The sequence below is a fragment of the Daphnia pulicaria genome, chromosome 5 (genome assembly GCF_021234035.1).
Source record: "Daphnia pulicaria isolate SC F1-1A chromosome 5, SC_F0-13Bv2, whole genome shotgun sequence".
Taxonomy (NCBI): domain Eukaryota; kingdom Metazoa; phylum Arthropoda; class Branchiopoda; order Diplostraca; family Daphniidae; genus Daphnia; species Daphnia pulicaria.
The window spans coordinates 6,697,579-6,752,779 of record NC_060917.1 but is presented as its reverse complement, the minus strand read 5'-3'; the positions used below and the strand labels follow the sequence as shown (position 1 = coordinate 6,752,779).

Here is a 55,201-nt window from a genome sequence, read left to right as displayed (position 1 = left end):
AACGGCACACCAGAAAAACCCGCAACTCCGGTGCACGTAAAAGGAATCAAAAGAACAAAACGGACAAACACACACAGACACGCCAACCAGCCGCGGCCAGCCAACGAATAATAACAAGTCTCTCTCTCTCTCTAATGCAATCGGAATTTCTCCCGAGTCCCCTCGTCGTTGTTGCCGGTTGTTGCCTATGGGGCCGATTGGTGACACGCACATGCACCCGTTGCATGTGCGCCAAGGAGCTGCTGCTGCCGTTGGATTATTCTTTAAAAAAAGAAATCTGGGGACCCCAAAAACCACTTGTCCAAATCGCTCGATCTATAAGACGACGGTAGCCAAGCAACAGATGGCATTTCTTCTCCATCGCATTCATTTTACAGGGGGATAGACATTCACGTTACCTTTTATCAATACACAAAACGTTGGCAGAGATTTTAGATGGTGGAAATTCAGAAAAAGTTTAGTGTGGATGATCCGTACCGTACCACAATGGCACCAAAAGTCCCATTGTGCTGTAGATAATTGTGTCTCATCTCTTTCCTGTTCAAACGAAAAAACTAATGACCGATCGATTGCGGATCATCAGTGCAGCGCAAACAATTCAAGTTTGAAATGTTTTGGGGAAAAAACAAGTCTGATCTGTAGTCGTCCTTTGAGCTGTTTAATGAACCCTGAACGAGTCGACGAAAACGGCAAGAGAAAACAGTTCCAGTCAATAACTGGAACTGCCTATAGTTCAGGAATAATCGAACTCGGTAACGATTCATAATCAACGCCCACTCAATAGTCAGAAAGAGGAATAGAGATAAATGTTTTTCCTACTTTTGAACTTTGGAAATTCAGCCAGGTATCCTTCCACAAGTGATCCATCCATCCGCTGAAAAGTTGAGTCCACCAGCAGGCGGGATAGGGAGAAAAGGGGGTCCTCGTGAATACACCCACATTCACATGAAGTGTACACGAGGACATTTTAAGAAAAGTGGGAGGAAGGAAGAGATACGTAGCTCGGCCATCGGGTAGAATCTCCAATCAACAGGGATGCTGTTTATCTAAATAAATAAAAATTTAGTCACGAATAATATTTGGACAAAAAGTAAGGCAAAGTTGAAAATGAAACATTAACTGGCAAGTCACAGGAATAAAAGTATTGAAAGTCATTTACCCAAATGATGATGCTGAGGTTGTTGCTGAGGTGACAGGTCCAGCAGAAGCAAAACTGGAATATCTTGTTTTTACGATGGCTGTGCATGGTTCAGTACTCAAATCTGCACAAAGAAAAAGGTTAGACAGTGCGAACAAACTGCCATGCATTGACAGAAGGCTTACATCACGAATGCTAGTTAAATGCAGTTAAAGGCTAGTCACAGGAACTACATTTCTCAACTTTGTAACAGGCTTAACTGTTTTACTTAAGCTCCCATAAGCATTCTTTTATGTAAACTTTATCTTATTTACCCGCTAAAAAGCATGGAGTGTGATTTAGGCGATTCTATTAAAGAGCCACGAGCCCACGACACAAAGTTTACTCGACGAACAAATTTTTTTGTAATTTGATGTGAACTGCTATTTTTCGTGCAGCCACATATCGTTACAATTGCTTTGAAATCATACTTCATCTCTTTAGTCTTCTGACTTTTCTCCAAAACTTAAAAAATGAATCACTGAAACTTTCAACAAATTGAAAGCAGACGACACTTTCATTTTCTAAAGATATCGATAGAAAAAACAATCGACCCCTTTCCAGCTCTCCTGATCCTGATTAAACAAACAAATCAAAAATGAATGGGATTATTTACGTATCTAATTATTGATTGTCATCTCAACAAGTTACACTGAGCCCCCCTACCACATTCAAGATAAAAATAAAAATACAAATTTGCACGAAACCCGTGCAGAGATTATTACTTTAAGACCGGCCCAATATATAGTAATGGAAACGTTTTGTATAATTACGTTTGTATATAATGTGGTAACGTTCGTCCTCTTCTCCGTCGCTTGATCTGGTCAGAATGACACGGTCAAACGGGATCGATTGGACCTGGTATATGTTCAGACCTTCTTAACCTACCCGCGTCAGATGGGTGGCGACAGCTTGCTAGATCGTCTCGTTCCACATTTGAACGCGGAAGCCAAAATAGTGCTGGCTGTTGACTCCGCTGTACCACTGGGTGATGCTGGAGCGGTCCAGAATGGCCGCTGGACTGAACTAGTAAAGGCCGGGACTTGCTGTGGTATTTTTTCCGCCCTTGGACGCGAGGTAAATGTTGAGCTCAGTTGTGTCCGCGAACTTCATGATCGTCAAAGGTTTCCGAGCAAATAATCCAGATTTGTGGCGATATGATTTTCTCCGGCGGCCGACTTGGCAATTTGCGATGCTGATTTGCGATGTCAATTTGTTCAGGGAGTCCCGAGAAGAATGAAGGCTCGAGTCGATGCCAAAATGGCCATCGAAATAGAGCTGCTAATTTCATCCCTGATTCCCAACTAAACTATTGACATTATATAAGCAAACAATTAGCTTACATTTTAAGATATTTTAAAAGGTTTAATGAAATTCGCTAGCAGATACAAAATCTTTGGAGATACTAAAGACAAAATGATTCCAACATTTTGGCTTACCCAAGTTGGGTTGCCACAAAGAGTCGAAAAAGCTGTTGACGACAGTTGCACAGCATTTCAAGTCAGCCCTCTTGCATTGAATTCAACAGCAGCACTTTTCTGTTTGTGGTAGGCCTGCAGGAGGAAATTTAGTGAGCCAATTAATTAATTAAAAGGAGACACAATTGATGAGTAGTTTGCCTTTGCTCCATCTTAATTCACAATTTTTCTAGTTCTGACATCCAAACATGAACTCACAATTTCTATTTGCAGAGATTTGGACATAAAGATTATTGAAAATTAAGCTTCATACGGGGAATTACATAGTTTATCGAACTATGAGGTAAGAGGCTTAATTTTTAATTAATTAATTTTCATGAAAGTTGATATTTTTCGAGCAGCCATCTATGAACCATTTTTGAAATAAGATTCGCAACCTTGATTTCGCAACCTCTACAATCTAACCCAAGTCTTGGCCCATCATCTAGATTCAAATCGACGTAAAAAATAAAGATAATAGAATTAAACGAAATTTCTTTTTGAACATTTTTCGAAATATTAAAATAAATTGGAATTCAATAAAAATAACAAGATTTGGCTATTCTAAATTATTAAATGCCTAACAAAAAGTGACTTTCCAATAGCTGCCGCGTCAACAATCTGTTCCGAAGGTATAAAGGGGGTTGACAGTTGGTCTGCAGTTATATCGTCTTTTAGTCTGTGATTTCCATTTTCAAGGCTTGACGAATCAAATTAACTGAAGAAGTAGCCATGGCAAATCTATCGGATGAGAAAATTCCACAAGAACTCCTCTATCCGTGGTCACTTCTACAAAAAGATCAATATCGTGATAATCGTGGAGATCCCCATTCATTGCCCCCAAATCCCGAAAAGTCTGAATGCGAGGAAGGAGACCAGACACCAAAGTATTTCAATGTCAGGGTTCTGAGAGGATACCTTCCGGAAGCCAAGGATTCTGACAAATATTACCTTTCGGTCTCCACGCGGGTCCAGGAATGGGGCGGCAAGATTCGCGAACAGGACAAGAACAACAAGAAAGTCAGCAAAACCAAAACGATCCGCGGCAGCCAGCCGGAATGGAATCAAGACTTTCCCATCAAGACTCTCAATCCGGAAGCGTGCCTAATAACAATTAAACTGAAAAAGTCATCGAAATTGGGTTTGAAGACGTCCACGGTCGGCTCCGTCAGAATTTACGTCTCCGCCTTGGAAGTAAATCAAGTCTATAAACTGCAACTGTTCAAAAACAATTTCTATCCTATCGGCAAAGCTTATCTTGAGGTGGAGATCTTGAATTCGTCTTGAACTTGAATTCGATAAAGGGAAAAAGGAAACAACTAACACGCATATTCCCGGCAACTTTTGCAATATTCATTGATTATACGGAAGGTACTTTTTTCATGATAATGTCCAATTATTTCCATTATAAAACAAACACCAAAAAGATCTCGAAATAAACCAATTAAAAGAAAAAAGTGATTAACGTTAACGAGTTTTGTTACTGATTTTAGTTAACGGGAAAACGGTTGTCAAACAATATTTGGTCAGATATGGTATCAAAAGTTTCACGCCGTCTCTCATCGAGTGGAGTATGGAGTAACTGAAATTTGAATTCTTAAAATATAACCTGAACGATCTTAACGCCCTAACGAGCTTAACACGGCTTACCTCGTTGCACACTTACATTAGGCTAGACAACACGCAGACGATTAAATTAACGACTTCACGAAGTCATGTAACTTCATTTATCATTTCGTTATCGGTTTTTTAGGGCAAACCCAACTAGAAACAAAATAATTGCCGTGTAGAATCTCAATTCAATGAAAAATGATTCCTTTAACTTTTATTCTTCTTAGTTGGTGGACTTACCGCTACGGGCGCCCTGTCGTTTTCCAGACATGTCCAGACCGGCAACATTTGAATCCAAACCGGAACTCCGAAAACTTTCATTTCAAAATGCAATTAAAAGATTAAAATGAATTGCAATACATTTTAAACTAATTGAACAATGTGCGTTAGCCCTTACTGTATGAATACAATTCAATACGAAAAGTTAAAAACCATTTACGTAATTAGAAATCTGATAAAAACAGTGGAAATAGACAGTGCGAAAAGGGATTCCCCTGGCAAGTCTATATAGGCAACCCCAACAGCAATAGCAGACACAGCAGTTTTCAATTGCAAACACCCTAACTACCAGTGGTGAAAATGATCGTTATAGACATTTTGGCAGTCACTATATTGGCTTTGCTTTTTGCTTATGTCTGCTGGGATATAGGCAGAGATTGTAACTTGATGGATTTATTCAGTCGATCGACCGAATCACAAACTCGGCTTTCGGCTGTTAACCTGACGATGATTGAACCGGACGTTTTATGCGCAACCAAACTTGAAATTGACAAAGGTCTTTCGACTCCCAGCGGAGATGACTTGAACCAACAAAGTTGTCTTCCTTTGATGGCGAAAGACGATGATAAAAACCTGACTGTATTGGAAAATGAACGCTTGGAGAATGAGTTGAGTCTGCTTCAATCCAAACTGACAGACTCCTCATCAAAGCTGCAAATGTTTCAGAACGTACACGACGAGTTGGGAACTACCAAAAGTGAACTGGAAGAAAAGAAACGTGAAATTTCTGACATAAAAGAGAAAAATCTCCGCTTGAAAAATGACGATTCGCAGCTAAGGCGAGAAATAAAAGACAGGGATAACCTTATCGCATCCAGTCGGGCGGAATTGGAAAATCTCCGCGTTTGCCTTGCCGAACAACAATTAGACACGCGCGAGTTGGCCGTGGCTACACGAGAGCTTGAGTCAAAGAATAGAACCATTTCTGAACTTGAAACGAAAAATCTCCGTTTGGCCGAAAACGATTCACAGATGAGGCGAAAAATGGAAGATACCAATCGTCTTCTTCTATCCAGTAAGGCGGAAGTGGAAGAACTACGAGCATCCCTTAACAACCAGACCGACACAATCGAGCAACTGGGAGATCAAATGAGTAGTCTGACCCCGAGGAATGGCGAGGAAGTCGGCATTAAAGTCGAAAAACCAAATGAGATGCTGGTGAAAGAACAATTTGAAATGCTCCAAAACAACCCGAAGAGTCTCAACTTTCAAACACGGGAAGCTATTTACGCCACCGAGAGTTTATCCAACGAAATGCAAGCCGAGAATCAGGAACTGGAAGCGCCAGAAGAGCCAGTTTCTAAACCCAAAGACATTCCGGTTGAAGAACGTCCATCCAACCAACAACTTGAAATGGACGAGAAAAAGCCGAAACCGGAGAGTTTGCCCGAGATCATTGACGATATCGAAAATATTTCTAACAAAGATCCGGTGCTGGGTAAAACTGAACTAACTGAAATCACCGAAGAGACGATTATAAATGAGGAAAGTGAACAAGTTGAGGAACAGTCATCAAAGGCTCAATCCAATAAGAGCACTGATAATCAATTCCTTCATAAGCATGAAAATCCACAGGTACAGTCCCAAATTCCTGAAAAACCTGAACTTCTAAATGATCAGACATTGGATGAGAAACCGGAAGAACCCAGCCCAGAGATCGTTTCTAAACCCAAGGAAACTCCGGCTGAAGTACCTCCGTCTAACGAACAACTTGAAACGGACGAGAAAAAGCCGGAACCGAAGAGTCTGAACGAGAATTTGCAGAAGACTATTGACGACGGCAAAAATATGACCAACAAAGATCCGGTGCTAGGTGAAACTGAACTACTTGAAATGGCCGAAGAGACGATTATACCGAAGGAAAGTGAACAAGTTGAGCAACAACCATCAAAGGCTCAATCCAAGACCACTGATAATCAGCCCCGCCAAGTACCAAAAGACTCACACGCATTACCTTCAAATCCCGAAAAATCTCAACTTCCACAGAAACAGAATGGGGCAATGGATGAGAAAGCGAAAGCACCAGAGCCGCTGCGTGATTGCAAGCAAGGAAAAAGGACGCCCAAGCATTTCAAAATCAAAGTTGTGAGAGGAGTAAACTTCCCGGAAGCAAAGGATTCTGACAAGTACTACTACGTTTCCATGCGGTTAGAGGAATGGCACGGCATGAACCGCGTCCAATTCAAGAAAATCAAAACCAAAATCATCCACGGTAGCCAGCCACAGTGGAATCAAAACTTTACCATCAAGACTCGAAATCCGGAAAAGTGGGTGATGGTCATTAAACTAAAAAAGTTGTCGAAATGGGGTTTGAAGACGTCAATCACGGTCTTTTCATTCGTTATTTGCGTATCCCAATTGAAAGTCAATGAAATCAATAGGCTGAAACTGTACGACTGTTATTCTCCAGTGGGACATGCTTGTCTTGAGGTTGAGTACAAGATCGACTACCTGCCAGAAGTCATTCCCAGCTCAAAGATCGTTTCTGAACCCAAGGAGACTCCCGCTGAAGTACCTCCGTCTAATGAACATGAACTTGAAACGGATGAGAAAAATCCTGAACCGAAGAATCCGACCGAGAATTTGCAGCAGACGATAGACGACGGCAAAAATGTGACTAATGAAGATGCGGTAGGTGACACTGAATTACTTGAAAAAGCCAAAGAGACGATATTAGAGGAAAGTGAACAAGTTGAGGAACAGCCATCAAAGGCTCAATTCCGTGATAATTATGGAGATCCACAGGTGCAGTCCCAAATTCCTGAAAAACCAGAACTTCTTAATGATCAGACAATGGATGAGAAACCGGAAGAACCCAGCCCAGAGATCGTTTCTAAGCCCAAGGACACGCCTGAAGCTGTAGAACCTGCGTCTAACGAACAATTTGAAACGGACGAGAAAAGGCCGGAACCGGAAAGTTTGAACGAGAATTTGCAGCAGACGATTGACGACACCAGAAATGTGACAAAAGAAGATCCGGTGGTTGAAACTAAACTGCTTGAAATCGCCGAAGAGACGATTATACCTGAGGAAATTGAACAAGTTGAGGAACAACCATCGAAGGCTAAATCCAATAAGAGCGCTGATAATCAATTCCGAAATAAGCCTGGAGATCGACAGGTACTGCCCTCAAATTCCGAAAAATCTCAACTTCCACAGAAACAGAATGGGGCAATGGATGAGGAACGGGAAGTACCACAGCCGCTACCTGTTTGCGAGGAAGGAAACCAGAAGCCTTTGAAGCATTTCAAAATCAGATTTCTGAGAGGAGATAACCTTCCGAAAGCAAAGGATTCTGACCAATATTACGTTTCCATGCGGGTCGAGCAATGCCGCAGCATGAACCGCGTCCAGGACAATAAAATTAAAACTAAAACCATCCGCGGTAGCCAGCCGGAATGGAACAAAGACTTTACCATCAAGACTCATAATCCGGAAGAGTGTCGAATGACCATCAAAGTAAAAAAGTCGTCGATATTGGGTTTGAAGACGTCCACGGTCGGATTCGTTAAACTTGACTTGTCCAGCTTGGACGACGGCCTTAATAAGCTGCAACTGTACGACAAGTCTTACAATCCAGTGGGCAAAGCTTGTCTTGAAGTGGAGATCGAGTACCTGCTGCCGGTAGTCATTCCAAGCCCAGTTATCGTTTCTAAACCCAAGGAGACTTCGGCTGAAATACCTTCGTCTAACGAACGATTTGAAATAGACGAGAAAAGGCCGGAACCGGAGAGTCTGTCCGATAATTTGCAGCAGACGATTGACGACACCGGAAATATGACAAACGAAGATCCGGTGGTTGAAACTAAACTACTTGAAATCGCCAAAGAGACAATTATACCTGAGAAAAGTGAGCAAGTTGAGGAACAGCCATCAAAGGCTAAATCCAATAAGAGCGCTGATAATCAATTCCGAAATAAGCCTGGAGATCGACAGGTACTGCCCTCAAATTCCGAAAAATCTAATTTGTTCAACAAGAAGGACAATCAGCCCCGCCATGTACCAAAAGACCCACACGCATCGCCCCCAAATCCCGAAAAGTCTGATTGCCATCCCGGAAAGTGCGATTGCGAACCCCGGAACCCTTATAAGGAGATCAAAATCAGAGTTATCGGTGGAGTAAACCTTCCGGAAGCGAAGGACAATTATTACGTTTCGTTGCGTGCCGAGGCAACCGAATCATGGTTCGGTTTGAGACACGTCCAGTCCAGGAAATTCAGAACTAAAACCATCCACGGCAGCCAGCCAAAGTGGAATAAAAAAATGATCATCGCTCATACTCAGTATCCGGAAAATTGGATGTTCACAATTAAACTGAAAAAGTCGATATTGGGTTTGAAAACGTCCACGGTCGGTTCCGCCGTATTTAAAGTGTCCAACTTGATGAAAAATCAAGTCAATACGCTGCAACTCTACGACGAGTCTGACAATCCAGTGGGTAAATCTTGTGTTGAGCTGGAGATAAAGATAAAGTACCCGCTGACGGAAGTTATTTCAAGACCAGAGATCGTTTCTGAACACAAGGACACTCCGATGCTGGGTGAAACTGATCTACTTGAAATAGCCGAAGAGACGATTATACCTGAGGAAAGTGAACAAGTTGAGGAACAGCCATCAAAGGCTCAATCCAATACCACTGATAATCAATTTGGTCATATAACAAAAGACCTACACGTATTGCCCCCAAATCGCGAAAAATCTCAGCTTCTACAGAATCGGGCAACGGATGAGAAACCGGAAGCAGCACCAAAGCAATCAGTATGCGGCCATCCTGATTGCGAGGAAGGAAACCGGACAGCACCTAAGAATTTCCAAATCAAAGTTGTGAGAGGAGTCAACTTTCCGGATGCAAAGGATTCAGACGAATATTACGTTTCCATACGGGTCGAGGAATGGATCGGCCTGTTCCCCACCCTGTTCAAGAAAATAAAAACCGAAACCATCCGTGGTAGCCAGCCGGAATGGAACGAAGATTATATCATAAAGACTAAATATCAGTATAGGTTTAAATTGATCGCCAAAGTAAAAAAGTTGTCGAATTTTGGTTTAAGGAAGTCCACGGTCGGCTTCGTTAAACTTAGAATGTCCACCTGTGACGAAGGCCTCACTCAGCTGCAACTGTACGACAAGTCCAAAAATCGGGTGGGCGACGCTTGTCTTGAGGTGGAGATTCATAGACCGGCAGAGGTCAAAAGGCAAAAGCTCACAAGGAAGGCGAAATGACGACTGCTCCAACAGTGGAGAATCTGATACCGATCTGATACCCAGATGGTCGTTACACGCGTCGGCAGTACAAATCTACAGGGCCATTGTTCGATTGATTTCAGGGTAAACTTTTAGGTTTCGTCCAGTTGGGTACCGGATGGGAGGAGAGTGGGTAGAGGGTGGGCGGAGAGAGGGCGGATTGGACCAGGAGCCAAGAGAAGAAGAGATGAGGAAGTTGAGATCGAGAGTGGATGGGAAGGAACTGAAAGAAAAGAGAATTGAGGATTTGAGAAATGAAGGGAAGGTGGAAACCGGAATTAGACAGGACAGGTGAATGACCGGAAGTAGACAGGACAGGTGGATGACCGGAAGTAGACAGGACAGGTGGATGACCGGAAGTAGACAGGACGGGTGGATGACCGGAAGTAGACAGGACGGGTGGATGACCGGAAGATGAGAAAATTGATGACCCGTGTCTTCTTTCTTTCTTATTCTTTTTCTACCCATTAATACTTTTCCTTCATCATTTCTTTTTATCTTTTTCATCATCTTCTTTCATAATTGGGTCAGATATTGCAAGTTTCATCCGACCAAACTTTAATTCGACACCTTCCATTTGATGTTACCTTCAACATTTTAAGGCAACTGCATTTCGACTGGTGACAAAATACGTCGACACAGTGTAGCAAAAGTACTTTGACAATTCGTTTTTAAGATTAGGTTAAGTTAGTTAAGTTAAGTTTAAGTTAGGTTAGGTCAAAGTATTTGTACGCTACATCCGTTGTCGAAATATTTTCACACCATTGCGGAAATGTAGTTGCTTTGCTTGTTGTTGAAGCGTCGAATAATTGGTGTCGAATTATTAAGTTTTGTTGGGTGAACGTGTTAGTAATTCCGACCCAATTTCTTTTCTACTATTTATACCTTTTTTCTCTTTTCTAGCTTTGAAACTTCAAATTTTAAACAATTTTAACCCCCACTCTCCATTACCTACCTTTCCTTTATACCGGCTGGCCGGCTGCTTTAATGAGTACGGCATCTTCATATCAAGCCATGGCCTTTCATGATTGCCGTTTCGTGGCATCAGACTGATCAGGTCTATAGCAGGTACCGTATTCGTTGGGTGGTAAAAGGCAATCTATTCTCATTAAGTTATACAAGGCAAAAGTGAAATATACAGGACCCCCCCCCCCCCCGCCTAATACTTAATCGAATCAGAGCAACTGGCAGCTAAAACAACAGATGCCATACCGTCAACATTTTATAAAAGCATATAATCTTCCGTGCATATTGGTATATACACCGCCAGAGGGGTAAAAAATAAAAATAAGAAAACAGCTGTTATTTCTCATTTTTTTTAAATGTCGGCCAGCAAGTTCCAGAAGCCCAACCGATGAGCTCGTGACCCTGTAATGCTTAGCCACTCGATCATCATTCATCAGTCGACAAGTCATCATCATCACATCCTTTGATGGAACAGCGAGAATGGAGGAGAGAAATGAAAGAAACGCAGGGAAAAACAGGACGCCACAAAAGCAACACGCCGCCAAAATAAAAAACCGGTATTTCAGTACACACACACACAGAGAGAAAAAAAAAGAATCAAAAATTCACGGTACCCTTTTATTCTTTCCCGAAAAAAACGGGAAAAAAAAGAAAGAAAAAGTCTAGTGTGGATGATCCGTACCGTACCATAATGGCACCAAAAGTCCCATCACGACGGTCCCATTGTGCTGTAGATATTTGTGTCTCATCTCTTTCCTGTTCAAACGAAAAAACTAACGACCGATCGATTGCAGCGCAAACAATCAACGTGTGCGCAGTACAATGTTCATTTGTTCTATTCTCCTTTCCCGGAAAGATGAACCGAAAAAAAGTAACTGCAATCAAAACCGGTAAACCGACAATGACCGACCAGCATCTGTAAACAAGGAGTTGAACGCAGTGTGGCGGCAGGTCCCCCTCTCGCTCAATAAAATCTCCTAGTTGAACTTTGATTGAATTCAAGTTTGAAATATTTTGGAAAAAACAAGCCTGATCTGTTGTCGTACTATGAGCTATTTAATGAACCCAGAACAAGTCGACGAAAACGGCAAGAGAAAACAGTTCCAGTCAATAACTGGAACTGCCTATAGTTCAGGAATAATCGAACTCGGTAACGATTCATAATCAACGCCCACTCAATAGTCAGAAAGAGGAATAGAGATAAATTGTTTTCCTACTTTTGAACTTTGGAAATTCAGCCAGGTATCCTTCCACAAGTGATCCATCCATCCGCTGAAAAGTTGAGTCCACCAGGCGGGATAGGGAGAAAAGGGAGTCCTCGTGAATACACCCACATTCACATGAAGTGTACATGAGGACATTTTAAGAAAGGGAGACGAAGGAAGAGATACGTAGCTCGGCCATGGTTAGAATCTCCAATCAACAGGGATGCTGTTTATCTAAATAAATAAAAATTTAGTCACGAAAAATATTTGGACAACAAGTAAGGCAAAGTTGAAAATGAAACATTAACTGGCAAGTCACAGGAATAAAAGTATTGAAAATTATTTACCCAAATGATGATGCTGAGGTTGTTGCTGAGGTGACAGATCCAGCAGAAGCAAAACTGGAATATCTTGTTGTCACGATGGCTGTGCATGGTTCAGTACTCAAATCTGCACAAAGAAAAAGGTTAGACAGTGTGAACAAACTGCCATGCATTGACAGAAGGCTTACATCACGAATGCTAGTTAAATGCAGTTAAAGGCTAGTCACAGGAAATACATTTCTCAACTTTGTAACAGGCTTAACTGTTTTACTTAAGCTCCCATAAACATTATTTTATGTAAACTTTATCTTATTTACCCGCTAAAAAGCATGGAGTGTGATTTAGGCGATTCTATTGAAAGAGCCACGACACAAAGTTTACTCGACGAACACATTTTTTTTTAATTTGATGTGAACTGCTATTTTTCGTGCAGCCACATATCGTTACAATTGCTTTGAAATCATACTTCATCTCTTTAGTCTTCTGACTTTTCTCCAAAACTTAAAAAATGAATCACTGAAACTTTCAACAAATTGAAAGCAGACGACACTTTCATTTTCTAAAGATATCGATAGAAAAAACAATCGACCCCTTTCCAGCTCTCCTGATCCTGATTAAACAAACAAATCAAAAATGAATGGGATTATTTACGTATCTAATTATTGATTGTCATCTCAACAAGTTACACTGAGCCCCCCTACCACATTCAAGATAAAAATACAAATAAAATTTACACGAATCCGTGAAGATAATTACTTTAAGACCGGCACAATGAATAATAATGGAAACGTTATGTATAATTACGTATGTATAATGTGGTAACGTTCGTCCTCTTCTCCGTCGCTTGATCTGGTCAGAATGACACCATGATGATGACACGGTCGAACGGGATCGACTGGACCTGGTATAAGTTCAGACCTTCTTAACCTACCCGCGTCAGATGGGTGGCAACAGCTTGCAGATCGTATCGTACATTTGAACGCGGAAGCCGAAATAGTGCTGGCTGTTGACTCCGCTGTACCACTGGGTGATGCTAGAGCGCTGTCCAGAATGGCCGCTGGACTGAACTAGTGAAGGCCGGGACTTGCTGTGGTATTTTTTTCGCCCTTGGACGCGATGTAAATGTTGAGCCCAGTTGTGTCCGCGAACTTCATGATCGCCAAAGGTTTCCGAGCAAATAATCCAGATTTGTGGCGATATGATTTTCTCCGGCGGCCGACTTGGCAATTTGCGATGCTGATTTGTGCGATGCTGATTTGCGATGTCAATTTGTTCAGGGAGTCCCGAGAAGAATGAAGGCTCGAGTCGATGCCAAAATGGCCATCGAAATAGAGCTGCTAATTTCATCCCTGATTCCCAACTAAACTATTGACATTATATAAGCAAACAATTAGCTTACATTTTAAGATATTTTAAAAGGTTTAATGAAATTCGCTAGCAGATACAAAATCTTTGGAGATACTAAAGACAAAATGATTCCAACATTTTGGCTTACCCAAGTTGGGTTGCCACAAAGAGTCGAAAAAGCTGTTGACGACAGTTGCACAGCATTTCAAGTCAGCCCTCTTGCATTGAATTCAACAGCAGCACTTTGTTGTTTGTGGTAGGCCTGCAGGAGGAAATTAAGTGATCCAATTAATTAATTAAAAGGAGACACAATTGATGAGTAGTTTGCCTTTGCTCCATCTTAATTCACAATTTTTCTAGTTCTGACATCCAAACATGAACTCACAATTTCTATTTGCAGAGATTTGGTTATAAAGATTATTGAAAATTAAGCTTCATACGGGGAATAACATAGTTTATCGAACTATGAGGTAAGAGGCTTAATTTTTAATTAATTAATTTTCATGAAAGTTGATATTTTTCGAGCAGCCATCTATGAACCATTTTTGAAATAATATTTCGCAACCTTGATTTCGCAACCTCTACAATCTAACCCAAGTCTTGGCCCATCATCTAGATTCAAATCGACGTAAAAAATAAAGATAATAGAATTAAACGAAATTTCTTTTTGAACATTTTTCGAAATATTAAAATAAATTGGAATTCAATAAAAATAACAAGATTTGGCTACTCTAAATTATGAAATGCCTAACAAAAAGTGACTTTCCAATAGCTGCCGCGTCAACAATCTGTTCCGAAGGTATAAAGGGGGTTGACAGTTGGTCTGCAGTTATATCGTCTTTACTCTTTAACTTTAAGTCAATGATTTCCATTTTCAAGGCTTGACGAATCAAACTAACTGAAGAAGTAGCCATGGCAAATCTATCGGATGAGAAAATTCCACAAGAACTCCTCTATCCGTGGTCACTTCTACAAAAAGATCAATATCGTGATAATCGTGGAGATCCCCATTCATTGCCCCCAAATCCCGAAAAGTCTGAATGCGAGGAAGGAGACCAGACACCAAAGTATTTCAATGTCAGAGTTCTGAGAGGATACCTTCCGGAAGCCAAGGATTCTGACAAATATTACCTTTCAGTTTCCACGCGGGTCCAGGAATGGGACGGCAAGATTCGCGAACAGGACAAGAACAACAAGAAAGTCAGCAAAACCAAAACGATCCGCGGCAGCCAGCCGGAATGGAATCAAGACTTTCCCATCAAGACTCTCAATCCGGAAGCGTGCCTAATAACAATTAAACTGAAAAAGTCATCGAAATTGGGTTTGAAGACGTCCACGGTCGGCTCCGTCAGAATTTACGTCTCCGCCTTGGAAGTAAATCAAGTCTATAAACTGCAACTGTTCAAAAACAATTTCTATCCTATCGGCAAAGCTTATCTTGAGGTGGATATCTTGAATTCGTCTTGAACTTGAATTCGATAAAGGGAACAAAGAAGCAACTAACACGCTTATTCCCGGCAACTTTTGCAATATTCATTGATTATACGGAAGGTACTTTTTTCATGATAATGTCCAATTATTTCCATTATAAAACAAACACCAAAAAGATTTCGAAATAAACCAATTAAAAGAAAAAGTGATTAACGTTAACGAGTTTTGTTACTGATTTTAGTTTACGGGAAAACGGTTGTCAAACAATATTTGGTCAGATATGGTATCAAAAGTTTCACGTCGTCTCTCATCGAGTGGAGTATGGAGTAACTGAAATTTGAATTCTTAAAATATAACCTGAACGATCTTAACGCCCTAACGAGCTTAACACGGCTTACCTCGTTACACACTTACATTAGGCTAGACAACACGCAGACGATTAAATTAACGACTTCTTGGGGTCATGTATTCATGTAACTTCATTTATCATTTCGTTATCGGTTTTTTAGGGCAAACCCAACTAGAAACAAAATAATTGCCGTGTAGAATCTCAATTCAATGAAAAATGATTCCTTTAACTTTTATTCTTCTTAGTTGGTGGACTTACCGCTACGGGCGCCCTGTCGTTTCCCAGACATGTCCAGACCGGCAACATTTGAATCCAAACCGGAATTCCGAAAACTTTCATTTATAAAATCCAATTAAAAGATTAAAATAAATTGCAATACATTTTAAGCTAATTGAACAATGTGCGTTAGCCCTTACTGTATGATTACAATTTAATACAAAAAGTTAAATAGTATACATAAGTAGAAATCTGATGCAAACAGAGGAAATGGACAGTGCAAAACGGAATTCCCCCTGGCAAGTCTATAAAGGCAACCCCAACGGCAATAGTCAACATCGCAGTTTTCAATTGCAAACAAACCATCTAACAGCAGTGAAAATGATCATCCTTTTGGCAGTCACTATATTGGCTTTGCTTTCGCTTATGGCTGCACTGTATATCATCTTGGAGCTCATATGGACAGTGAATGCACTGTATGCCTCCATCATCAATGCACTGTATGCCTTCATCATCAGTCGACTGACCGAATCACCAACTCGGCATTCGGCTGATAACCTGAATATGATTAAACCTGACTTTGCATGCACTAACCAGCATGCACTTCCCCGACCTGTAATTAACGATGGATTTTCGACTCCCAGCGGAGAAGACTTAAACAACCAAAGTTTTCTTCGTTTGATGGAAGAAAACAACCTGATTGTATTGGAAAAAGAACGCCTGGAGAATGAGTTGAGTCTAGTTCAATCACAACTGACAGACTCCCATTCCAAGTTACTACAACAATTCCACATCGAGTTGGCAACCACCAAAAGCGAACTCGAAAATAACAAACGTGAAATTTCTGATATTAAAGAGGAAAATCTTCGCTTGGCAAATGATGATTCCCGTCTAAGGCGAAAAATTGAAGACAGAGATAGAATGATCGAATCCAGTGCGATTGAGAAAAACCTGATTGTATTGGATAACGAACGTTTGGTGAATGAGTTGAGTCTAGTTCAATCACAACTGGCAGACTCCTCGTCAAAGCTACAAATGTTTCAGAACGTACACGACGAGTTGGCAACTACCAAGAGCGAACTCGAAGAAAAGAAACGTGAAATTACTGACATTACAGAGGAAAATTTCCATTTGACAAAAGAGAATTCGGGGCTAATGCGAAAAATTGAAGCCAGAGATCGACTTATCGCATATAAACGAACGAAATTGCAGGAACTACATAATTGTTATGAAGAAAAAAAATTGCACAAGGTACACAATGAGCTGGCTTCAAGTCAACGTGCTCTGGTATCCAAAAACAGAGCCATCACTAAACTTCAAGAGCAAAATCAAGAAAGTCGAGTAGAATTGGAGAAACTGCGGACTTGCCTAAGTGAACAACAATTAGACACCTCGCAGTTGACCGTGGCTACACGTGAGCTTGAGTCAAAAACTTGAACCATTACTGAACTCGAAGCGAAAAATCTCCGTTTATCCGAAAATGATTCACAGCTGAGGCGAAAAATGGAAGAAACCGATCGTCTTCTTTTATCCAGTAAGGCGGAAGTGGAAGAACTACGAGCATCCCTTAACAACCAGACCGACACAATGAAGCAACTACTGGATCAAGTAAAAAGTCTAGAAAAGGAAAAAGACGAGGCCCTCCAGAAGTTGGCAGAAATGCAAAATAATCAGAAACAAATGAAACCAAAATTGACAGTGGACGTTGGATGCAGCACCGATGAGGAGGTATTCAACCAACTCCAAATCGAAGAGCCCATCATCCCTCCAGTCACTGAAATTACCGAAATCTTAACGCCATTCTTAGCTTGTAATTCCCTTGGTAATTCCACTGCAGTTCAAGCTAAATCACCAGTGACCGAACCCCAGCCTCTAGTAACTGACGCAATGGAGAATACCCCGGCCAACACCTTTAATGAAAAGAAAGCCGTCAAGCAGTGTACTGAACAACCGCAGGATGCATTACCCGAATTTTCCATCAAAACCACTATAGAAAAAGAAGTCTACGTCGATCGAATTGTCGTGACTGGGATAGCGAATAAGGATTGCGGGCGAGTTATTGGACGCCATGGAACAAATGTAAAAAGGCTAGAAAATGAATATTGGGTAAGTGTCAACTTTATTAATGGGAATCTTTTCATCACCGGCGGAGATGCTGAAAGCCGACTGGCCGCTTGCTCCGACGTTATCGACAACCTGCCAGTCACCATCGAGTGTCCTACAATCAATTTGAGAAGAAACATCTTTTCCGAGGATTATTTGTTGAGCGAATTAGCGTTTAATCATGATGTACAGATTTATCGTCCGTGTCGAGAATATAAGTACGTCACGATCTGGGGTACGCTAGCCAATTGCAAAAGAGTGTACGCAATTCTTCAAGTTTCTCGCTAGTTTTTGATTATTTTTTTTTCTTAAATTAAAATTAAGTTACAATTGAAGCTGGACGTCAGTTTTACCTTTCAAAATAGTTGTTATCTGGCGATGACGTTACCTCCTCTCGTGACAATCCAAAGGGATTGGCGGATGAACCCGTCGACGGAGTTGGTGAGCTGTCGCTGGTGTGATGTAAGTGAAGACTTTCCAAAATTCCTGGCACTTGTGTACGAGTTGAGTTATCATGACTTCTCTATACACGGTGAAAGGAATTAGATCGTCTTCACTCGCACGCCAGTGTACAGTTGACTAACACCTTGACGGGGGGTTTCAATACCCTCAAACGAGTCCATCAGTTTCTAACGTGCGTTGCGGGTGGAGGTAGCCGAGCAAGATGACGACTATTATCGATGGTAGGGCTGGTCCAGTAGTTTCTTTTGTTTACCCTTTGATTTTGTTTTCCCCTCATTTTCGACCCAAATAAAATTTCATTTTTAAATTTCAAATCTTTTAGTTTCGTTGTGTCATTCATTTTACTAGACCAAGGGGAAAAAGAAAAAACAGATTCCTAGCTGATTTTATGTTGAATATTAAACGAAAATGGTAAAAAGGAGAAAACGTCAACAAGAGGTTGTCGTATTTGCAATGTCTAGATTTTTTTTTCCATCAAAGCGAATATTGAGGAGGAATAAAAAAGTCAAGAAGCAGAGTCACAAGATCTTGACGAAAAGATGAAACGATTTACTTTTGATTAAAAACAACGAACAAAAAAAGGTCTTTGTCTTGCACTGTTCGGCTATCGGCTATTACACGACAATGTGGAAGGCTAATTTCGGTCAATTTCGGCAATAAAACTCTATTGAAAATGGCGATATTGAGCTGTCGACAATTTACCATTTGTGGAACGCCATCAACAGAAAACCTTGGGGAGCAACGTCGAAATTCCCGACACGGAATTGATTGGCGATTATTCCTCTTTTGAAAATAGGCAAGACTTATTCGTGCCATAAAATGACACGCAATGAAGAAAACATAATTAAAGAGCAAAGTTTTTTCCCCCCAGCAGCACCAAACCTTTTCCAAGAACGAAAGACAACCAGAACGCAATTAAGTCCTTTCAAGAACGTGGAAAAGAAAATCAATTCAATTATGTAGGGAATAGGGATGGAACCTTCCACCAAAATGGCGAAAAAGCTACACATTATCCTCGTGTCATGGCAAATCGATATTGCTTTTGATCAATGACTGATTTCCTGAGTTTTAAAGTCTACACAAAAAGGCGCTATATTACGCAACGATCAACCAGAACGGCCACGGCGAATGAATTGCCAATTTGTTGAAAGAGAAAAAGCGCAACGGAAAAAGAGAAAACAAACCGGCGAATGCGATGGTAATAATGAGAGTCTACAATAAACGTCCTACGATAAACGTTCTTCAACAAATTCAACTGGGAGCCGACCCCGGCATTGCTATAACAAAAATGGATTCATCACCTTTCTTGGCATGGCAACGTCTATATGCAAACATTGAACTTTGAATTTCCAAAGCAATTAACTAAATAATGTTACAATATAGATGACCTGTTAACGCTTTTCAAAACCAAAGTCATAGAAAAGTGTCTGTGTCATCGAACAACTAGGAATAACATGCACCAGAAGTAAATAAACTGTTTTCACCTGAACAAAGGTATAGTGGCGGTGTGTATCAATCACAGATTTCGTGGTCGAGGAGCACAGGCGGGAACACAACAAGTTGAAGAAAACACAGGGCGGAATCAGAAGTTGAGGTCGGGATGAATATTTCCTGGAATGAATTTTCGTTGTTAATATTAGGGCATTGAACACAATATCCTATCAAGAATAAAACGCAATCGTGTTAAACAAAGTTCTATCTTGATTTAAACTGGATAGAATTCAACAAACAAAAAGTATAGCCGGGAAACCAACGAAAAGAGCTCTAATAATACCTCAGCCTCTAGAGAGTCCCGATCCGTCGTCCGGACAACTTAAAAAAATCCTATCACAATGGTAAAGGGTGAACCTGAAATTGGATAAAAAGACTAATTAAGAGTGCAGTAAAAAAAAAAGATAATGAGAAGATACCTCGAACAAGTTCAGCATCTCCTGGTCTATGGAACAGCAACAACCCAACAATTTCCGAAATCAATTGATACAAATAGAACTTTAATACTTAAATTACCGAAGCGAAAAAATAGGACAAATCTGCCCGAAATCCCATATTTTGACAAAACTGGATCACCAGTTGCGCAACCTGTGATATCTGATTCAAACTCATACAGTCATATACTTATTAGCTCCTGAGAAGAGAAATCGATATCAATGACTGCGATCAAAATGAGGAAACTTCATTACAACACTCGCCAACAACGTGAATGGGTTGGATGGGGTTGCTGGAAAAAGGAACCGATCCCACCATGCGCGACGAGAATGGAATCCCTCCGTTTCATTTGCAAGTGGCAACGACACGAAAAAAGATTTCGAGATTCTCTACTTAAATAATTCTAGCAAACGAAGTTGACATCAACGACGGTGGCAAATCTGAATTGACTGTCCTTCATTTGACTACAGGTCGTGACACGCAGTCGAAAAAGTTTTCCTCCCAGCTGTTGCATTTTCTATTTTTCCTGGGTAATGAGTCCAACAGAAAACTTGCAACATCAAACGACCCCAATGCAAAGTTGATCCATGTTTGATTGAGCTGTTTTGTATTGCTCTTTTATCGCGCATTCAGAAAGAGGAAAGAAGACGTCGTGCATGAACAGAAATGAAAGCAAATGGAAACTTTAAATTTAAATAAATTTTGAAATCTTAAAAAAAGGCCGAAACTAGTTAGGAATTAGGATAGCGTGGAAAAGAGTGAAGAACATATTTACCGTTGTAAAGGCAGAAAAAAGAATTTTGGATGATAAAATTTGGAATCATAAACCTCATTCGGGGGCTATTTTAGATGGATGGTTGTTGAATTCGTAATGGCCGCTCTACGATGGAGATAACGCCAACTCGGAATCTTCATCCCTCTGTCGAAATAAAAAACAAAAATATTACATAAAAATGAAGGGGATTTCAAAATAAAAATAATTTTTGAAAATCTCAGTACATGGTGAAGTTGTCAGCACAAACACTCTGAATGTGAACAGTTGTGATAATCATTGAAATAAAACCCAAAAGAAAAAAGAATAATTTACTTCAGTTGAGAAGTACTGCTCCAGAATGGCCAGAAACTTGTGATAGATTTCAACATTGTCGTGGCTCTGCAGAGCTTCGATGCGATCCAGGCCACCACACTCTTCGACGTGAAGGGTAACTTTCTCCAGTTCGCCCATTTTCTCGGCAGCGGCCAAAATATTAGCCAAGCCATCCAAAACGACCAAGATAGTCTTGCTATCTTCCTTGGCCTCTAGCAAAGCGCACAGCGGAGCGATGACACCAAACTGGCGCAACAAAGCGATCTGCTCCACATTGCCACCTGAAATTATAAAGAAAAAGTTTAAAAATATCAATCAGCACCAGTTAAACTAAAATGTTTTACCCAAGGTAATGTTGGTGATGGCCCAAGCTGCTTCCTTTTGGCATTTGAAGTCACCTTTGCCCAGCACGTCCACCAACGGACGAACAACGTTGTTGGTGAAGAGAGCCTGAATCTGGATGGCATTGCCGGCAGCAATGTAAGACACGGCCAAGGCAGCTTCCTTGACGATGTTCATCTGTGAATTATTAAGCAACTTGGCCAGCAACGGGCAGACACCAGCAGCCATGACGGAATCGATTTGGGAATCACTTCCTGCAACGATGTTGCTGATAGTCCTTAGAGTGGGGATGACGACGGCCAATTCATTATGGTCCAACAAAGCGACAAGCCGAGGGACGACTCCGGCGTTGACTATTTCTTGAATCCGTTCGTTCGGGCCATCGGTGAGGTACGACAGAGCCCAGCAAGCGTCGGCTAGGATCTCTTTGTCGTTCTTGTGGATAAGCTGGGATAGAGCGGGAAGAATCTGCCGGACTGCATGGACACTGGGTGGAAATATCTTGTAGCAACACAAGTTGGACAAAGTCCAAGCGACATTACGCAATAATGTATACTAATAATAAAATCACTTATTAAATGTTCACATGTATTTAATTTTAAAACTGAACTTACTGGAGCACCGGGTTTTATTAAGGTGATCAAAGGCTTAATAATGCCTAGCTCGATGACGTGATCTCGAAGCTCTGGTCCGTCTCCGGCGATGTTACTGAGAGCCCAGACAGCTTGCTCGGCCAGAACTGAATGAGGTGAACCCATTAAAGAAATGAAACCAGCAACAGCCCCAGCACTGACGACAACTTTAGTCTGATCAGATGTGCCGGACGCAATGCTGGTGAGAGCCCAGGCCGACTCAAACTGAAGGTCTGGGCTAAGACATAAAAGCATCATGATGAAATGTTCAGAAACCAAGTTATAAAGACACAACATACTGTTTGACACGACTGAGAAACTCCACCAGCTTGGGAATGACATTGGCATCGATGAAGATGTCAATTGGTGGGTTACGTTCCTTGCTGAGGATTTGACGTGCAGCGTGTGTTGCAGTAATTTCAATTTTTTCATCACCACTATGGATACCTACGTGATATAGAAAAAATTGAGAAAATAGGATATGGAGAAAACAAAAGCTGCCACAAACATACCATTTACTATGTCCTCAATGCTCATGTTGGCTGCAGTCACACGATTTGTTTTTTCAAGAGGGCTGAGGGGCTCATCATCGATTTCAAGGTTGCGTCGCTTCAGGTGGTCTTCCTTCTGGCATTTCCTCAACTCAACATTCACCTCAGTACGCCTCATTTCCTTTACACAAAATGAACAGTCTGTCCATAGATTTAAAAATATATATTAAAACATATGGTATCAAATCGTCATTTCCAACCTAAGAATGCCCTATCTTTCAACTACTATTCAGCCCATACCACAAACAAGAAGGGAAAAGGTAGAGAGAAAAAATTGAGAATGCAGTCGGTAGCTAACCAGCACAAAAAGAAAACATTTCCCTACTGAGCTACAGCGTTGGTTTAGGTCTAGTATTACAAAAACCAAAATATCCTACGCAAAACTGTCCTGGTTCTTGTGTACCTGGAAAATGAATAACTCAACACCAAAAACCCATCCCGATAACTTGAAATCAAGGCTGAATCACCTGAATTCTCTTGGCATCTTTGGTAAATAGTGAAAAATGGAATGAAATTAACTTGACAGTCAGTTATGTCATGTGAATACCTAACATGGGAACACCAAAACAGAAAACCTTGCAAACTTTGGCATAAAATTAGTTTCCTCGTGTTCTAGGCATCAGTCATATCTGAACTGTTAATACAAAGGAAGTTGAACAGGTGTTAATAACTGAAGCGAGCAACGTTTGATGTGGGAATTGAAAACGTCATAATTCACAAAGGACATTAGAGAATTTGACTATGTGAACAATCTTTTAACAGCTGAGAATTCGAAAAAAATAAAAAAAAATTACCTGTTTAACGAGAAAATCGTCAGTTTACCACACCCAACGAGGAACAAACTCGAGACTTCACACCCGAGTAGTTTCAAAAAAATGCAGCAGACTGCAGACGACACGAGTCACGATTCCTGATCGTAGCCATCTGGCGCTAAAAACTACATCAATCGCAAATTAATCGACGGCAATCTTAGAAATTAAGAATCAAGCTTAAGCGATTATTATATCGGCGATATAATAATCAAAAATTAACTTTAACGCACAATAATTTCTTTTGAACATTGATCGTAAAATTCTGCTGATTACATTCAGATAAAAATTTTGAAGTAATTACATAGAAAATTGAAATATTGAACAAAAATACGAAAATTCCTATCGATCCTATTGAAAAAATGCCTCTTTTAGTATTCGTTTGCGCAACCATATTTGCTTGGGTCTGAACCTAATCCGGAATCTTGTCACAATCAAGTTCCGACAACCAAAGTGCAAGAGGCAACCAGCCGGACCTATGGGGTGCGGAATGAACACTTTTTCCAAAAAAAATTTTCAAAAATCGATTACCATATTTGATTTAAAAACAAATTGATAATCGATTTGAATTATGGGGTGCGAAATGAACACTTTTTCCAAAAAAAAATTTCAATAATCGATTACCATATTTGATGTGAAAACAAATTGATAATCGATTTGAATATTGAAATCAAGTTGAAAATATATTCAAAAATTGAAAATCTTTTGAAAACGATTTCATAAATTAAAAATGATTTTGAAAAATGAAAATGATTTCGAAAAACTAAAATGAATTTGAAAAACTAAAATGATTTCGTACTATGGGGTGCGGAATGAACACTTTTTCCAAAAAAAATTTTCTAAAATCGATTACCATATTTGATTTAAAAACAAATTGATAATCGATTTGAATATTGAAACCAAGTTGAAAATAAATTCAAAAATTGAAAATGTTTTGAAATTGATTTCATAAATTGAAAATGATTTTGAAAAATGAAAATGAACTTGAAAAATGAAAATTAATTTGAAAAACTAAAATGAATTTCAAAAGTGAAAATGAATTTTATTAAAAGTGAAAACGAATTTGAAAAATGAAAATTAACTTGAATATCCATACAATTTCGGGAGTGCGATATGACACCACCCTACTCTATCCCCAGCTCTCTCCATAGCCATCTCCTATAGCCACCCCGAGACAACCGACTAGCCATTGATGGCTATGTCGCTGATTCCAGCCAGCTAGGCCGTCAGCGATACTGTCAGCCCTTGCCGGGCGGTGCTGGCCACCGCTGCCGCCACAACGGCCGCCGCTGAAGTCTCTCTCGACCGCAGGCCGAGTATTCTACACAAAAATAGATTACACGATCCAACGTGAAAAGTTTCATGTTCCTATACGACTACTTTTATTTGAGGCCGGCCATGAAAAAAAAAAGCTTTTCTGTTGAAACGGACATGGGCAACATGACCATTTGGATCCTCTTCTTTGGCCTCCACCGCCATGTCCGCTGCCTCCATGATGGTAGAAAAGATAGACGTTGCGCCAATTTTTGATGTTCAATCCGTCGCTGCAGCTGAGACAGAGCCATCCTTCCAATGAGCTCTTCCTTGGAAATGGCCCAATTTTATATAAATGCCGTAGAGTATCGGGTAGGTAACACTTCCGGCGCAAGTGGACCACATGGCAAAGACGTAGAGACAATAGAGAAGTCCAGCTCCCCAATCCGCTTAGATAGCGGATAATTTCCAGCAGGGCCAGCACCAACATAAGGATCCACGTCAGCAAGAAGGCGTGTCCGCCTTCTTCTTCTCGTCGGATTGAACGGCAGAGTATCGCAGCAGTACAGGACGCATAGGCCTATCCAGCGAAACGTACCAGAACACTTCTTTCCGGGCAGTTGGCAGTTAGTGGAATGACGAGAACTTCGCGAGAACGTCATACCGAGGCGTGACTGGAACTTTTCTCAGGTGAAAGCCACCCATTCGGCCGTTCCGTCTTCATCGTTGCTGGGTAGGCTGTGTGTCATTTACTGCAGGAACATGAAACTTTTCACGTTGGATCGTGTAATCTATTTTTGTGTAGAATACTCGGCCTGCGGTCGAGAGAGACTTCAGCGGCGGCCGTTGTGGCGGCAGCGGTGGCCAGCACCGCCCGGCAAGGGCTGACAGTATCGCTGACGGCCTAGTTGGCTGGAATCAGCGACATAGCCATCAATGGCTAGTCGGTTGTCTCGGGGTGGCTATAGGAGATGGCTATGGAGAGAGCTGGGGATAGAGTAGGGTGGTGTCATATCGCACTCCCGAAATTGTATGGATATTCAAGTTAATTTTCATTTTTCAAATTCGTTTTCACTTTTAATAAAATTCATTTACACTTTTGAAATTCATTTTAGTTTTTCAAATTAATTTTCATTTTTCAAGTTCATTTTCATTTTTCAAAATCATTTTCAATTTATGAAATCAATTTCAAAACATTTTCAATTTTTGAATTTATTTTAAACTTGGTTTCAATATTCAAATCGATTATCAATTTGTTTTTAAATCAAATATGGTAATCGATTTTTGAAAAATTTTTTTGGAAAAAGTGTTCATTCCGCACCCCATACGGACCCACATAACACCCCAACTACCTGTTATGTGGAAACCGATTATTGAAAATTAAGCTTCATCCGGGGATTAACACAGTTTATCGAACTATGAGATAGACTAAGATGCTTAATTTTTTAATTAAACTTTAATTTAATGAAAGTTGAGATTTTTCGAAAATTCCAGGCCGACTTTTGACTTCTTTTTCGAGCAGCCATCTATGAACCATTTTTTGAAATAAGATTTCGCAGATGGCGCGGAACCTTGATTTCGCAACCTCTACAATCTAAATCAGTTTGTTCTGGCTCTCACAAAACCTAATCGTTATCTATTTAAAGTCTAATTTAAATTTAAAGTCTAATTTAAATAACGGTTTAAATTTTAGTTATTAAATTTTAGGCAGACTATGCTTTTTTAATGCAGCGTTTCATATATTATATATTTCATATATTTCTCTCTACAAAGTACAAACCCTTTATAATGTGCTTCGCTTCACTTTCAAAATTTGGTGCGCGACTTTTCATACTCAAAGCAAAGAGAAATAGGATGAAAGTAAAAAAGTTGGGTGTTTCGTCACGGAACTTCCACGATTCCCCTTTTTTGTGGAACGTTCTGCATTTTGTATTTTAATATCTCCTTTAAATGATTTGTGAGAAGAAATATAACGGTAACTATTGGGGGTAACGGAAGAGCAAAACCAGTAAACAAATATAGATTGGACCAGAATTCTCGACGAAATTACTGCCGGCGTCATGCCGTGCGTTTACACAACTCACATGAGTAACCCACAGACAATTCCGGTTTCATAAAAGAAAGAGCCTCATCTCATTGGCACATGCAACTTGGAACAATTAACGGAAAAAAGTCTGTATGTGCACTACGAAAGGTGAAATAACAAGAAAAAATAATATGACTGTAGAAGACAAGGCAGAAGGCACATAGAAAACAAAACTGTCAACGTAAACCTGCAACAATGCAATGATCCCAAATTTTACTATCTGGGATATTATTTGTTTCTCCCCTACCGTACGCCCATTTTTCAACAATTGTTTTCTAAAAAATAAAAAGTTAACTATGTCAATTAAATTGTGAGGCGGATGATCGATAGTGATAAATACTAGGTCTTTCGAGCTTTCTCGAAGCGCATATCAGCTACATTCGATTTTAGTTGTGTATACGCGTTTCATCTCATACAGTCTCATCAGATTTAAAGGCAATGCGAGTATTGAACAATGATATTAGTAATACGTGTGCTAATGAAAAAAATCTTTAAAATGAGCACCAAGCGACATTTAACTGTTATTAAGATTCAAGCAAACTTAGAATCCAGGAAAGAATTGCCAATTGGAGATATTAGCTGAACGAATGGAATGTTGAAGTTCTGTCGGGACACTAGAGATGTTACCGGCTAATACGACCTCTCCTCCACCCAAATACGCACTCCAGAATCCAAAGTTGCCGTAGGATATGATGGTGTGGTTGCAGGCTGCTAGTAATGCCATATCCTCGGCTGGATTTTCAGTATTTCGATTACCAGCGAATACGACATCGTTGTTGATCGGTTTCAGATGACTTCGACACCAATCCATATCATCGCTGGCGACGACAAACAAGCTTGAAGGAAACTTTTTTCGAAAATAATCCATGGCACGCGTGAAGTAGACTTCTCCGACTAGTTGCGCTTGGAAACGCCCTTTTAGGAACTGGCTGTAATCTACGTAATTGAAAAGAAAAATGGCACATTTATTTCCGATGTTTCATCATGAAAAATTATAAAAACTCACCTGTTCGGCGGACGTGCACTCCTACCTTGAATATTATAAAACAATTAATAGATTTGAAAAAAAAAAATCTTTTCGATAAATTTAAATAACTTACAAAAACAACGTTTTGGCGATTTTCTCTGAGTCGATATAATTCTGCTTGTGCTCGTTCAACGAACTGCTTCTTAAATCGAAATTCCTTCATGATTTCATTCCGATGGCGATGAAAAAGAGACACCGATGTAGGATAACCATCAATGTAGATGCCTTCTTCAGCAATTTTCGAGCGCTCACCCTTGTTCAATTTGTTGTAGACATGTAAATTCATAGAGTTCCACACGAGTGAACAATTCAGGTTGACAATAGTGGGAATGGAAGTTTCAAGGAAGTATTTGGTCAATGTGGTATAAGTTCGATGCTGCAAAATGGGGAAAAGGCCATCTCTCTTAGCTAATGCCCACAGTGTGGCATATTCTCCCATAAGATTTCCTAGGCGGCCTCCAGATTTGACTGTCAAAATACCACCTTTCCCACAAATGAAAGTTGAATTCTGGAAGTGCAATTGATGATTAAGGCTGGGATTGTTTGAAGTTAAAAGATTTTTGTGGGGTAATTTAATGACTGGCTTGACGTGGAATGATTGATTATTTGAGATTTCGTTGATTGGTGCGACAAGTTTGACATCCTTTTCTTTTTTAAGCTTCCATGGATCTTGAGTGAGAAAATTACTTGTTCGACAAGAGAGTATCAGAAAGAAAGCGAATCCAATCAGGAGTAGAGAAAACACTGTCCGTTTTATGTTGCATCTAGGCATTCTTCCATTATTTTAATTGCATTAGAAAAATTGTTAATGAGTATTATATCATTTGTAAACAAATCGCGGATGCCTGAAAATACAAGGAATGTTATGATTACAACTACATAGGGAAATTTAAAAAACTGTTTACCTTATTTTCTGAAAGAGATGACGACAAATATTAAAACAGTTGTTGAAATCATTGCAATTTCCTGTGCGTATCTTCTGAAACTCCTAGTTTTGTTTTTACATATAATTAGGGGGGTGGATACCACCGGAAGACTTTATTAGACTTGACTAACAAAGTCTCGACTCGACTTTGACTGTAACCGGATGGCTGAGAGCCAGAGACCAGCCAGACAAAAAAAGAAATGATTGTCCACAGAGCACAGACCACAGCACAGCACATGCTCTCTGATGAGCGCAAGATAAAAGTAGCTAGTTACCAATTGTACTCCTAGGTATCGCTGTTCGGTAAATGTGCTACTTCAGAGCCATCTAGCAACTAAATGTTACATTCGAGAATTTTTTGTGTATTTCTCTGAAGAAAAATGTCGGCCGTTATTGGACTTGGGTTGAAAAAGGGAACTATTTCCCTAATTAATTCTGCACCAAAGTCTCTGTTACCCCATTTTTCCTTAGGATTCTTTGCCAAGTAAGATTTGTGTTTAATTTATTTTAAATGGTTAGCTCAGTAACTTCATTTACATGAACCCAAACCCTTACATAATTTCTTGTAGGTAGTGGGTTATTCTTTCGTGTCGGTAAATGGTTTTGTTTTCTTTTGCAGCCCACGGCGACATGGAGCAACATGGAATCCTGATATGGAATATTACAAACAATATGATATGCCATGTCTAATTCCGCAAACCAAAGCAAATGTATGGAAAATGCCTCCTTTAAACCACTATGAAGCTCCAGTAGAGAAATCGGTCACCAATATCAACCTTAATTTTGGTCCACAACATCCAGCTGCCCATGGTGTATTACGTTTAGTCTTGGAACTTGATGGAGAAGTAAAAACCGATTGTTTAAATCTTTTTTTGTGTTACTGCTTTTGTATTCACAAGTATTACTTTTTTCTTTAATAGACTGTTGTCAGAGCTGATCCTCATATCGGCTTGCTGCACAGAGGTACAGAAAAGCTGATTGAGTACAAAACTTACACTCAAGCTCTTCCCTACTTTGACCGTTTGGACTATGTTTCTATGATGGGAAATGAGCAATGCTATTCACTGGCTGTTGAAAAATTGTTAAACATTGACGTCCCACTAAGAGCCAAATATATTCGAGGTGAGGAGTTATTTTTATCGCAATTCTAAATATCATATGACTAATGACATTTTTAAAAAATATTTCTCAATTATTTAGTGCTCTTTGCCGAACTTACGCGCATTCTAAATCACTTGATGCAAATCGGTACTCACGCCTTGGATATCGGTGCTTTGACGCCCTTCTTTTGGCTGTTCGAAGAGCGTGAGAAGATGATGGAATTCTACGAACGTGTATCAGGAGCTCGCATGCACGCTGCCTATGTTCGCCCAGGAGGAGTGGCTCTGGTAGAATTTTTTTTCAAATGTCCACTGAAAACATTTCTCTTAGCGCCAACGTTTTGATCTTGACAGGACCTCCCATTGGGTCTCATGGATGACATCTACGAGTTTTCCAGCAAATTCGGAGAGCGTATCGATGAAATGGAAGACGTTTTGACTGCCAACCGCATTTGGAAACAGCGAACCGTCGACATTGGTATCGTTTCCGCCGAAGACGCACTTAATTACGGTTTCAGTGGTGTCATGTTGCGCGGATCCGGAATCAAGTGGGACCTGAGGAAAACTCAACCTTACGACGCCTATGATTTGGTTGAATTTGACGTTCCCGTCGGATTAAAAGGCGACTGCTATGACAGGTGAAGATTCGTCGCTTATAATTTTTCATTCGGCAGCACAAAACAATAATTTCATCATTTTCTTAGATACCTGTGCCGTGTTGAAGAGATGCGGGAATCTCTCCGCATCATTGAGCAATGCCTGAATAAAATGCCGGTGGGTGAGGTCCGTGTGGACGATGCCAAGATCATGGCGCCCAAGCGATCCGAAATGAAAACGTCGATGGAAGCTCTCATTCACCATTTCAAGTTGTTCACACAGGGCTACAACGTTCCACCAGGAGCCACTTACACGGCTGTAGAGAATCCCAAAGGTATCTTGTTATTATCTATTGGCTTAAACCAAATTTCAATCTAATTTGTTGTTGATTTCCAGGTGAATTTGGTGTGTATCTCGTTTCTGACGGTTCTTCACGCCCATATCGCTGCAAAATCAAGGCGCCAGGTTTCGCCCATCTGGCCGCGTTGGAGAAAGTCGGCCGCAACCACATGCTCGCCGATATTGTTGCCATCATTGGTTCGTTTTTAATTATATGCAAATTTCGTCCTGGAATATATGACCGTCTAATTAAATTTTATTCGCAGGTACACTGGATGTGGTTTTTGGAGAAATTGATCGCTGAATGTGTTCCACGCCCTCTTTATCTCCACACCAGTGACTTGAAAAACTGGAAATGGAGTTGTATATGTAAAGCCGAGTTGAATTAGGTGATTATATAATACACATACAGTGGTTGAAATGTGTATGGGAAAATTTAATTCAACCTCTCTACCGTGAAACTCTTGACTTTAGTTGACGTAAAATCCTATTCATGTTCAAGTTTTAAGCAGAAATGGTTCAAAAATGTATTCATTTTCCTCCTGGTTTCGTGTTGTGATGACTTAGAAACACGATCATTGGATATTAGACTATTAGAGAACCCCAGCAGTCAAAGTAATTCGTGGGCGGATAGGTATATTCAGCCTTTTTTATTTCTTCTTAGGAAATAAAAGTAGATTTTCTGTTTTCTTTTAATTATTTTTCTTATTCCTCCTTTTTGGCGCTTTCTTTAATAGGGTCGAGGCGTAATCTCGGTAATGGTGCCTTTTAGCTTTTTCGTACACGCGAGAGTCATGTGCATTTGAGCTCCATTACTTGGTTGCATGACACCATTAATGCAGTTGGCTACTGCTTCCATTGCAACGACGACGACGCTGTCACTGGATCGAATGTAATCTTGACATTGAGGTGTAAGCTCTTTCTTAGATATATATTTTTCCTCCTTCCTTTTATCTGAACCGGAGGAGGAGAGTGGGCTGCGCTGGTTCTTCTTTAGCTCGGCACTGTTCAACTAGCATTCAGGAATCGATTCACAATGTTTGGATCGCTGCTGGTGTAGTAGACTCGATGGCGTGGTTCGGTGGACTCGGGAAAAAAAGGTGCTGGGATCCACTAGTGTAGGCAGTAGGGGTATCAAGGAGGATCCTGTGATCTATCCGTAGGGGGGAAAGACGAGCGTCAGTGCCCGAGGGAACGCGCTCGTGTTCACGAGATCAATACTCGACGGCCGGGCCGCCGCCAACCCACGCCAAGCCCCACTCCTGATCATTCCAACCCACCGTCTTTTGATTTAAATGCATCGAATTGCATCGAATTTGGGCCTAATCAAATGCAATATCATTCATTTCTTTTGACTCGAATCAACAAATGGAACAACCCGAAAAAAAGATTTTCTTTAGAGTATTTGTTTTGACATGTCCCATAATTACAGCTCGTCTATTATAATATAGAAGGTATAGGAAACCAATTGGGATTTAGGTTGTTGGCTTTTTGGGGGTTGTATATCTATAAAACTGCTGGCAGTCGAGTAATATATGTCGAGGTCGACCGTACGTCGGTGTAGTTCTATTCAGTTGGTTTGTCCTGAAAAGGACGTGTGGTGGTAGAGTATCGATTTTTCGGCTGCAATGAAGGGGGCGGACAACACTGTACGAGTGGTGTATAGGTGGGAGGTTTTCGGACGTGAAGCTGTACCCCACCGTCTTTGATGAGATATATCGCATGTAACCCATGCATGCCCATACACAGCAGCCGAATAGACGCGGGGGGACCTTATGGCCGGGGGTGGGCGAGAGTAACTGTAATGACTATTGCCGGGCATATGTAGAAGAGATGGGGGACGGACATGTCAGACCCGATATCACCGCGCACACAAGAAAGATGGTTAAAGCATATCGTCCTTTTTTCTTTCTTCTTTTGTTGTGGCGCACACACGCAAGAGATAATATACCAAGCCCCTCCTGTGAGCTTGTAAATTGTGGTGACTCTTTTCATTACCGTTTCTTCTGAGACGTCTAAGCGGTTGGACGTTTGATGGGTCGGTCGGGCGTGGTAGTGGCGGGAGGTTGTTTCATTTCTGGGCCCTGGTTATCGCGAGGAGAAGACGGCCTGGCCGCCGCTTCTGCGTCGTGATTTAACGATATGAGGCCGCTTGCTTTTGTGCACGGCATCTAATAGTACCCGCAACACCAATTTATGCAACGACCATATAGTCTGCCAAGCATGAAATTTTACCTTCTTCTTTTCATCACTTTTTCTTTTGGGTGATGGTTATTGTTGTTGTTGTTGATGGCCGTCGTTGTTATCGTACACGCACTTGAATAACGTCTGCTGCACCGCGTTCTATAGACAATCTATCCGCCACGTCTATTGGCCGTTTTTTTCTTTTTTTCTTATCCAACAAAAGGAAAAACTGGGAACGTTTTCCTGGTGATTTTTCATGAGAAAAATTCCCGAATGTACGTACAATAAGCCAGCGGACAGAAATAATAAAATAAAAGTAGCCATTGATTGTCGTGAGATGGTTCTGATAAAAATTTGGCCAGTCCTTTTAAGGTGCTGGTTCCACAAATGTTTTGTTAAATATTTCTAACGTCTGCCAACAAGGGTTTGCCAACTTGAAGCCCAGAGCGCCAAAATCGTAATATTTAAAAACCTGTTTTGATTATACATCCAACTCTTTGCTCGATTTATGTACCTCAGACGCACAGACAGGAGAAACATCCAACACCTTCACACAATAAATTCCTCGGTGCGGACGAGAGAGAAAAGATTGTCTGTTGTAATAATGTGGCGTCTGTGCTCTGGGAATCGAATAAAACTGTCGAGGCTGGACGATAGAATTGTGCTCAAGGTATAATAGTAACTATATAGGGTCTCTCAACAGCCACCATATCTTCCGTCTTTGCTCTTCTTCGGCGAAACAAATAAAGAAGGGGAGCATATCCAATATTATTAGATATAACTCTATATTGTATCCTGCTATGTAGACGTGTACACGTGTGTGTGTTCTCTCTCCCTGGCATCTTGCGCCGAGTTGATTCGATTGCCCTGGCATCTCTCCGTCTTGTCTCTTGTATTCCCGTTTCTAAATAATAATAAAAAAAGGACAGCGACACGGACGTTCTTGTAATTGTTTATCGCCTCGATTGTATCAAACGAAACGTTCCGGTTATTGCGGAAGCGTGCTCCGTTTTCATCCATCTGATGCGGTTGTTTGGTCGTCAATTGTTTTCCCGTTGAAAGCCAGCAGTTGCTGCTGGATCGGATGTTCTGTTTTACTTTCAATCCTTGTCGTCACGTTTGTATATATATAAAATGGTACATGGGTATAGGCTCCTACGGAATGATTACTGGACGCAGCCTTGATGGCCAGACACATTTCCTATACAGCTCCTTATATTCTTCGGCCAATGAAAAGCCGATGCTGCTGCTGCAGCACTGGGTCTGTAATCTTCTTTGGGTCTAATCTTTTGGATATAGTAGAAGGCCGGGTGCTGATAGCTCTTGCTACTACTACTAGCCTACTATAGACTTGTCTCCTCTGCCCGTTTAGGCCGCGCTTTTGTTTCGCTATCCACTTGAAATTGCTGTTGTTGTTTCTTTTCTTATTATTGGACGAGTATCGCCCAGCTGTGGCCCGCGTCTTATATAACGCGCACCCGTCGGAGCATTGGCTGTGTATATAAGAGGCTAGACGTTGAGCTACGGCCTCGTCTATACACGATGAAACAGAGAGAGAGCCCAGCAGTCTAATACAATAGCCGGCAATAGATCCCTGTAGCTTATATAGACGGGCACATATAACTGTCCGAGTGCTGAATGAAAGTGTTGCTGCTGCTGCTGCCCGTTCCGGCATCAGCTCATATAATCGCCGGCCTGCTGCCTTTTGCAACGCCGCCGACTTGAGAGAGAATAAGAAGCTGCCGGCCTATGCCCGCCTCCTTCCTTCGTGTAATAAATCAGCTCCCAAGACAACGCCTAGAGACAATTGGCTTTGGGGTAGTACATCGCCAAAGAGGCGCAAGAGCTTTTCATCGCGCGTATATCTTTGATTGCCCCTCGCAGCAGCAGCATCAGGCCGGCAGCTCTCTCTCTTTGATATTTATTCGCCCGTCTACCCCACTCCTGCAGGCATCGCTAAGAGTCTCGCTGTTAAACGTCCTCCTATATAGACGAGAGAGATAACATTTCATGTTCCGCATCTTATACATTTATCTAGAAAACGCTGGAACGTTTAGATAGTACAAGACTAGACACCACACCTCGTAGCCATTTTGCCACAGAACCCTATAGACACACTATATCGCAACTCTATTGCGGATAGACTCCTTTTGAAGACTGCTGGGGCCCCCTTCCAAACTAGATATTATACCAGTGCTGTATAGACGCGTGAATAGAATACCAAATGGCCATCAGACCACTATACAGCTATACCACCATATGCCTATAAACTAGGCGAGTCGTTGCGGTGTATTGGTTTTTCCTTTGGCGTAGTAGTGTAGAAATGTTGTCGTCCTTTTTTATTTTTCTCTTCATTATTCCGCGCTGGATATCAACTCTTGGGGTTTAGGGTTACACACGGATGGAGTTACGGCGGGTCTTGTCGACCGAGTTATCGGAGATTCGGTATACCACCAGACTCCCCGCGCTCGAGTGCTCCTCCGTATTTTGCGATGGATTAGGCAAGCGCAGCACGTGACCAGTATTATATATTGTGCAGTCGTTTTCTTTCAAACGTATGTCGAGAAAGCGACCGACTTGATGATATTCTATACGATAGAAGAAGATGTTTTGATGGATCGACCGGAGCATCAACTAATATTACGGAATCATCATCGCTCACGCTGCTCATCCAGGCGTATAAGGCAGCACTCTCAAGTATGTGATGGCACATATACAAAGCGCTAAGTATATATTCGAGAGTCGACTGTCAATTCAATCGAATCAATCATACTATGTACCGCAGTCTTGCACGTTTTTCGGTGATTTCAAATCAATATTATTTGCGGCGAATATTGCTGTGCCGTTTCAAAAGTCAACATTCCAATGTCGACAATAGTACATAGTCAAGAATGTGCATTATTATTAAACAGTTGAATATATAAAATATTGGAAATGTCGACGCTAGAAATTTTATTTCATCCCTCCCTATAGGCCTATACCCCCTATAGTTTGTATGGGGAAAGATATGAATATAAGAAGAAGAAGAGTGCTAGAGGAGACGGCCAGCTTCCTGTTTTGGCCGTCTATAAGCCAACTCTCGGCGGGGATTTTTCTCCCCCATGAAAACGATGGGGTCTCCCTCCATATAGTTTTGAATAAGACGAGTTGTATGTCAAACCACAGCACGACAGAGGGGCTCATGCCGGACGTGTATAGTAGGTAGTGCTGCCACTGTATATGGATTGAGCTGGCCATCAGCAGGAAAAGCAAAAAGAGCTTTTTCCCTTTTGCTGTTTTAAGGCGTTATGCCATCAGTGCGCTCGTCCTCAAAAGTCTATTTTCTTTTCCAAACTGCTGGCACGGGCGCTGTCGCCTCTGAAAGCATTATCAGATGCTTGTTATTGGAAGCAAAGACTATGTGGGAATTGTCAAAGTTTATTCAAAAGTGCCAGGGCCCACATCAGCGTCTGCTGTACCATCCATTCAAAGTGCTGGTGGCGCTCCTGTTCTTGTCTAAACACAAAAATCTTTTTTGTTTAGACGACACGCTAAATGGCATGGCAAACAACACACACAGACCACATGCGGAGCTAGAAAAATAAGAGGGTGGAATTTTTATGGATTATTATACGGAGAGTTGTAAACGATGGAAACATTTATTTAATTCTTGTAGATTTGAAATCAACGGTGGAAAAAACGGAAATAGTTGACTGATGTAGGCCTTTGATATATATATGGTGACGGGTGCTATAATATACTGGCGTTGTGTGTATAGATGCGACGATTGGTGATGAATATTGGGGGGTTGACACAATGGAGCGTGCTGGGTGTCGGGAGACAATCGGCCGCCGGATGTGTCGGATGAGGTGGAAGAATAAAGATTGTAGGGAGGAAATCATCCATTGATTCACACACAGCAATAGTGAACGTGTGTATATAGATTGAAGGGGTATATCGCGGGTGAGAGAAAGGGGTTGTGTATAAGGGGTAAGTGTGAAAAGCAGGAGACCAAAAATCTAAAAAGATTCTTTGATTAGAAACGCGTGAAAGGAGGGGCTGCTGGATATGATGGCAACCACACCACCACCAACAAGAACAAGAAGTCAGTGGGGTGTGTGGATGGAGGAGGAGGGTGGCAGCAGCAGCAGCGACGTTAGACTTTGATCACAATTTCCCAACAAAGACTCTGAACGCTCCAAAAGTCGCCGAATGAATGGCACCGGCTTCTATAAAAGATAAAGGGACTCTATATTCCTTCTTCTCACCATATGGATTTGTAACGGCAACGGCCAGCAGTAGAGAGGGTGGCTGGCCAGAATGGGCCGCGTAATTGAATCGACTAATGGAGGTCACCCTCCGCCTATATTCACACTGCGGTAGAAGAACACGGCCAGCAGTAGAGAACAGGAAAAAAAGTGAACTGTATACTATCAACTTATATACATCAAGTCTATATAGCTCCTATATACTCTTTTATATAGTGAAACGTATATATCCGGCGCACGGTCCTATACATGTATTATAAGACCCAGCACAGCACAGCTGTCGAGAGATCAGCCAAGGGAGGGAGGGAGAGGACCTATATAGGGCCGCCGTCCAATTAATGAAACGAAATACAACCCTCCCGCACCATCGTCGTCGCTTATATTTCCTGCAGCAGGTTTGGATTTCATCTCTCTGGCTCCTTGATTTCTTGTCGAGCGGATCTAGATCAATTTAATTTTGATTTATATCTCTGTTTTTTTCTTTTTATTATTTCTTTCTAGCTGTGCTGTATATATTCCCCATTGTGTTTTACATTAATTTGGGGGGTTTGGCCGGGGTTGCTGGTATATAAGAAGGGGCTTTTGTGCTGCTGCTGGATGAGAGCGAGAGAGAGAGAAAGAAAAAATCTGTGATGGATGGGAGGTTGATAGATTCATCACCCGGTGCGCACGACGCGCGGTCTTTGGGTTGACGTGCAAGAATGAGGAAGTTAGACCTTCCTCCTTCTCTTTTAGCCCATCAGCTCCGGCCATGTTGTATATGGCGTGTGGGTTTTAATAGGCCATAGCATGTACAAGGACGTCTCTCTTTCTATTTCCCAGCAGCTATAGTGCATGAACAGGCACGATATACTCTACTACAACATGCTGTATTGGGTAGAAGTTGCACAAGAGCAGAACCGTCATGGAGCCGCGGGTCTGCGGACCGCGTGCTGATGTAAGAGACGTCTCATTGTCGGTAATGGGTCCATTGATGGATAACAAAACGAGAAAGAAGAAGAAGAACCAGAAGAAGGAAAAGGAATTGACACTGAACATGCACACGTGACCGTCAACAAAGTGCTAATAACTAGAGCTATGCAGCATATGTAGAGAGACGCCCTTCCGGAAATACATTGACGTCATCGGTGCTCTCCATATCATTTGCTATTTACGCCGAATTTGTAATTATAGTTGACTTTTGTGCTATTATATTAATTCTGGACAAGAGCAAATAACACGTGAATTTCAATTACAACAGCCTCAGCCAACATTTGAAATGCCTGTAATTATTGGACAGAATCTACTCTGTTTGTGCGTTTTCTCTGCAGCACTCGTCCCGGCTGATGTTGCGTAACACGAACCAAATTTAGACGCAACGAGCCGGGCCGAATATTAATCGGATGCGCACGATTCTTATTCCACTTTTGAAATGAGCGCGCGTGGGCCCGCGCGCTCTGAAATGTTTCATCTCGTCTCCTTGCTGCGTGTTTAATTGGATTTGGACTCGCTCAGCCAAAATCCTGCACAGCAAACACAACAAAAACAACAGACCTCCTATGTATAAATTCAAAATGATGAGACATAATAATAAAATGAATCCAAAGATAATAAATCCAACCAAGAGCATTAGATTTTTCTATTCTTTTTCATTGTTGGTTGTGTGTGGCGCAACTGAGACGTGAACACGCAGGAGAGGTGAAATTACAGACGGACCAGTAGCAGTAGCAACATGGCGGGCTTCTCTCTCTGCTGGGCAAGGGCTACCAACTACGCGGACGCGGATGAATTGTTTGCGGCTGACCGAACGCTTTGGTTTCTTTTAATATCAAATCTACTACATCAAAAACATCTTCCACTACAACAGCAGCAGCAACACAATCCAAAGGGGTTTATATATTTACGAGGAATAATAATCATCCAACATTCTCTCTCTTCGTGGTGGATCATGTTTTTGTCGCTCTGATCCGCGCGGCCCAGCAATGCTGCTGGCCCCCTTCTCTTGCTTCTTTTCTTATGTAGACTGTGCACAAGAGCAGAGCAGCAGAGAGTCTATTATAAATGTATAAGGCGCGGACAGCAGCAGCGATGCGATCATATTTCCTGGTAGAATTACTCCCGCTGAGAGCAGATTGGATTGGGGGTCGCATCGTCTTGGGTGGGAGCGCATGTGGGAAATAAATAGACACAAAGCAGCACAACATCTACAAAGCGTCCGATATAGAAGCAGATCTATACTATATACTATAAAGCATCAGAAAATGGATATAGAAAATAACGCTGGAGCGAATTGAAAAAAATGCATCTCTCAGAAACTGCTGGCCAGGAGGGAGACCAACAACATGTATTAGGAGACGGCCAGCCGGACATAGGCCTACAAGTTTGTTTTTTTCTTCTTTTTTATGGATCTATATCGAATAAGGAGGGCGAATGCTTATATAGAGATAGAAAATAGACGACGGACCTCTCTCTAGACTGAATGGACGGCCATCAAGGGCCGCCGAGAGTGACCATCAATAGACTCTTCTTTAGCCCAGGCCGGCCGCACTGTGTGTCTCTTTTTTCTCTCCCATCACCGTCTATATACTACAACATGCACTCTCGTACACTCCTCTAGAATATTATGAGGGGCGGAAGAAACTCCATCAAACGCAGAGACGAATGTACATAGTCCTTTTTTTACTTATTCCTTTCCCTGCTGGATGCGCTGGACCTTCTCTCACAGGACTAGTGTGTGTGTGCTGGACGTCAAAGCCGATTTGCTATAAAAGACTTATTCCAAGACTTATTCATTGGAGCGCAGTGGAGACGTGCCTACACGTTTTTAGCGCGGCCAGCAGATGTTCATCGTTGACGGACGTGTGGGCTGTTTGGAATTCAATTCCAGCACAGCAGCAAAACTCCAGGCGAAAGGAAAAAGGAAAACCAATGCATTTCCACCACGAATTTCATCGATATTATTACACATCCGAGAGGAGTAGATATCAACAGCTCGATTGAGATTTTGATGTGGCCGTACTGATGCCAGCGGCGTCTTCTTATTCAGTCGCCACTTGTTCCCAGCAGAAACTTTATCGGAGAAAGTTGCTGCTGCGCTGGAATCGAATTTGAGCGCGCTGTTAGTGCTGCGCTCAAAGCCGCACTTCTCGTCGACCGACGACTGTGCCAATCAGCTAATTAAAAGAAACGTTGAAAGCTATTCGCCTCGATGGCTGTTGGTATATGTTGGAAAGTCTATCGAGCAGGGTCTTGACGTCGTTTGCTGCTGATGGCTGGGAGCTAGAAAACGAGGTTGGCAAAAGAGCTCAAGGGGCCGCCGACACTGCTATAGGCTATCCCACCGGCTCCTGTGTGTGTGAAGGTGCCAAGTTATAATATCACTTTTTCGGGTTTTGAGATTTCCATCCTAGACGAGTTGGCTAACAGCAAAGTATAGGCAGAAATATAAAAGAGAAAATGTTGTCTGATATTGGGCGCTCATCATCACGCGTTTGCTGGAGTGCACGTAAATCAACAACCCGCGCCAAAGTCCAGCAGCAGTCGCCGGACAAGTTTTCATCTGATACACCCTGCTGTCGACAACCGTAAGACGTTGAGAGACCTGGATGCTGTGCATACGGACGTCGTCGTGTTGCTGTTCGAACGCAAAAGCCTAGCGATGTGCTGTGGGGATATGCAACTCCCTCGAGAGGAACTGTCAAGAGCGTTGCAGCTCTCCGTTGATCGGAGATGTTGTGCTTCTCGTCGGCGGACCTCTCCCTCCCACCGCCGATGGACGGAACTGAGCACAACTCGCAATAGACATAATACCAAAGAGGATACACTAGTATTACCTTATGGAAAATGAAACTCGACCGTTAAGTGAAGAGTTACATATGTCCATATCAAGATGTCTAGTATAGAGCAGTAGTTATTCGGTAGGCTATATAGGTCATAACTTGATGTGTCTGTATAGAAGTTAGGTGAAATAAATAGGCCTACATGGCTGCTTCTATAATAAGAGACAAAACAAGTCGATCTCTCTCCCCAGCAGCACTTTTCATTTTGAAACTTTAGCTCGTCGTCCTTATATTTCCTTTTTAACCTTTATAAATGTGCCTGTTGGAGCGCTGTATATAAATGAGCAATGATTCCAAAGTACTAAATAACAAATCAGGATGAGAAATGCTACTATAGAAAACTGTTGGCTTCTATTGCGTATAAATATAGTTCATATAGTTCCTGCGCCATTTCCCGGTTGCTGCTGCTGTTGCTGTGTCTATAGCCGAAGCGAGTGGATGTATAAACTTTATACTTCAAAAATGCATCGACGCTGCATGGCAAAACTTTATATAGACGACGCCCGCTCAGCCAAACTGTGTACCTACTAAGCTCAAAGTGAAAGGTTAGATTTCCGACGAGGAGCTTTTCAGCTATTCACGTCATGATTTCATCATGCTATGGGGATATTCATGACTTTCCAAACAAGCAAACGCGATAGGATTGACGGAGATATACCAACATGGGCGTAGGCCGTCTTCCTTGCACCGACTCTTTTCTCTCTCTATATATGATGTGAGGCTGCTGGTGGATGCTGTGGAATATTATATAAAGGCATCAGCCAATCATTAATATAGCTCCGCTGTGGGTCTCGCTATAGACTTGTATTCCATAGACATAGACATGGGCGGGATCACAACAACAACAACACAGCTCGAATTGTTTATATTCGTGAAAGAAATCATTCAAAAAGAGCACAGTGGAAAATAAATGGCTTTGTGGTTTTGGCTATGTGATTACACGATGTGAAACAAATGGCTCGTCCATTTTATTTTTCTTTCTACGGGATCAATCATATCGGGCCGAATACTCACGGCGCAGCAGTCGTGATGCTTTTTATATTCTCATTCCGAAATTGCCTGGTTTTTCTTATGTTATATTCCTTATTCGGTTGTTGTTGTGTACAAATATTTGACAGTAAAAGAAAGGCTTATACAAGTACTTGTTTGCTTCTATATACAACGGGGAAGAAAAACAGGTTGGTGGGCTCTCGGCACACAGCGGGAGCGATGCCGCCGCTTGTGCGTTTTGTTTCTGGGTGTCAATCGCTCCACCTTTTTTCGACCCTTTTTCGACATTTTTTGGTTTTCCTGTTTTTCTTCTTTTGTTTTTTTACTTTTTTGGGGTTGGGGCTGGGCTGCGCCATGTGTGTGGTTCTCGGACCGCACACGTCGACAAAAGAAAAATCCTTTTCCCTTTCGCTATGTATATTATTTTTCAATTTGGGTTCGTCTGTGTTTGTGATGCTGTCTGTAGTTTGTGCTGTTGTTGTTGTTTCATCATTTTCCCATGTTTTCCCTTCTTTCGCTAGAATAACCAAATTAAAAAAAAAAGTTATTCTGTTTCTGGTTTCTTGTTGAAGGGAAAATGAAGACTAACGAGAAGGGAATGAAGCTAGCCAGGCAATAATCTACTGTACAATGATACACGGCGGCGGCAATCACAGCAGCGGACCTGAGTATACTGATGCCGAGTGTATGACTTGGCACGGGTCCATCAGCCGCCGCCTCGTCATTTGGCTATTTCATCGTGAACATAACCGAAAAGAAGAAGAAAATCAAGAAAAAGAAATAAGATGAAACGATATATTCGTCGGGCCTCGCCGTGTATGGCTCGAATCGCACAAGCATAGACACATTGAATCAATCACTGGTGCGACGGCCAACAAATAACCATCCCAGCACCGTCGCTATACACAGCAGCAGCGCATTGGGTTTTCGAATAAGAATAAGTTTCCGTATCGCGGATCACGTCCGCACCAGCTGGATACCTGCGAGAGCTTGGCGCCACCAGCCAAAAGGAAAATAAAAGAAAAAGAGAATCTAAACGGCCGCGTGCGCTCATCTAAATAAGGGAATCGAGAACGACTATACAGAGCAGCATAACCCATTCGTCTCATTTCCAGTTTTGTTGTTGTAATACAAGAGATGAGAGACGTGTCTGTCTGTGTATAGTCGGCGCTTCTATAATAAGAATCACAAAGTTTATGCACCGAAAAAAATCTCTTTGGGTGGTGGTGATGTTCTTCTTTCTTATTCTTCTTCTTTTGGCTTCGCTTAGTTTTCTTTTCGTTTCATCGTCAAAAGAATAAAACTAGAACTGACTATATACAGGGTTGCATCAGGATCATATCGTCGGATGTCTGGTCATTTTCCCTTTTCTGATGGATGTATAGTTGTATACAACACGTTTGACTATAGCTGTTTCGTATTTTATATTACAGCCATCATCACGCTGCTGCTTGGCTCTGAAGGTTATTTGTCGCGACGGGCAGACCGGGGAAAACTAATAAATATCAGCGAGTTGTTTTTCCCCATTTTTCGCCAACAAATCGCAACTGTAGAAATAGATGAGTTTTAAAAATGTGTATCGTTCAGAAAATTAATCCCGAAATGCTGCCGTCAGTTGGCCTGGCTCGTTGCCAACGCAGAGGGAATATAGACATACAAACGAAAGCAACAGGCTCTCTCGAATATAGAACTGCAAGTGATTCGTCTTGTATAGACTCATTCATCAGCGCAAGAAAGAGTAGCAAGTGTATAGCTACAAGTCGAGCAGAGTATAATAGTCTATACTTTTACTATAGCACAGATAACTAACTTTTCGGGAAACAGATGCTTGATTGGAAAGTTTCTCTCGCCGACAAGTTCTTCATTCGCTCCGGCAAATGAAATATGTACGAGAGAAGAGAACGACGAGTTTCTCCCGACATTTCCCCTCCAATCCCTGGCGCTAGCTATAGCTGATGCTTTCAGTAAATATATATCAATTGAGCTCCACCTACTGCAGATCTCCAAGCACTCTAATACACAACAACAGCATCTCTACCGGGATGTATAGAATCTGATATAGATTATACAACACGTACCTATAAAAAGAAGAAAAGCATCGACTGTGTCGACCTTTTGAAAATGTCGCCAACTACATCTAATGCCATCGGCTTAATCGATATACACTTGGCATACGTATAAAAATGTGTTTCCGCTCCATAACTAGATCTAGGATAGAGTTCACTGCACAGATTTAGAACGTAGACGAACGTAGATAGTAGTTGCCTAGTATAAATACGTGACTCATTTGTCCACAGACACGAGCCGGAGGGGATAGTATTGTATAAACTTGTGGGTTTACAATCCAACGACGACGAGGCGCTCCTTTAATGAGTTGCCATCAAACTGCTGTGCTACGTCTATAAACTACACATACAAGGGCGCCCGTGCCGTGCCGTACTGGGAGGACTATAACACAAGGGGGGGCGATGTGTCGCCCAGTCAAGTGACGCAAACACACAGCACAGCACAGACTTGGATGACTTGATGTGCGCTGCTGCGACTAGTATTTAGCGCTGCTTATTAGTTGCTCGAAGATGAACAGGCCTCGGAGCGCAGGGGTCGATGCATATAATAATAACATCGGCGACTCCTTCCCCAACTCGAATATGCATAGATATACGCGCAATCCGCGTATGCTAATTGGATGTCAGCTGACATCTATAAAGGCGTTTTCCTAATGAACAGTTTCGTCAACAAGAGGAATTTCAGGATCCAATCCTGCTCTATAGCTGTATACAATAGAACCTACGATGTTCATTGTCCATAAGTCACGGAGACAATGTTTTTGTTTGCCTCGGCGGAGCATGTTTGAATGCCCCGGGTCGTTGTGTGTGTGTGTGTTCAACTGCTGATATGTGTTTCTCTCTCGTCTCTATAGCTATAGACTATGTGCTCAAATAGCACAAGTATAGCACATTTATTATAGAGGCTGATATTTGTACTACTATAGACTTTTGTGCGATATAGAGTTACTAGTTGGGAGCAAATAGACAACATTATCGGGCAATGTGTATACAAGAGTCGTTCAATTTTCTCTCTTGTATAATATAAAGAGATTTAGAGAGGGGCCAGGTCACCGGTATATAGAATTAGCAGGGGTGTGTAAGAGAAATCGACATGCTGGCTCCATGACTCGAGCGATAGATCGTCTCCCAATGTGCTGTTGGATGCTGTTGTGACGAGGCGTTTTCTTCGATCTCCCCCAAAGATACTCCCGCTGCTCTTTTTCAATAGAGCCATGCTGCACAGCTCATGCATATTTCCTACATCCACGTCGATGCTGACTAGGCGATACGTCTAGCTCAAATAGGGCGCCCTCGTCTATTTTCCCTTTTTCTTCTATTTTTCTGTTGCTGAGCGCGTCAATGCCTCGCCAGTTTTTGAATCTTTGTCACCGTTTTTAAATAGACATGTTGTCTTGTTCGACAGTTGCAGACTCTTGTGTGTGTACACCTACACATTCTTCGACTCCATCAGACTCTTTTGTACATAAAGAATGAGACGGGCCCTTTGCCATTGCGTGATGGGCAGACGTGAGCGTTCCAGAATGCGGCGTCTATTATACCAAGCATCTCCTCGACTAGACCTAGTGGCGCATTATTCAACTCGAAAAATATAACAGAATGCGCTACATGTAGAAATCAAGATATACCCTTTAATTTGTTCAAATTCAAATTTATGTTCACAGTTTTATTTTGTCTCGTTGCAATATCAAAAGGACATTTTTAATGACCCTCTTTTCTACGCAACCTTCCGTAATATACACGACTCTTTGAGTGCGAGCATATTATATCCTCCCCCTCCTCTGAACCCTATATAAATAAACCTTATACCAATACGAAGCTATTTCCGTCATTTGAAAAATCTGATTAAATTGCGCGCTCAACACCCAACCAGTTTGACAAGTAGTCAAGTGGAGAAACCCCAGTGACTCGTTTGATTGGTTGATAGTTGCTCGGCATATCGGGTGGTTCAACTCGAAATTATAATGGCAAAAATATATATAAGAAATGTCTGCGTCTATTTATAGTCTAGAACTTGAGTAATGATTTAGCTGAAAGAAATGAAATCAAAAGGGTATGAAGAACAAACTCCATTTTTATATGTAAATAAGGTGAGTAGGTATACACAAGTACTATTGATCCGACTCTTGCTGATGTGTTTAATGAACTTGGACTGCACGGCACGTCTATTTGATTTGTTCAATGATGAAGAATCTGTTACGAATGAGATCAGTGAATGGCCTCGACTCGGAACTTCGTCACTATGGATGCTGTTGCTCCGCCGTGTAATTCCAATAAGTTAACCGTTTGCCAGCAGATTGGGGCTCCATCACTTTTTTAATTGGAAAGAGAACTGTTCAAATAAAGTTGGCAGCAGTTGTCGCTGCTGCTGTGTATAGGAAAGCCTATTGAACCAGAATCCGGAAATTATAATGAAGGAAGGCAAGCGCATTCGTTATATTTGTTCGTGGAAATTGTAAATCAGTTTGAAAATTTAGCCGGGAAATCCCCCTTCTCTTGTATCCAGTTAATTGCCTATTTATTTGACATTTTCAATTACACGTACGGTGAATGCTGGGTTTTAATTATAGTATTCAAATGATGTATTATATGTGATTCAAAGTTATACGCCTCTCGTATATTTTTGTTTACCGATGTAACCCAATATCACCTGCTTGCCGATGCACAGCCACAAATATTATTTGTTCCCTCTTGGATTCACAAGAGGGTCCTGGGGGGTCATATTATTGGGCCAGTTTCTTACCAAACGGTTTTGTGGACATTTTTACTTTTAGCTCAGTGCAGCAACTTGTTGAGAAAAACTATTTCTCCCAATCCCAATCCCAATCCGTTCAGCGGATGTCTAGAGCTAAACTGAGAAAAAAGGTTTGATCGTTTTTGATTGGTTGGTTTGATTAGGAGAGGGTGGATTTTTTAAATTGCTATCGATATCTTAAGCTAATTAGAATATTAGTGTCGTCTGCTCTCATTTTGTTGCAAGTTTACCAGTTCCATCGGTTTCGAAAAAGACTAAAGAGACAAAGTTTAAAAGAATTCAAAGCAAATGAAACTGTACGTGGCTGCACGAAAAATAGCAGTACAAATCAAATTTCGGAAATGTGATCGTCGTGTAAAGTTTGGTGTCGTGGCTCTTAGAAATACAATCGCCTAATACACACTCTAATGACTTCATGCTGTTTGGCGGGAAAATAAAATGTAGTTGACAAAAAGAATAATGATGGGAGAAAAGGTAAAAGAGTTAAGCCTGTTCCAAATTTTTGAATAGTTAGTTTCTGACTAGCCTTTTACTGCATTCAACTATCATTCATGATGTAAGCTTTCTGTCAATGCATGTGGCAGTTTTTTCGCATCTTCTAATCTTTTTCTTTGTGCAGATTTGAACCAGCCAATGTAACAACAAGATATTCCAGTTTTGCTTCTGCTGGACCTGTCATCACTGCAACAATCTCAACATCACCACTTGGGTAAATGATTTTCAATACTTTCATTCCTGTGACCTGATACATTAACAACTTTTCCCTACTTGTTTCTGTAAATATTTTTCGTAACTTTTATTTTATTTTTCATTTAGATAAACAGCATCCCTGTTGATTGGAGATTCCACCCATGGCCGAGCTACGTATCTCTTCCTTCGTCTCCCTTTCATAAAATGTCCTCGTGTACATTTCATGTGAGTGTGGGTGTATTCACGAGGACCCCCTTTTCTCCCTATCCCGCCTGGTGGACTCAACTTTTCGGCGGATGGATGGAGCACTTGCTGGATCTCGGTGGATGTGGTGCCTGGCTGAATTTCCCAAGTTCAAAAGTAGGAAAAACATTTATCTCTATTCTTCCTTTTTGATTATTGAGTGGGCGTTGATTGTAAATTGTTACCGAGTACGATTACTCCTGAGTTATAGGCAGTTATTGACTGGAACTTTTTTCTCTTGCCGTTGACTCGGTCAGGGTTCATGAAATAGCTCATTGGACAACTACAGATCAGGCTTGTTTTGTTTTGTACCTCGCAGATTTGTCTGCTTGTAAAAAATCGAGTTTTAAATTATTTGAACTTGAACACTTGAACACGAGCTTAGTGGAAATTTGATGGAATTTGATTGTTAATAGTATTTAGTATCCTGCCGCCACACGGGCGCACCTCCTCGTCCAATACTTTAGTTCCTTTTAAAAGATGGTCCCCAACTCAAAAGCGAAGAAAATGTCACAGCTGCATTGGAATAGACATTAGACATTCGTCAATGATGGAGATAGCACGCCAAGTATTTCCCCTGTTGGCCACAGCATCAGTTTTCCAGTTCTCTCGCGAGACTCGTCGTCGTCCATCACGCATGTTTCAGTCCCGTGTATTTACGTAAGAAACAATAGGCTCTTATATGTGTGGGTAGAGAAAACAGGTTTTCTTATTTTTCTTCTTTTTGGGGTCCTTTCTCAAAGATTCATCGATCCACTGTGACATATCTTACAACTTTGTGCCTTCAATTCGTTGACAAGGGGACAAACGCTGGGGCCTGGGGATTACTGGGAATGCCTGGAACGTTATATCCGTGACCGAAAACAAAACGCGCTTTCTCTCGGTCCTCTCTGACTTTTTTCGATCTTGGCAGTTGTCGACGATGAATGATACAAAGCCAAAAGACGAAGAAAAACCTGTATAGATATTTGCTTGGTATACAGACACCACCCCCACACGTATGTATTAATATACATATGCTCTATGCCTGGTATTAGATATACCTACGCACTTTTGGGAAGACATCAGCTATATCGTCTATTATGTATATTGACGTGCGTGATGTGGGAGGAGGAGGAGGAGGACTGATTTTCTATTTCTTGCGGAGAAAGTCTCAGCCAGCGAAAGATTGCGCCCAGTCACAAATCACGTCGCCGAGTCCTTCATGTGCTGTGTGTGTGCGTTGGAAATGATTATGAATCACCCGCCCTATGGCGAATCATATTTCCACATCATTTTCGATATGAACATTTGACGTCATCCCTCCCCCCCCCATTCACCCACAACAATCAGCCATATAGAAAAAACACCTTTTTACCTTTTTGAAAAACAACCTTTTTGACTGCGGGATAGATGCATTACAGATGGGTAGAGAGTTGACTTTGAACATTTTATGATGGGGAGAGAAAAATATGAATAGCCACAAAACAAAAAGGAGGAAAGAATGACATGGGACTTTATCAAACTCTCCAGCTAGAAATAAAACAATATTCCCTTTTTTCTATAGAGAGAAGAATGTTTTATTCCCTTTTTCGTTCTTTTTTGACAAACATAAAAATGATAGAGTTGTCAATAATGACGCAGAGAAATCACCATCACCGCAGTAATCCATGTCCGTCGTAACATGTTTCGTCTAAAAGCGGTATAAAACTGTCTACACTTTGATTTCACACTAAACACGAATTGCTAAATTCCTGAGCTCTTTCGTTTATAATATCGCCCCCCAAACGCTCTTGTCGATACGCGATTTCAGTGTATCATAAATCTTGACGGGTTTTTTTGTTTTAAAACGTTAAAGTATCAAAGCCAAATCCTGATTTATAGCCCAAAAAAGGTTTCAACATGCTGATCTCGATAATCTGGAAGGAGATCGACAAGCATCTCTCGACCGCCATCGATCCATACACATCCGCACATGTCTTTTGGCATGGAACGACACTGCGTTGGGTCTCTTGATACCTGCGTTTCTCTAGCGCTGTATATCTAAGTCTTATATAATCGAAAAAGCTTTTGGAGGGAGGAGGAAATGCTGTACGCTCGGTATAAATGGGACCATTATTCATGATGAGGTGATTTCTAGACGGGCGGGGATCTAATACAGCAGAGGAAGGAAGAAGAAGAGCCGTTTGTTTCGACTATCTGCAGTCACCGAATAATCCGCTCCTTCTCTTTTTCGTATGGCGATTCGGTGCGTGATAAGAGGGTAGGGGGGAAAAACCTTGTCGTTGATGAGGGGACACAAACCAGTGAGGGTGGAATGGGGAGGAAAAAAGTATAGCTTTTTTCTCTTATGTGAAAGAGCTTCCAGTTGGCAAAACCATCAGGAAAGATAAAAAGAAACGAAAGAGGAGAGAAAATCATAAAAATATAAGAGTCTGGTGTATAGTATTATAGAGGGTGACGAGAGCTATTATATATACAGCGCGGGGAGTATGAAAGGATATAGATACACAGCAGCAGCACACACTTGCCGGTAGGGGTAAAGTCTAAAAATGTTACGCTATATAATATCCACGTATGTTTTCGGTCCAAAAAGTCGATAGCGCTCACAGAATGATTCATCAAAGCTTATATTTTACACCGAAAGTCTAACCACTCAACGCTTGATTCCATTTAAGAATATAAGGGTGTGCGATCTTTATACTTTATATTCCCTGTTGAATTGGGTTCCATCAAAACCTCTCTGCTCTAATATTCCAGTTAGATTGTGCGCGGAGATTCTCGATAGGAAGAAAACAGACAAGATAAGACAACGAGGATTGGATGAGTATTTGATTCCGGCCCAAGACGACAAGAGATGCGTGAAAGCAGAGGGAAACTCTCTGGTGCTTGATGTGCAAAGCTGAGGCTGCTGCTGGCAACAGCGCTAGGGATTTCCCTATATAGCTTCCATTTGAAAAGCCTCTCCTTCTTTAGCCATACGTGTGTCTATCTCTTTCCTCCAGTATCTCTCTCCCCTCATTCTTACTGTCCTTCCAATTTGAGCGTAGGAGGACTGGGCCGGAATAGACAATGAACTGGATTACATATGACCCCCCTCTATCTCTCTATGTATGCTCTTCGGCGTCTGTATGTGTGCTATCATGCACTACATCTCTCTCTATACCTTGATGCTCTTGGCCGCACCTCACGCCTTAGATTCTCCGCCTTACATTTATCCGAATCTCGCCTGTGCCAGCTTGTTTCTAGAGAAAGAAAAAGAGTCTACAAAGCTTTTCGGATATCCCTTTCTTTTTTCTTTCTCCCTCTGCTCTCTTTTCTTCTTCAAAGGGATCGACAGGATACGTCGTCGTCGTCGTCGTCGTCGCAGCCGAGAATATAATACAGCACGCCAGCGCTGGCATAATATATCTACACATACATTCTGATTTGGACGGCATGAAACATTCATGCAGCACTCGGCACACACAGCGCAGCGGCATACGCCGACGAATCACCAAATAGATGTGACTGAAATCGTTACAGATTTTTCAGTGGCTCAGACGAGGAGAATTGAGGTTTATTCAGTCTGGAATATAAAATGCTCGATGCGAATCATTTCCCTATTTTTCGCTAGAAATTTCCCGCAAAAATTGGCCAACGTCATTTCTCATCTTTTTCGGTCGTCGTCCTAAATAGATCAATGCGCTATAACATCTAGCTTAGACATTATGATTGTGATTTAATATTTTTGGGAAGCTTGTAGCTATGGATACATTTTTTGAAAAAGGGAAAATGTCAATTAAGTTGCCTTGTAGAGAGTAGATAGACAGTGATTCAATGGAAGCTAAAGTTGATAATGGAGCCCAGGATATTTTTCTCTCTAATGAAAACGGCAATTTTGAGTGTGTACTAGACGATGGGAGCGCGCGTTCCTGGCTAATTTCCAAGTTTGCCGGTACTACTAGCATGTAGAATAGAGGGGACGATGGGTGTGTGTTTACAGCTCGATGGATGAGAGAACACCAAGAAGACGAAAAAGTAAAAGAAAAAGGAACTGGGCGATGGCGGAAGGAATGGAGGTGGAATAGGGAAAAAAGAAAGAAGAGCTCGTTATCTCTTATACATTTTAGGTTGCAGCTAAGGGATCGAAAATCTGAGCGAAGGGAAATTCACTGGCGCGCGCGAGTATATTTCGTCGTCGTCGTCGTCGTCGTGAAACAAATTCTAGAGATTCTTTCAATACATCTCCCAACGTTCAAGACGTACTATATACCCCTCGTCGCTACGTGAAAAGTAATGTTGGTAAAGGGAGAAATATAATGGGACAAGGCTAAGAGGATTCAATCAAGGCGTAAAAAATAATGGCAACTCTCTTTTGATCCGGTTTCTCTCTCAAGAGTTCATATCTCTTATATATACCAATTTCTATTACGTATAAGGGGGGTTAAACAATTAAATAAAAAAGGGATGAAGAACTATCGTCGCCTCTTATATTCTCGTCGGTATATAGAAGGAAACAACCGCACGGAATGAAAACTAGAAGCTTAGACGAGCTGCTGGCCTAATTGAATGAGTCGCAAGCCTACTTGTAACTGCGCTGTGGCTAACGAGAAGACAACTCTTATATAGACTACTGCTGCCTATTTCACGAGCCAAGATTCCTGCGCTTCAGCTTGCCCAAAACATTGATTCGAAATGACGTGATTAGAGTTGGTAGTCGTCGGATTTTTGTTAGCGTTTAGTTCACAAGTCTATAAATATAATCATCACCCGTGTCTATCTATAGATTGGGTCTCCTGTCTGCTGGAAAAGGGAATTTGTCTGATTATTATATAAGACGAAATATACATAACGAATATAGATTTCTATAGACGGTGGTTTGATTAGTCTAGAATTTAGGGACGACTGACCGAGTTGCGCTGGACACTGCTGACATGTGGTAGACCAGCCAGTTTGATCGATCACCCAAAAAGTCTGGGAAAAAATAAAACAAAATACAAAATCAAGGCAACTCATATTTTTTCCGTCAGCACCAAGTAGCCATCACTTGGTCCATTATCGAACACGAAAGAGAAAAAGGCGAAAAATAGATGGTGGTTGCTGATTATAGACAAAACTTGTTATATACAGACAGCAGCAGCAGTGAAGAAACAAAACAAAAGGAACTTTTCGGTTGAGAAAAAGAAAGTGAAAAATCGTGATGTGACGACTCTGATAAAATAATGGTCGATCTAAACCAGTCCCTCTTGTTAGGAGATTGTCACTTTTATTTCCCCCCTCAACCTTGTTAGTACTCTGATCGTATAAGACACTCACGAACATCTCAAACTCGGGATTTTTTCTTCTTTTTTCCTTGAGCCAATTGCTGTGGAGACATAAGTACTAGATGAACGTGAGTTCACTGTTTGATCTGGTATCTAACTTTTATAGTTTCTTTCTTTCATTTTCTAGTTTTCTGATTTTATTTTTTCTATTTGCTTGATTTTTCCTCTTCAGAATTTGAGAGTTTTATATCTACTACCAGTGGCGAAGGCACCAGTATGTGTGTGCCGTCCGTTGCTATCAATTATGTTAATTCTCCGATTCCCCTCTCTATACTCCCAACTAGTTCTCTGAGATCCATCCAGTTTCTCTCTCTCCCCCGCTCCGTTTCGCTTCCAGTCTCTTGATTTTTCAAAAAAGTAGATTGACTCACCCCCCTCACTCTTTTATTCCCCATTGCTGCTGGGGGGAGAGATATCTGTTAGGTAAGAAAAAAATGATGATTGCTACTCCGGATGGAATCGAGTGACTATAGCCCACCCCAAACGACGACAGCATCAAACACCATTTCAATTCCTAATTGGGTTTGTCGATTTCTTTTCATTCCTCCCCCCCTCACTTTTTTCCTCTCTCTCTCTCCTCTCATTTCGTGTTATTTTTATTTCTGGGTCCTTGTATGCCTTCGAATTGATGGCTGAAGAACTTGCGCGTCATAATAAGATGAGCTCGACAATAGGGCAACAACTGTGCGCACGCTGTGACGGTGTGGAGAGATCAGATGGCAATCAGTTGATGTTGTACGGGTCAAACATCTACTTTGACGTCCACTTCTTACGTGTGTTTATGTTTATATTCCCCATCGCGATGGAGACAAGAGTCTTTCGGAGAATGTTATGTCCCCCCTTTTCGTCTATATGATAGCGCCGCCCGTTTTTAATTAAAAAGAGAGAGACGATACCTTCATCATCACTGTAGCAAAAACATCCAAAACTGCGCTGTGTCTATCGATCGGATATAGGTATGGATCGCCCAGGATATAATAGCGTTAAGGGTATTTTATTTGATGGTTATGTCATATCGTATAGAGACGATTATTCAACAACATGAAAATAAAGTTGGTGTTTTTTAAATATTCATGGACGAAATTGAAAAAGAAAAAATGAACGACTCTTAATAGCCGGTGCCGGTTATATAGTGATCCTTAATCTTTTGACGATCATTATCTTCCCCCTAAAGTATTCATTTGGATATTTCATGAGAGTTGATAAACAAAAGAAAACGACGCTGTTCTCTTTGTTGGTTGTTTTTTCAAATATTTATTTTGATCCCCCAATAGCAGATGAGATGGATGTCGTCATCCAGCAGCAGCAGTCGGAACAACCAATAAGCGATTAAATTTGTTATATAGCCAATCTCTGTTTGATTTGATATGGCAGAGTGACTCTTGAGCCACAAAAACATCAATGCATTTTCAATGAAATTCAGTCGGATGTCGGAGCTTACCGAGTTTGCCTTATATATCTACGACTTCCAGTAGAATGCTTGGCTTGTCTATATCTTCTTTTGTGATTCGGCGGCTTGTTTCTTATATATATATATGAAATGTATATATATTGTTCTTCCCCTCGTTCACCCTCAAGGGTCCGATTTGATATATTTTATTTCTCGGCGATCTATTTCTCTCTCTCGAAAAAAACCACCGAATTTCCCTGTGTGATGTTTTTGACGATATCAGCCGCCGAATCTTGTCGTGATGCCGGCTACCGTACATATCATATAATATAATAACACCCCTTGAAGTTATACTACATCTGTGTTATATTTTAGGCTCTTTTTTACAATTCTTCTACCCCGTCTGCCATATACAAATTGGTTCATGCCAGCGCCTTAAAGGGTCTCGTCCATATCATATACGAAGGGAGGGTATACATCATAGACCCAACAAATAAAAGTTGAAGAGGGTCGAAATCATAACCGTGGAAAGAATAAGCTTTAACATCTCTCTTATTCTCTGCTGGCCATAGATTTTAAAGTAAGAAATTTTGAACGCCCGACTTTCGCTGTGGGGGTTGAAGGGAGATTCCATAAAACAAGGTCGAGGGGTTATTATATTATTATTGGACGTGTATATAGCGATAGG

The 55,201-nt window shown here is 41.3% G+C and overlaps 4 protein-coding genes and 3 long non-coding RNA genes across 14 annotated transcripts; 2 read left to right on the top strand and 5 right to left on the bottom strand.

Annotated features, from left to right (window-relative positions):
- Nucleotides 1–631: 631 nt before the first annotated feature.
- LOC124340607 lies at nucleotides 632–1,700 on the bottom strand. Of its 2 annotated transcripts, XR_006918129.1 has the most exons (4): nucleotides 1,324–1,700; nucleotides 1,160–1,262; nucleotides 820–1,046; nucleotides 632–668 (listed from the first exon to the last, which is right to left on the bottom strand). It is a non-coding gene; the product is annotated as an uncharacterized LOC124340607 (long non-coding RNA). The 2 variants fall into 2 exon arrangements; XR_006918128.1 differs by lacking the exon at nucleotides 632–668 and having other exon boundaries at nucleotides 732–1,046.
- A 3,271-nt stretch (nucleotides 1,701–4,971) lies between these two features.
- On the top strand, nucleotides 4,972–9,747 carry LOC124340741. The gene has a single exon (XM_046793347.1). It carries the CDS (start codon nucleotides 4,972–4,974, stop codon nucleotides 9,745–9,747), a length of 4,776 nt encoding a protein of 1,591 aa, XP_046649303.1.
- Nucleotides 9,748–10,256: 509 nt separating this feature from the next.
- On the bottom strand, nucleotides 10,257–13,480 carry LOC124340603. Of its 2 annotated transcripts, XR_006918124.1 has the most exons (4): nucleotides 13,236–13,480; nucleotides 13,067–13,163; nucleotides 12,287–12,389; nucleotides 10,257–12,173 (listed from the first exon to the last, which is right to left on the bottom strand). It is a non-coding gene; the product is annotated as an uncharacterized LOC124340603 (long non-coding RNA). The 2 variants fall into 2 exon arrangements; XR_006918123.1 differs by lacking the exon at nucleotides 13,236–13,480 and having other exon boundaries at nucleotides 13,067–13,224.
- Nucleotides 13,481–15,131: 1,651 nt separating this feature from the next.
- On the bottom strand, nucleotides 15,132–19,665 carry LOC124340609. The gene is made up of 3 exons (XR_006918131.1): nucleotides 19,655–19,665; nucleotides 15,648–15,721; nucleotides 15,132–15,560 (listed from the first exon to the last, which is right to left on the bottom strand). It is a non-coding gene; the product is annotated as an uncharacterized LOC124340609 (long non-coding RNA).
- A 1,021-nt stretch (nucleotides 19,666–20,686) lies between these two features.
- On the bottom strand, nucleotides 20,687–23,640 carry LOC124340515 (importin subunit alpha-5-like). Of its 6 annotated transcripts, none has more exons than XM_046793094.1 (8): nucleotides 23,503–23,640; nucleotides 22,784–22,849; nucleotides 22,670–22,708; nucleotides 22,457–22,604; nucleotides 22,140–22,395; nucleotides 21,528–22,080; nucleotides 21,184–21,464; nucleotides 20,687–21,015 (listed from the first exon to the last, which is right to left on the bottom strand). In XM_046793094.1, the coding sequence occupies exons 2-8, from the start codon at nucleotides 22,824–22,826 to the stop codon at nucleotides 20,977–20,979; spliced, it is 1,359 nt and encodes a 452-aa protein (XP_046649050.1). In that variant the 5' UTR covers nucleotides 22,827–22,849; nucleotides 23,503–23,640; the 3' UTR covers nucleotides 20,687–20,976. The 6 variants fall into 6 exon arrangements, with proteins under 6 accessions (XP_046649050.1, XP_046649051.1, XP_046649052.1 ...); XM_046793095.1 differs by having other exon boundaries at nucleotides 22,784–22,868; nucleotides 23,512–23,635; XM_046793096.1 differs by lacking the exon at nucleotides 23,503–23,640 and adding an exon at nucleotides 23,112–23,290.
- Nucleotides 23,641–27,236: 3,596 nt separating this feature from the next.
- Nucleotides 27,237–28,982, bottom strand: LOC124340530 (galactoside alpha-(1,2)-fucosyltransferase 2-like). Its single transcript, XM_046793115.1, has 4 exons — nucleotides 28,790–28,982; nucleotides 27,958–28,729; nucleotides 27,864–27,888; nucleotides 27,237–27,793 (listed from the first exon to the last, which is right to left on the bottom strand). Exons 2-4 carry the CDS (start codon nucleotides 28,654–28,656, stop codon nucleotides 27,399–27,401), a joined length of 1,119 nt encoding a protein of 372 aa, XP_046649071.1. The 5' UTR covers nucleotides 28,657–28,729; nucleotides 28,790–28,982; the 3' UTR covers nucleotides 27,237–27,398.
- A 157-nt stretch (nucleotides 28,983–29,139) lies between these two features.
- LOC124340517 (NADH-ubiquinone oxidoreductase 49 kDa subunit-like) lies at nucleotides 29,140–31,270 on the top strand. Its single transcript, XM_046793098.1, has 8 exons — nucleotides 29,140–29,293; nucleotides 29,429–29,654; nucleotides 29,730–29,931; nucleotides 30,010–30,197; nucleotides 30,264–30,547; nucleotides 30,614–30,840; nucleotides 30,903–31,043; nucleotides 31,112–31,270. The coding sequence occupies exons 1-8, from the start codon at nucleotides 29,190–29,192 to the stop codon at nucleotides 31,147–31,149; spliced, it is 1,410 nt and encodes a 469-aa protein (XP_046649054.1). The 5' UTR covers nucleotides 29,140–29,189; the 3' UTR covers nucleotides 31,150–31,270.
- The last annotated feature ends 23,931 nt before the right edge of the window (nucleotides 31,271–55,201 follow it).

Excerpts from the sequence above, each read along its gene's own strand:
- LOC124340741 (XM_046793347.1), top strand. The coding sequence starts at position 4,972 with ATGATTGAACCGGACGTTTTATGCGCAACCAAACTTGAAATTGACAAA.
- LOC124340530 (XM_046793115.1), bottom strand. The coding sequence starts at position 28,656 with ATGCCTAGATGCAACATAAAACGGACAGTGTTTTCTCTACTCCTGATT. Across the intron at positions 27,889-27,957 it reads ATCGCCAAAACGTTGTTTTT|GTAGGAGTGCACGTCCGCCG; the intron begins GTAAGTTATTTA and ends ATAATATTCAAG. Across the intron at positions 27,794-27,863 it reads AGTGCACGTCCGCCGAACAG|ATTACAGCCAGTTCCTAAAA; the intron begins GTGAGTTTTTAT and ends TCAATTACGTAG.
- LOC124340517 (XM_046793098.1), top strand. The coding sequence starts at position 29,190 with ATGTCGGCCGTTATTGGACTTGGGTTGAAAAAGGGAACTATTTCCCTA. Across the intron at positions 29,294-29,428 it reads TCCTTAGGATTCTTTGCCAA|CCCACGGCGACATGGAGCAA; the intron begins GTAAGATTTGTG and ends TTTCTTTTGCAG. Across the intron at positions 29,932-30,009 it reads AAGAGCCAAATATATTCGAG|TGCTCTTTGCCGAACTTACG; the intron begins GTGAGGAGTTAT and ends TCAATTATTTAG.
- LOC124340515 (XM_046793091.1), bottom strand. The coding sequence starts at position 22,826 with ATGAGGCGTACTGAGGTGAATGTTGAGTTGAGGAAATGCCAGAAGGAA. Across the intron at positions 22,396-22,456 it reads TTTCTCAGTCGTGTCAAACA|CCCAGACCTTCAGTTTGAGT; the intron begins GTATGTTGTGTC and ends TTTATGTCTTAG. Across the intron at positions 21,465-21,527 it reads CATCACCAACATTACCTTGG|GTGGCAATGTGGAGCAGATC; the intron begins GTAAAACATTTT and ends TTATAATTTCAG.